General features: G+C 44.4%; 2 protein-coding genes across 2 annotated transcripts; one reads left to right on the top strand and one right to left on the bottom strand.

The window, feature by feature from the left end:
* The first annotated feature begins 10,074 nt into the window (after positions 1–10,074).
* Positions 10,075–12,720, top strand: Gjd4 (gap junction protein delta 4). The gene is made up of 2 exons (XM_041649528.1): positions 10,075–10,138; positions 11,699–12,720. Exons 1-2 carry the CDS (start codon positions 10,075–10,077, stop codon positions 12,718–12,720), a joined length of 1,086 nt encoding a protein of 361 aa, XP_041505462.1.
* Positions 12,721–26,844: 14,124 nt separating this feature from the next.
* On the bottom strand, positions 26,845–29,607 carry Fzd8 (frizzled class receptor 8). The gene has a single exon (XM_041650047.1). The coding sequence runs from the start codon at positions 29,605–29,607 to the stop codon at positions 27,550–27,552; it is 2,058 nt and encodes a 685-aa protein (XP_041505981.1). The 3' UTR covers positions 26,845–27,549.
* Between the last annotated feature and the right edge of the window lie 34,039 nt (positions 29,608–63,646).

The following is a 63,646-nucleotide window of genomic DNA, read 5'->3' as shown; positions in this document are numbered from 1 at the left end:
ATGAAGAGATCCCAGTCCCAGAAGAGATGGAGGAGCCCAAATTTTTGCTAGTTTCCCCTAAGGCTCCTTGACTTGTAGGTGGTTTTCTTCTGTCTGGGCCCACCCTGGATTTTCACTCTGTGTGTGTCCCCTGATGTGTGCATGCATCTGTGTGTGTGTATGTGTGTGTGCACATGTGTGCATATGTGTGTAGAGTTCACAGGTTAACATTAGGTGTCCTTAGTCATTCTCCATATTATTTTTTAAGGCAGTTATTACTCACCAAACCTGGAGCTTATCAATTCAGTTAGACCAACTGGTCAGCAGGCCCCAAGGATCATCCAGTCTCTGACTCTACTTCTCTCTGCTTTTTATATGGGTACTGAGGATCCAAATTCTGGTTCTCACATCTGCACAGTGAACATTCTATGGACTGAGACATCCCTCCCCTTTGAGCTCTTTTGTAATATGTTGTGCTTTGATTATAATCTACAAGGAAGGGAGGGGTATCCTTTGTGAAAGGATGTACAATATGTTCACATCCTTACAGAAGACTTACCCTCTGTGTGTAAGGACAGTGCACATTAGAGGAACCACAGAGTGTGTGAGAACTCTGAGGGGTGGGAGAAAAAATGAGCTATTGAGGTACCAAAATATCTTCTAGGCAGTAAAGCTTTCGACATGGGATTTTATCATTATAGATTGTTATTTATCAGAAATAGGAGATAATAAAATAAATAAATAAATAAAGCAGTATTTGTGCAAGATTAAAATAAATGGTTGTCTCCTTTCTGGGGTAGATGGAGGCTTTTTAGAAGCTATGCTTACCATTTAGTCTGTTATAATGATCTGTTTTAGAAGCAAGATTATCAGAAAGGGTAGCCCATGCTGGGCATATGTTCCTAAGAGAACAGGCCTTTCTGGGAGTGAGAGCCTGCTAGTACCCATTGATTTCCTCTTATCTGGCCAGTGTGGTTATCTCATAACCAGCTGCATGCTCTTTATTTCTTATTCCTAGTCTTGCTAGTTTCATCATTTTAACCCAACACCCCATTTTTTTAAAGAGAAAAAAAATGAGAATTACCTTTATCTTACGTGTCTAAGTGTTTTTGCTGGCATGTGTGTATGTTCACCATACATGTATCTGATGCTTGGGGAAACCAGAAGAGAGCACCAAGTGCCCTGGAACTAGAGTTACAGACAATTGTTAGCCTCCATTTGGATGCTGGGAATCAAACCCAGGTGTCCTCTGGAATCATAGCCAATCTTTGAACAACTGAGCCATCTCTCTAGCCCCCTTCTACCATCTCTTTTAAAGTTATTATTTATTTCATAGCAAACACCAAGATTTATGATGGGAATAGGCTTTTTGTCTGTCTCTTGTCTTCTACACCTACCCAGATCATTGTCTTACATGTGCTGTTCAGCTTTTTTGTTATTGTTGTTGGGTTTTTTGTTTGTTTTGCCATTTTAACACAAATTAGAGTCATCTGGAAAGAAAACTCAATTGAGAAAATGTTTCTTTAAGACTGCCTATAGGTGACTGGTTGATAGTGGTGTACACCTTTAGTCTTAGCACTTGTGGGGCAGACATAGGTGGATCTCAGAGTTTGAGGCCTGGTCTACAGAGTGAGTTCCAGAACAGCCAGGGCTACACTGAGACCCTATCTCAAACAAACGAGAGAGAGAGAGAGAGAGAGAGAGAGAGAGAGAGAGAGAGAGAAAGGCTTCACTATGGGCAGCTCCCTCATTCCTTGTCCCCCAGGCAGGAAGTCCTGGGTTGTATAGAGAAGCTAGCTGAGCAAGCCTTGGGAAGAAAGCCAGTATCATTCCTCCATGGTCTCTGCTTCAGTTCATGTCTCCAAGTTCCTGTTTGGTTTTTATCACAGCAATAGAAAGCTATCCAGGACACTTGTCAAAGTGTTAGGCACGGGGTGCTGCTCAGTGTAAGGAGCTTGCCTACTATGTTCAGCATCCTAGGTGTGAAGCCTAGCACCATGATGAAATACCAATGATGGTGTTATTAGTAACAAGCACCGCTTCAGAGATGGGAGAGGAGAAGTGCCCCCTAATCTGGCTCTTATCTGCCTACCATTTACTCATTCTTTTGTTTTCCTGGCTTTGGGGATGGAACCCAGGGCTTCCACATGCCTAACACATCACCACTAAGCTACGCAAGCTCACTCATTCTATTTTAAATGCTTGCCTATTTTTTTTTTCATACTTAACTTTTTGGCTTTGTCATCTGTCTGTTTGTATGAGGAAACAGAGCATGGTGGTCATACTGTGGGGTCTGTGGAAGCCCAGGCTAGACCAGCTGCCCTGGATAAACTCAGTGACTCTTCCTGCCTACCTTTTATTTCTACTGCTGAGGAGAAAAAATGTGAATTGACAAGACCTCCTGAGGAGGTTTCAAATTGCCACTATTCAGAGTGTTGTCTCCAGAATGAAGTCACCGTTGTTCTCAGCCTCCAGACACCACTGTGCTATGCTCTGAATAATTCAATGGTGGTGACACACAGGCTAACCACTTGTCCCAAGTCAAAGTGTCTATTAATATTTGGGGAGTTGTGTTTAACAGCTGTGAGTTTTAAAATAGATCCAATGCCATCCCTTACCTTCTAACCTTTCATGGAAGAGAACAGACGGAATTACACAGATGGGGACCGTGAAGTCCCTTGTATAAATTCACATGTAGCCTAGGTAAGTACAGACCACTGAACCATCGTCAACTTTTTTTTTTCAATACCAAGTCTCATTATGTTGCACAATCTGTTCTCAAACTTATGGCCTCAAGTGATCACCCTCTTTTACCTCCACCTAGCTGGGTTAACAGGCATGTTCCACCATCCTTGGTTTGGCTTTGCCTCTTAACAATAATTGAATAATATAATATAATAATAATGTGACACTGGAATCACTATAATCACATCCAACTATACCTGCCTGCTTTCTTTTGATTTTTTTCTCCGCTTCTTACCCGCCACGCACCGCACCCCCCTGTCTGCGCTCTGTGCGCTGGCACCCAGTTCACGAGCTTCGGGCAAGGGGGCTGGAGGTTAAAATACACAGACACACACAGGCAGAGAGACAGCGACACGGGTCATCCTTGAATTCCCCAAGAATGCCCCCTTTATTGTGTTCAGGGGCAGATTATATAGAGATAGCCATGCTCCAGCCAAACCCACCAGAAACCACTCTCCTGCCATCAGGAACTCCTGAAGGTCTCGTGCTCAGAGCAGCTGTAGGCACTCAGATCAGGGGATTACAAGAAATTCAGGATCTGGGGTCTCACTGCTCCCAACACTTACCCACTCAGTCTCTCTCTGTATGTGCCTCTCACTCTCCTTGTCTCCCTTCCTGTGACGACAAGAACCTACAATAGGTACAGTAAGTATGTATGTATATATAGTATGTATATATGTAAGTATAGTATTGTAAGTATGTATAGTAAGTATGTATGTATGTATGTATAGTATAGTAAGTATGTATGTATGTATAGTAAGTATGTATGTATAGCATAGTAAGTATGTATATATGTGTAGTAAGTATATATATATGTATGGTATAGTAAGTATGTATGTATAGTATAGTATGTATGTATGAATAATATAGTAAGTTTGTAAACATGAAGAATGACAGACTGAATCTTGCTCTTGGAGTTTGTTACAGGGCTATAGCTTACAGAACAGGAAGGTCTTATTCACTGTTGTTTTTGCTTTTCTGTTTATATTTGTTTTAAATAATATTTTGATTCTTTGAGAATTTCATACAACATACTTTGATCCTGTTCACTTCCACCCCCCCCCCCAACACCTTCTGGATCCACCCCCATCTCCCTATACACACCCAATTTTGTATCCTTTAAAAAAAAAAAAACAGGGCCTGGAGAGATGGTTCGGAGGTTAAAAGCACTGACTGTTCTTTCAGAGGTCCTGAGTTTGTTTTTCAGAACCCACATGGTGGCTCACAACCATCTGTAATGAGATCTGGTGCCCTCTTGTACATGCAGGCAGAACACTGTATATATAATAAATAAATAAACCTTTTTTAAAAAACCAAAACCAAAACTCTGCAGTCCAATTTGTGCTGCTCAAATACTCTTTAAAGGTGGGGCATATGCTGGAGCATCTGTCTACCAGAGGCCATAACCTTGGAAAGATCTAGTTCTCTATCTCCCAGCAATTGTTAGTTACCAATAGCTCCTCAGGTACGGGTGGGGCTTTGTGCCCTCCTCCCCACTCCATGTTGGGATTTTGTCATGGCTTGTGCATGGTTATCACAACCACTGTGAGTTCACATGTACAACTGCCCTGTTGTTCAGCAAACTGAATTGTTGTGGTCATTCACTGCCTCTGACCCTTACACACTTTCAGCCCATCTCTTCCATGATGACATCGAGCCTAGGAGACTTTGTAATATAGATGTTCCATTTAGAGCTGAGTATATGACAGTTTCTTATTCCTGGTGCATTGCCCAGTTGTGCCCAGTTCTATTGCAAAAAGAAGTGTCTCTACCTGGCATTGAGATGTGCCAATCTACAGGTGTAACAATAAGTAACAAGGATGCGATTTAACACTCTAATCACTTAGAGTAAATTATAACCACTTAGCCGAGTAAATAGTAGGCTCTCTTAGAGGCCCTATGACCTATCCAGCCTCTCAGTTCTTGGCCTCTATAACTGTCCCATGTTGGGGTTCCATTTTGAGAAATGTACCTTAAGCCCAGTTAGACAGTGGTTGACTCTTCCCACGGTATTTTTGCCACTATTACACCAGTGGCATTTCTGGCCAGGCCAATCCTTATTTCAGGGGGTTCACAAAGATGGATGATTACTTTTCTGCTCTAGTAGTGTGGGTAGCACCTGCCAATATTACAAAAGCTAACCATCAGGGAAGAGTCTAAATCAGCACTAGCTTGATCACTCCGTGATCTGTGACTCAGGAATGTGGTTTCTTCAGCAATAGAGCCCTAGTTTCAAGCTTTAGAGGGTAACCAAGAGCTATGGCAATAGCCTGCAAAGTTGAGAGATCTATGGGACTCTAAAGGCCAGCAACTCACCAAGAGGCAACCCTTTCCTTTGGGGGATTTTATTTGGTAACCAGTTATATATGTAGTGAGGATGCTGGTCCTCATTATTAGACATCTGAACTCTTTTTTTTTTTTTGTGTGTGTGTGTGTGTGTGTGTGTGTGTGTGTGTGTGTATTTGGAATACTTTTATGGTAGTCGGTTCACATGTAGCTTTTAAAGAGTCTTTTATGTTAGTTATTCGTCCATGTTCTTCCTCCACCACCCTGCCCTCCCATCCCCACCCCATTTAACATTTCCTCTTCCATTTACTTTTTCCTTTAGATCACTGCATTCTATTTTCCTCCCCCTTGAAATCTCCCAACCTCTGTCATGACCCCTTACTAGCTTCCTGACCTGAGTCTTCCAAATGAGACACGTACCTCTAAAGATTCAAAGCAGCATTCACTCAGGAGAGAAAGCGTGCAGGCTATGCTTTTCTGAGTCCAGCTTACCTCACTCAGCATGATTGTATCCAGTTTCAACCCTTTACCTGAAAATTTCATACTTTCATTTTTCTTAACAGCTCAATATTCTTTTGTGTAAATATACAGTGTTTTTTGTTATCAATTCCTCAGTTAATAAATAGCTAGGTTGTTTCAATTTCCTAGCTACATGAATGAAGCAACAATGAACACAGACAATCTCTGCAGTGGAATTTAAAGTCCCTTAGGTATATGCCCAAGGCTGGTACAACTGGATCTCTTGAGAGACCTATTTCTAGTTTGCTGAGGAACTCTCAGAATGATTTCCATAGTGCCTGCACCAGTTTTCACTCTGACCAGCAATAAATAAATATTACCACGTCTATGCCAGTATATTTTTTTATCTTAGTCTTCTGACTGGGGTAAGATGAAATCTCAAAGTAGTTTTGATTTGCATTTCCCTAATTCCTGAACATTTAGAAAATATTTACCATTTCTATTTGATCTTTTGAGAACTTCCTGTTTAGTTCTGTGCTGCATTTTTACATTGTTTATTTTTTTTCTGCCCTTGATATTTCTTTTTTCTCTTTTTAGTTCTTTGTGTATTCCAGATACTAGTCCTCTGTCACATGTATAGCTGATAAAGGTTTTTACCCATCCTGTAGAGTGTCTCTTCGCTCACATGATGGTGTTCTTTGCTGTACGGAAGCTTTGTATATTTCTGTGATCCCATCTGCCAGTTGTTATTGTGACTGCAGTGCCAGAGTCCTGTTCAGAAAGTCCTTTTCTGTGCCTATGCACTGAAACCTAGCCCCTCCTTTCTACTCTTAGAAAGATTCAGGCTATCAAGTGTTATGCTGAAGACGGCGAGCCAACTGATGTTGAGCTGTGCAGGTCTGAGACATAAGGATCTAATTTTATCCTTCTATATATAGCTGCATGGCCAGCACCATTTGTTAAAGATGCTGCTGTATTTTCTCCAGTGTGTACCTTTGGCCTCTTTGTCAAGACCAGTTGCCTGTAGGAGCATGTGCTTATATCTGGGTCCTCAATTAGATTCCATGGATCAAGTGCCTGCTTATATGGCGATATGCTGTTTTCATTGCTACAGCTCTGCAGTACAGCTTGAAATCAGGGCTAGTGATGCCTCCAGAAGTTCTTTCATTGTTCAGGATTGCTATGATGTGTGTGTGTGTGTGTGTGTGAACTCGTATGTGTGCACTTCCATATAAACTTTAATTTTTTTCAATTCTGTGAAGAGTTCCATTGGAATTTTGATGGAAACTGTGTTGAATATGTAGATTGATTTTGGTAGAATGGCAATTTTCACAGTATTACGCCTGCCAATCCATAAGCATGGGAGGTCTTTCCATCTTTGGATATCCTTTTCAAGTTCTCTCTTAGTGTCTTAAAGTTATTATACAGGTATTTGACTTCCTTAGTTAAATTTATTCCAAGATTTCTGTAACTATTGTAAATGAGATGGTTTCCCAGATTATTTTTTGATTTGGTGGTTGTTGGTAAATAATCTAGCCACTGATTTTTGTGTTAATTTTTTTACTGCTACTTTACATAATGTGTTTATTAGTTGTAGGAGTTTTTTTGGGGGGAACCTTTAAGGTATTTTATATATAGAATCATATCACCTTCTCCCTTTTCCTTTTGTAGCCCCTGTGTCTCCTTCATGTGTTTTACTGTTCTGGATAAGGTTTCTTGTACTTTACTGAGCAGGAATGGAGAGAGTTGGCATGCTATGTTTTTCTTCATATTAATGAAAAGTCTTCCAATTTTTCTCCATTTGATATGATGCTGGGTGTAGGCTTGTTATCTATCTATCTATCTATCTATCTATCTGCTTTATTGTGATGAATTTTATCTTCCATATCCCTAAAGTTTCCTGGAATTTTATTATAAAAGGATGCTGGATTTTGACAAAGGCTTTTTCTGCATCTACTAAGATGATCATCTGTGATTGAGTCTATTGATGTGGTAGATTATATTTATTGATCTACATAAGTTGTGTTGAACATGTCTGTATCTCTGGGATGAAACCAATTTGAACATGGTAAACAATCTTCTTGATGTGCTCTTGAATTCAGCTTACACATGTTTTATTGAGAGTTTCTGCATCTGTGTCCAGCAGAGAGTGGCATATAATATCATTTTATTGGGTCTTTATCTAGTTTCAGTATCAAGATAATACTGGTGCCACAGGAAGAATTTGGGAAGAGTTGCTTCCTTTTCTATCTTATGGAATAACTTGAGTAGTATTGCTATTACTTCTTAGAACATGTAATAGAATTCTACTCTACATCCATCTAACCCAGGGCTTTTTTTATTTGGGAGATTTTTTAATTACTGCTTGTTTTGGGAAATTTGTATATTGTGTGAAGATGTGTCATTGTGATTAGTTTAATAAAGAGCTGAATGGCCAATAGTTGGACAAGAGAGATAGGTGGGATTTCTGGAGAGAGAGGAAGAGGAGGAATCCAGGCATGTAGATTATGCCAGGAAGATGCCAGGAGACTCTGAAGAAGTTTGACATACAGAACAGAGCAGAGGTAACTGAGCCACATGGCAGAATTCAGATTAATAGAGGCTAGTTGATTTAAATTATACGAGCTAGTGGGACAAGCCTAAGCTAATAGTTAAACCATCAAGCATCACGAGGCCTTGACAGAGGCCTTCAGGCTACTTCTCAACCATGTTTCTCCTTCTGCATTGCCTTCTAAGGGCTAGCCTGCCTCTCATCCACCCTTGTCCCTTTTGTTTTTTTTTTTCTCTTCAAGTCCACTTCTGTCCTCATTGTCTTTTTTTTCTCTCCATAGCTAGAGTCATTTTTGCTTTCTGAGAAACTGGAACCTCAGTTCTGTCCCACAGAAAATCTCAATAATTAACTTTTTGGGTTTTTCTATTTTAAGAACACCATCAAGAGCAGCTTGTATGGACAAAAAGACATTCTCATTTACTTGATACTTGCACTGTGGGACTATATATATAAACTGAGTCTTCTCATTGCAGAGATGAGGCTGTGGGGAGAGATACAGTGACTTCACTGACAGGTAGGGGACTTTTGGGGTTTTGCCGATGAAGATGGCCCAAGTCATAGTCTAGACCTGACACTCACACTGAGGTGCGGATCTGTGCTTACCTCAGTGGTGCAGGAATTAGCAATAAGGCCAAGATCCTTGTAGGCTGTGGGGGTGGTGGTAGTGGTTATACTTCATGAAGTATCACATGCCCCTAGCAATGCTGAAACATGCATGGACAGCCCGTTTGTATTGGGTTTCATGGTCTGAGTTGATGAGGGTGAATGACCAGGTCTCTTCCTCAGGGAACAGGTTTCACCAACATAGGAACTTGGATCGCTGGATTCAGAGTCCAGAGTGTTAACCATTAGGAGCTGGTGCTGGTTATACTGTAGACAGGGCAAAATGAACATTTTAGGACTTCCTTCACAAGTGGCTGTGGACGTGTTTTGAATGAGGAAATGGTTTTGTGTGTTCATGTGTGCATAAATAGATGCCGTGTACATACAAATGCGTGCACATATGTGCATGCACATGGATGTCTGCCATTGTCTCTCCTATTGTCATGATGAAACACCACGACCAAAGAAACTTATAAAAGAAAGTATTTGACTGGGGGCTCACAGTTCCAGAGAACTAGAATCCATGACCATCGTGTCAAGAAGCAGGGCAGCAGGCAGGCAGGCATGTTGCTGGAACCGTAGCTGAGAGCTTACATTCTGATTCACAGGCAGAAAGCAGAGATGGAAAACTAATGGGAGATGGCAAAGGCTTTTGAAGCCCCAAAGCCCACCTGCAGTGAGACACCTGCTCCAACAAGACCACACCTCCTAATCCTTCCCAAACAGTTCCACCAACTAGGGACCAAATATGTGAATCACATGAACTTTTGGGGACTATTACCATACAAACTATCACAGACATCAACCTTGGATGTCAGCCTCAGGTGCTGCTCATCTTGATTTTTGAGACAGCATTTCTCATTAAGGCCTGGGGCTCACCAATTAAGTGAGTCTTGCCAGCCAGTGAGCTCTAGTAACTGCACGTGTCTGCCTCCTCAACACTTAAATTAAAAGCGTGCGCCATCATGCTTGGCATTTTATGTGGGTGCTGGGGTTCGAGCTCAGGTCCTCATACTTGTGCGGGAAACATTTTACCAACTGAGCCATTTTCCCAACTCCAGTGATAGAAAAAGCCAATAGTTCATTGGCTATTTAACAGAAGTTTTCTTCCTTGGGCTAAAAGTAGTAGCTTCTTATACCCTAAAGTGCCTGGCTTTTCTGATGGAGACGTCCAAGCACAGCTACAAGACTGGAATGTCCTGTGAGGGTAAGAATAGCCACACAGAGAGACGACTCCTGCTTCTGGGCCCCACAGTTGTCAGGAGTGCCTCATTGGCAAGCAGCTTCGGGCCAAGCATCTCAGTGTGGAGACAGGAGACCTGACCGCCCAGGCCTGGGAGCACATCTTTCTTTCCACAGCTTGGTGCTCAACTTAAAGTCTGATGTAGAAAAAAAGAACCATTGATTTTTCTTTAAACATTCTTGGAATACACAGGCCTCTTTCAGCAACCATGGAGAACTTGGACTTGTTGGGGTTCCTCATTATCACCTTAAACTGCAACATGACCATTGTGGGTGAGTCTTGGAGGGGAAAAATCCCCCAAATCTTGTTCTGGTTTTGTGTCTTAATCAAACTGACTCCCTTTTAAAAAGTTGATTTCAGTTTTCAGTTTGTCTGGCCCACTCCCAGGGAAGGTCAGCATATCACTGTTGGCGTAGGAACCCTGGCTAACTTCACAGGGTCATACCTTGCTCCCATCAACACTGGAGGAGGATGTGGGGCGGGGGTCATGATCAGTCTCAGGAAAGATCTGTTCTCTCAGCTTTTGAGTTCTGAATTTGAAGGCAGAATCAGGTATAATAAATGAGAAAGTAATGCTATGTTGTGCCTCCCCATCTACTTTTTTAGGTTTTATTTTGGAAATTATATTATAATATTGCTAATTTCTCTTAGCACTCTAACACATATCCCAAGTTTAATTTAGTTGTTTGTAGTCGCGGGATTAGAGCTCAGGGCCTCATCCATGAGGTGCTGATACACTAAGACAAGGTGCTCAAACACTGAGCTATGTCCCCCGCCCCTTGTGATATATTCATTCCCTCTTCCCAGTTTTCTTTATAGCTCAGGCTGGCCTTGAACTCCTGCCAGAGCTTTCCAAGTGCTGAGTTGCAGTCTTGCATAATAGCCCTAGCTATTCTTTTAACAAAAGAATAATAAAGATACCTGAGATTGATCTGAACAAGTCAGTTTCAGAGAGGCATGGGGTCTGAAAAAAAGAATGAAGAAAAGGTTAAGATTTGCCTGATGTGAAGTTCATAGTTTTTCTTTCACTCTTATTTTGTATAATTAGAATACATAATCCTGGTATTGAAAGGTTAAGCCCATAACTTCATCGCCTCATGATGCTTTTCTCTGGGCTTGACTGCCTTTATAAACGATAGTTATTTCTCTTTTCTTCTGTTTATTCACAGTTTTTGTTAGTATCATTAATAGTGACTGGATTAAGAGGAAAGGAATCTGGAAAGACTAGAAAAGGCAACATTCTTAAAGAAATTCAGTTTCGAGAACCCAAAGTCACAATAGCTACAGGCCCTATGATGATAGGGACCCTATAGGCTGATATCATAAATAAGGGAGTCACTAGAATTACCACCTTCTATTTACTCAGCACAATGGGGGAATATGCTGTCCTTTAAAACGATTAATCCCTGAGAAGGGTGAGATCGAACCACATAGATTTGCTCAGTCAAAATGCTCTCTGGATCTTTCAGCCCAGACCATGTTGCTGTTTCAGATCTGCTCACTGGAAACATCTTACAAATCAGGGCTGTTCCCAGCACAGCAAAGGTTTAGGAAGTAGTCACCCTCAAGGGGTGGTGGAGGGATTCAACGGCAGAGAACTTTCCTAGCATAGCAAGCGACAGGGTTCTGATTTTGATCCTTGCTACCACCAGTGTGTGTGCGGGCGTGCATGTGTGTAAATAGTTGTGTGTGCGGGCGTGCGCGCATGTGTAAATAGTTGACCCTATTGCTCTCTGTGTTACTGTCTTCCCAGGGTGGAGTAGTTAAGCTACTGTGTGGAGGCAGCCTTCTGTACCTTGGACACTGATCCTTGGACACTTTCTCTTGCCTAGGCATGCTCTGGCTGGTTGTGGCGGTCCTGCTGAGGATGCTGGTGGTGGTCTTGGCAGGGTCCCCGATCTACCAGGACGAACAGGAGAGGTTTGTTTGTAACACCCTGCAGCCAGGATGTGCCAACGTTTGCTACGACTTCTTCTCCCCAGTGTCGCCGCTGCGGTTCTGGTTAGTGCAGAGCCTGGCGCTGCTCCTGCCTTCGGCAGTTTTTGGCGCCTATGCCCTGCACCGCGGCGCGAAACTGATTGCGGAGGGAGCCTGCAAGCCCCGGGTGCCCAACCTGTCCACCGCCTACCTGGTGCATCTGCTGCTGCGCACGCTGCTGGAGGCGGGACTGGCTTCCCTGCACTACTTGCTCTTTGGCTTCTCTGTGCCCAACCGAATTTCTTGCTCGCGTGTGCCCTGCTCAGGGACTGTGGACTGCTACGTGTCGCGGCCCACGGAGAAGTCCCTCTTGATGCTGTTCGTGTGGGCCATGAGCGCGCTATCCTTCCTGCTCAGTCTGGCGGACCTGCTTTGCAGCTTGCGGAGGTCACGAGGGACCTCTCAAGGGGTGAAGGGCGAGGTCAGACCAGTCTGCGGAGTCCCCACACTCCCCCCTTGTCTCTTACAGGACCCTCAGGGTTGTCAAAGCAAGGGTCAGGTGAACCATGAAGGCGGCCAGGAGGAGCAGGGTGTGCCTGACTTCTTTAGCATGTGCACAGCAGGGCAGGCAGGCGACAGTCACGTTGGTCAGGTCATTGTGTCAGGACAGGTGGAGCATTCAGACCAAGACGATGGTGAGGCCACTTCCTCAGCTGGCGACAGGTTGGTGGTGGCTCACATAGAGCATGAGGTTAGATCCCACAGAGAGACTTCTTCGGACCTAGGGGGCAAAAACACCCGGTCAAGTGAGCTCCCCTTGGCCTCCCAGAGCCACCTGGTTCGGCACTGTTCAGCAAGCCAGCCTCTGGCTCCTGGTCGGCTGGCCACATCGGGCAGTGCCCCCCACCTGAGACCCAAAAAGTCTGAGTGGGTGTGAGGAAAGTCACACAGAACCTACAGACCTTTCCCCAGCACTGTGCTGCTTTTTGCATTATGACAGGGCAAGACGGTGCAGAAGTCCCTTCATCCATGTTCTTGCTGAGACCGTGTTAGGTTTAACTAGAAATGTGATCTCCTTGATGGAGAATCCTGTGGAAAACTGCCCAACACTATTCTAGGAACCTGAGGTCAAGACGCCCCAGCAAACACATCTTCAGTTAAACTGCCTGCGGGTGCAGGCCTCCCCTATCCACTTCACTTGGTTAAGCAACACCTCCCTCTGCGGTTGCAGAGCAAAATACCAAGATGTGATCTTTGCCTTTAAAAAACCTTTACTCTAAAAACTCATTACTACACTTAGGTCCGAAATACCTAAGTATATTCTCAGCCAGTTGTAATAAAGACTCTCAATTGGCTATAAATTGTGTCTGAGTGGTTTTCTCTGGTGCACCCCCCACCCCCCACAACAGGAGCAGGCTGTGTCTATGAAGCCAAAATCCTACAGTGAGAGATCAGAACCTGAGATTTGCTCCACAAAAGCAATACTCACTCCAGCCACGAGGCAGGTGCCACAAGAGATGGCGATATTCTAGGCAAGGGATCAAAGTTCTCACCTCACTGTCTCCCTTCACTGGTCTGGACTTCCGTTTTCTCTTTGGAGTGACGAGGGACCTAGACTAGAGTGTTCTTTGTTGCTCTTCAAACTGAAGACCCTGCCAAAATATGACCATCAGGCATGCTGACATACTAAGGGTGGAAAGCAGTCTGTCCATCTTGCTAACTGCCCAGCATAGGTTTTGGTAGGCTGAGCTATAATAACAAAAAAGTCTGTGTTACTATAAAAAAAAAAGAATAAATGAAATTTATGCCCTGGCAATGCTGAAGCACACATGGGCAACACATATATGGCGGTTCTGTTGAACTTGTCCTTATTGGGTTTTATGATCTAAATTGATGAGGACAAGTGACCAGGTCTCTTCCTCATTATAACAAAATACCAGAGACAAAATTATAAAGCAAAGATATGTAACTTTTATAGTCACAGAGATTGGGAATTCCAAGGTTAGACTAGAGAAGTCCTTTTAGCTGCTTCATAACACAACAGGGAATTCACAGAGAGGCAGATCAGTGCGCCAACTCGTGTCTCTCTTCTTTTAAAAGGGCTGTGGTGGGCACGCCTTTAATCCCAGAACTTGGGAGGCAGAGGCAGTGAGTTCGAGGCCAGCCTGGTCTATAAAGTGAGTTAGAGGACAACCAGAGCTGTTATACAGAGAAACTCTGTCTTGAAAACAAAAAGATTCTTATTTATTATTATGTACATGGTGTGTGTGTGTGTGTGAGAGAGAGAGAGAGAGAGAGAGAAGAGAAGAGAGAGAGGGAGAGAGGGGGGGGAAAGGGGGGGAGAGGGAGAGGGGGAGAGAGAGAGAGAGAGAGAGAGAGAGACAGAGAGACAGAGAGAGAGAGATCATGTGTTTGTGGAGGTTGGAGGATGGACTCTTTTTCTACTGTGTATTTCAGAGATTGAACTCAGATTGTCAGACTAGCACAGTATTTGTTATCTCTGGTATTTTATTATAGCAACAAGTAGTGCTGGATGCCTGTGGAGACAAAAGCAAAAGAGATCCTATAAGGATCAACAGGATTATCAAGCAGTCTGTGGGTAGCCAAGGAAGGTTGTACTTATGCACTTAGTAAGTAACCTGCTCTCAGATGCAGCAATCAACACTGGGAACTTCCCTCAAATTTCCTGGGTGTGGATTCAGTTCCAGGAAAGATGAGAAAAGTGGCACATTATGGCAAGGAAGGGAGGACTGCAGGACTCTGGTGCAAATCCCGGGGCTCTCACTCCATGCCCACTCCAGGACTGGCTTTGAAGGGCTCTGGTGACTCTTGCTGACTGTGTGGGGCATAAGTTTGTTTCTCTAGGAATGAAGTAGACGCCAGGCACCCTCCTCTTTGAATTTCAAGTGTGTGTGTGTGTACGTGTGTGAGAGTGTGTCTCTGTGTGTGCCTGTGTATGTGTGTATGTGTGTGTGTGTGTATTTGTAATTTTCTTGCTCCCAACATCCATACAACAATCCCTTTCTTGGAGAAGTTTAAACTTGATCTCCAGCTCTATTGTTAGTCCCAGAGAGAGATGAGATGCTAGGATTTCATAGCCTTATAAGTTGAACCTAGGTGAAAATCATTTTATAGAGAATTGAGAAAATTAAAGTCAAACGTCAATTGGGTACACCTCAGTGCCACTTGTCCGGTGTGCAGGAGGACATATCTTTGATCCAAACACTGAATAAAACCCGGATTTTAGTAGAAACGATCTCTTTCTTCCCCCAGAGGGGTCGGAATGTGCCCCGTCACATCTCTGGTTACCGTCTGCCTCTTCGGCTGAAAGGTCCTGGTGGGTCATCTGTGTGCCACTGGGCAGGTCTCAGGCAGAGCTACTTCTTAACACAGACACAGACACAGACAGACACACACACACACACACACGCACGCACGCACGCGCGCGCGCACACACACACACACACACACACACACTCCTCAGTAGGCTAGCAAACAAGTCTTTGAAATCTGTGAAGTCAAGTTAACAAAGCAGCATTTATGGGACATTGGCTCTGCACAGAAGTCTACTTCTGTTCCTTCCCGTGAAGCTAGCTCTCCATATGCCACGAGCAGTCAGGAAACTGAAGTGGGCTAAGTCCCAGGGCACATCTGTCCAGAGCCTCCCAAGTCCTCCAGCTCCAGCAAACTGCCCGCTATCTTCACAGGGCTCACAGACCAGGAGCAGGTGACATCTGCTTTACTGAGTGAATGTGGGAAGCCCACCTGATTACCCATAGAGCCTCGGGACAAGGACTCAGTCACGTGTTCCCAGGAGATGGCTCTAGAGCTGAGGTCACAGTGAGCGAGAAGTGAAATGACATTTGAAGGAGGAGGAAGGTGTTACCTGGAAAGGGTAAGGTTTGTTGGGTTTTGGTTGCTCTCAATCTCACCAGCAGGGGACGCTCTTGGACCATAGTTAAGATCCAATAGTTAAAGGCACTAAAACAACACGTGAACTTCTCTGCTGCCCTTTCATTTCTCTTTCATCTTTACCTTCTCTGCTCATAGAAATCAGGGTTTAAGAATTATCTATAGTCCATCTGGGAATTTTATTAGATTGATTTCAGTCAACAATACGATGGGGACTTGGAACTGAGAAATTAGGGGATAGTGGGAAACTGAACATTCTAGTTTCATAGGAAGAAGTTCATTGGACAAGACAAGAGATTGCCCTTGTGGGCATATGGGTGCATTCTGTAATTCTAGCATGTGGGAGGTAGAGGAAGAAAGATCCAAAGTTCAGAGTCATAAGGACTAGGTGTGACAGTATGAGCCTATAATTCTGACACCGTGAAGGTGACAGAAAGATTCCTGGGGCTTCGGAGGCAGCAAGTATAACCTATCTCAAACAAAAGAATGTGATTGAGCAAGGGTCCCACCGTTGACTTCTGGCCTCCACTTGCATACATGCACACATATACATAGACTCATGAACCATCATTTCCCCAAAATATTCAAGGTCATTGTTTACTTGGGAAACAGACAACCCTATGTCCAAAAAGCAAAGCAAGACAGAATAAACAAACAAACACAGACAGAGCATAATATCTGAGAGAAGATGCAGAAGGTAGAGGTCACACGAAGGAAGGGCACAGCAGGAGAGCAGGAGGGACACCAGGGTTATGCTTCATTCACTTCTCAAACTGGTTCTCACTCCAAGTGCAGTGGTCACCCCAACTGATGGTGGTGGGGGAGGCTGCAGTGAAAGTAGGCCCAGATGCATGTATGTGGTGAAACAGGCAAGGCAGAGGATGCAGCAACATTGTCCTGTAGTCTCTGGGAAAGCCTTGATCTTATGAGGGAAGTAGCCAACAATGCAGCTGGGATTTGAACCTTTGGTTGCTGCCTTGAGTCTTCTCACCAGAGCTAATGAGTGCTTTACGGTAGGGTTCTGATGAACTTCAGCTGCACCCTGACTTCATGAACTTGGAAACATCTGTGTAGGCCTGCACTACGGCTCTTCAGTCAACACGGGGAGCCGAAGGTCAATGCCCTGTAATCCCTTTTGAGATGGTGTCTTCAATAGTGTAGGGTTTTCCCATAAGGTCCCACCTCTTAAAAACTCACAATGCAGAATAAACACCCATTGATCTTAAGAGTATTTGAGTCATTTTTAAACCTGAAGTACTTCAACTAAGCCATTTCCTTCATATAAGATTCAATTTACCTGCATGAGGTTTGGAGAATTTTCTGGCATGGGGAGTATCAAGCCCAGGATATGGCTGCAGCATTTTGCTGTAACTCTCTGCGTTTTAAGAAAGCTTGCTTTATCTAAGTTTTTGTTCCTTCTTTTTTAGTGGTCTCGAGGGTTGTCCTGGGGCTTGGTGTGTAAGGGGCCAGTGGTTTCTAATCGACCAGGGTCCTCAGCGGCTCATTTTGTAAGAAGAAGTTGTTCATTGAGCCCATCCTCAAAAATGTGAATATCACAGAACTTATCTCTTAAAGGTAGCCCTGAGCAAGTGTGCTGGTGCACACCTGCCACTCCCTCACTGTGGTGAAGGGCAAGCCCACCAAAGCGCAAGGGTAGCCTGGGCTACGCAGGGAGCTCCTGCTTCACAAAAGAAGCAGGAATGTTAAGATGCAAAAATTTATCTTATACTTAAAAAATACAATAACAGTAAAGCAACCAGATGTGGTGGTTCACGTCTTTATCCCAGGCAGAGGCTGAAACGCCAGTTCCAGAACGCCTAGGGCTACATAGTAAGACTCTGTGGCAAAAAAGAAACAACAAACAAACAGGGTGGACGTATCTTTGCAGCAAGAGGGGTTTCTGTTAGTGTTTGTTTACATGTTTTGAGACGGTGTCTCCTGAAACCCAGACCAGCTTCACTATGGAACGCAGAATAGCTTTTAATTCTCCATCCTCCTCTTGCAACTGCCTATACTCTGGAATTACAGGGTGGCACCATCACTGTTCCTGCCTTGCCACCTCTGCCACCCCAGCTTAAGCAGAACTTAGTAATTACCCAGACTGGCCTTCAACCCTCAGTCCTTCTACTTCTACCTCCTGGGGCACTACCATTTTAGTTTAATTTTGTTGCTGTTTTTTTTTTGTGAGGGGGGGTGGGAGGTGGACACTGAACCCAAGGCCTTGAGCATGCTGGGAAGTGCTGGACTTGGCAATTTATCAGCAGGCAGAGAGTTCTTTAGGATGGCAATTAGGAGTTTCAAGAAGGCATTGTTCTTCAGGTTTCATTTGTCCTAGAATTCAGTTCCTGCAGCTGCCCTGCAAAGCAAGAACTACTTATCCTTCAGGGGGGAAATGGAGGAGACAGACTAGACAACAGACAGAGGGACCCAGAATCTACACACCAGCTCCCCCAATTCCCCAGCCTTTCTGCAGTTTACTGAAGATTATTAAAATCAATTCAGTGAAAATGATATTTGAGAAGAATTTTTCAGAAAGTTTGTTGAGTGACAGCCTTTTCCTGGAGAGAAGCAACATGTAGGATCTACTGACCCAGAAAAGGAACCCAGGGAAAACCAAGAACAGCTGTGCCAAAGTTTAGCTTGGGAAACCTTGAATTTTTATTGAGGTTATTAAAGGGAGCATGGGCTGTGATGTCCGTGGCCCATGGATGTCCAGGGTCTAGGCTGCCATGTTGGTGTCTGAGGGCTATGATGCCATTGGGGCGATGGTGTCATCTGGGCCAGGATTGCTGCCTATGGTCATGTTTGCATTCATGGCTCTACCACAGCCAAGGTCTGTGTTGATGATGTCCATGTCTCCTGATATCATTGAAGCAATGCTGATGCCAGGGGTCTGGGATGCCTCGTGTGGCCATATTGGTGTCCAAGGGCCTTGATGCCACGGAGCTGTGCCAATTCAGGTGGCCTGCACAGTCATACAGTGCCAGGCCTGGGCTGCTGCTGTAGGCCTTGTCTGGGTCCGTGGCTTTGGGCTGATGTCCATGGCTCATGTTACCACTGGGAGAGGGGAGCATCGTCATAGGAACCATGTGTGTTGAAATCCCAAGGCTGTGCTGAGCCAGCCCTGTTCCTCACTGGCACTAGGATAGCCGGCCCCGCCCCTTGCTGGACACTCCAGCAGAAGAGCTGGCAACACCCCGCACACACGGGAGAGCTGAGCCCAGAACTCTGGAGAGATGGCCTCACCCCTCACAGGCCCCAATGGCATCGGCCTAGGAGAGTTGACTCTGCCTCTCACCTGAGGGGGTGGTCCCAATGGCCCAGTCCGACCAGCTCAGCTACCATCAAGACTCATCTATGACCTGCTAAAGTGCTTGCAGGAACTGGTCCTGTGGAACAATAAGGGTAGGATCTCCATGACTCTGGGCAACAACGGGACATCTGAGAAGAGTTTCCACGAGGGCCCAGTGGTGGTGATGTGCCAGAAGCCAGAGGCCTTGAACAGGACCGGTGACTCAGTGCAATGAACATTTGTGGGTGGGGCTAATTGGACAAAAGGGTAGACTGTGAGACACTCAGCAGCTCCCGATACCACTGGGAAGAATGAAGAGGTGCTGGAAAGATGGAAGATCGAGGTAGGTCTTTTGCTCAGTTTATTTTGTCTTTAATTTGAGGGGAGCGCACTGCAGGGGTGAGGGACGGATATAAAGGCACTGGGAGAAAATTGGTTTAGGGTGCATGAGGTGAAAATTTCAAAGACTCAACAAAGGTTTTTTTTTTTTTTTTTTTTTGATGATGGCATCACAAAGACTCCACCGTGGGTTCTCCACACAGCTTGCAGGCTGTTCTCCAGCGGGTCAGCATCTCCTCCCCAAACAGTTGTTTACCCTTTTTTAATACTGCTGGGAATGAATCCCATTTGTTCCCTCAAATGTGTGAAAGTTTCCCTTCTCTCTGGAAGGAAAGTTTTTATTCAGAAGAAAGTGCTATTCAACAATTAGAATGTTGTTCCTTTTTGACAGCAACCACAACAACCAAGCAAAAGCCAGGCACTTCTAATCCTAGCACTAGGGAGGTGGAGGAAAGTGGGCACAGCTGCTCAGATTCCCTGGGCTTGCTGTACAGATTTACCTACGACAAGAATTTCAGGCTAGTGAGAGGCCCTGTTTCCAATAAAAAGAAAAAAGAAAAAAATTCCCTAAAGGACTGAGAGCCTCCAAGGCTGTCCTCCACTCTCTACACCCAAATGCACAGACAAAACAAATGGGTGCTTATTTTTATTAAAATATTCTTATTTGACACATAACCATAACATATTTATAGGGTATGGTGTGGCATACAATATGTATTGATCAGATTAGCTTTATTGCTGTACCTGTGACTGTCTAAGTCTAATTTACTATAATATGCACCCGATTCAAACAAGTATACAGAAAGAAAGGTTTGTTTGGCTCCCAGTTTGGAGATGTCAATCTGTCATCAAGCGTCCCTGTTGCACTGGGCCTGTGGTGGGGCAGTGGGTCATGGTAGAGACTTGTGACTGAGCAGAACCACTCATGTGTAGTGGGAAGGAAAAGAGAAGTACAAACCAGGTCCCATGGCCCCCAAACTGGGCACCCCAATGGCCTCAAGACCTTTTAGTAGTTTGCTACTTCCTAGCAGTGCTAAAGTGGAGACCAGGCCTCTAACACGTGGGCATTTGGGGACCATTTAAAGCCCAGACTATTAAAAAAAAATAAATAAAGTCCAGACTATTGTAATCGGATTAAACATGAAGAGTCTCTTGTTGGAGATTTCTAAGGTCCTCTCTTTAGGGACTTGAAATAGTTAATTGCTGTCACAGTAGCCTGCTGATGTAGGACATCAGCAGAGAGCAATGTCTCAAAAAATCCCGCACCCCCTGGTGTGTTTCTGTAGCCCGGCTTCCTTCCACAGAACTAGCAGGAAGCTTAGCAGTTGAGAAGTGAAAGCAGGCTTGCCATGCAGTTAGTAAAATGCTTGTAAAAGTAAGCCTCACTTTCTGGACCTTCAGTGAAGAGCTCTGTGATGACACCCCATGTTAGATGGGACAGGGAGGTGACGACCCCCCACTCACTGCTGGGCTTGTTCCTGGTCCTGGAGAGTCATGTCACTCCCGGGGCATGGCGCTGGTGGTCATGTCTAGAGGAACGGGCTTCAGTAACTACACATTTACTAAACAACATATTTTCTAGTTAACATATTAAAATTGTATGTTACTCAAAGACTCATAAGTTTAACAAAATTACAAATCGTGCGCTCTGTGTGTATAATTCCTTGTTTTATTTATTACAGGTGTGAAATGCTGTAATACATGCCTGCTCTGCATAGTGAACACTAACAGCAAGGCCTGAAATTCCGAAGTTCCGCCTTTGTACCAGGTGGGGGCACTCTTGTTTTCTCCCAAATTTACCTCTTAGGTGTAGGCGACAAAAAGGGGTAAGAAAGGTGTGTGCATAAGAAATACTTTAAAAATGTATTATTTACATGTATGGAAATATAACAATGAAACCAAATATTGTTAATACATGCTAATAGATGAAGAATTACTTCTCAGTGACAGGAAAATATTACTGTTCTAAGTACCATTAGTTTTCCTTTTCTTGTTTTGTTCTTGAGATTGGTTCTCACTGCATGACCTGGCCTGGAATTCACCAAGTAGACCAGGACAGCCTTGAACCCATGCAGATCCTTCTGTTTCTACTTCCTGGGTGCTAGGACTGAAGGCTTATACCACCACACCAGCTGATAATCTCTACTATGAATATTTTTTATTCAATCATATCTATTAATTTATTTTCATCAGAGTTGCCAGCAGAAGTTTAAAAAAATGTTTAATTCTCAGATGGAGTCCCTAGAATCAATCTCTAAATTTATTGGTCTAGGATACAGCTTGGACAGCAGTAAGCTATTTTTTTTTTTCTCTTTGTTTTGAGAAAGGATCCCTGACTTTCCCTCCTGAGTGCTGGGGTTATAGACACGTGTTGCCATCAAACCCAGACCTTTGTGAACGCTAGACACACAATCTACAAACTGAGTTCCTCAGCCGTATTTTTAGTCTTTTGAACATCCTAGGCTCTGATTCAGTTTCCTGACTGTGGAGACTATAGGCATGTGCCACCACCATGGGCTCTGGCTTCAGGAGTTTTTTTTTTTTTTTAAAAAAAAAACACTCCAAGGGCTTCTGACAAGTGAACAGAAATAGGAACTGCTGCTGGGGCATGGTGTAATTAGGAACAGGTTTTATGGGAGCCAAGCTGCAGATACAGGCTTTCTAACTTAGCATATAATTCTCTGGAGGATTAAATAAAGCAATACAAATAATGGTCGTCCCAGAGCTTGCAAAGTCAAGCACAGTAGCTCTTCAGTTCATGCTCATCCCAGCTGTCCTGGGCCTTGGCGCTTTATCTTTGCTCTCTTGCTCCCATCTTTCTCTGGTTAGTGTCCGTCCTTCCCAGGGACCACTATCCTCTCAACGCACTTCCACGGTGATAGCCTATGACCGCTGTGTGGTCGCCGGCTCCAGCTGTTGCCTGCATGTTGGCTCCCCCGCATTCCAGAGCCCTTCTGCCTCACCTCCTGACCCTCTATCACCAAGGAGAAGGGGCTGATCATCACTGCCTTCCTCCCCTGGCCCGCTGAGGCACTCTCTGCAAGGCCTCTGACTCTGCTGGCTAGGGCAGTCTTTTCTGTATCTGCCCTTTCTCCTCAGTGAGGTCTCTATTGGGAAGGACAGGATGGCTGTGAACAGGAGTTGTGAGGACTCAGAGAGTACCCTCTGTCAGTCAAAGACCCAAGGGTCAAGCCTTTCAGAGATCAGGTGGAAAGTGAGTGACTCTGAGATACGCTGGTACTGTGAGTCCTGACTCGTCAGTTATGGTTGCCCACAGGTGTGGACTTTCGATAGAAGAGTGGGGCAGTGGAAACAGGTACAGAAATGGGAGGGGCAAACAGTCTAGGCCCAGCTCTATTCTGGATAGAGTGATTTTTACAAGTGCAGCAATTACTTTTTGTTAACCTGTAGCAAGGACTATGTTGGACCGGTGGTAATTTGAACAAGAACAGCTCCCATATGTTTGAATGTTTGGTGCTTAAGTGGTGGAACTATTTGGGAAAGATTAGGAGGTGTAGCCCTGTTGGAAGAGTCATTGGGGGTGAGTTCTGAGGTTCCGAATGCCCACCCTGTTCTCTCTGTCTCTGTCTCTCTCTCTCTCTCTCTGTCTCTCTCTCTCTCTCTCTCTCTCTCTCTCTCTCTCTCTCTCTCTCTCTCGGCTGCAGATCAGATATGAACTCTCAGCCACTGCTCTACTGCCTTGCCTGCTGCCATCCTCCCTGCCATGATGGTCATGGATTCTAATCATCTGGAACCGTGAGTCACCAATCAAATGCTTTCTTTTATGAGTTGCCTTGCCCCTGATGTTTCTATCAGGGTAAGAGAAACATAACTGAGATCTCCCCAGGACTTTATATGCACCGACACATGTGTGAGTGGCTGCCTCCACTGCAGCTTCTGTGAAATCAGGCCTAGACACTGAGTTCTGGGGGTCACACAGGCCTGGTCACCCGTATGTCCTCCTTCCTGGACAGCCAGAGCAAACCAAAGCAGTTGCTCACCCCACCCCATGGCTAGCCTCCTTTTCCAGTGGCGTGTCCTCTCCTCGGTGTGTTCCCTAACACCTGGTGGATGACAACTGAGTGCATCCTTGTGTAACTCTGAAGGACATCCCATGGCCCAGCAGATCTGCCTCTCTCCAAGGAAATTGTAAAACAATACATCATGAAGCAAGAAAATTGTACCCTTTTGCTATGGAAGTGGGGCATTACATTGCCATTCCTTAAATGGCAATTTTTAGAGTTTAATACTTGGGATGTTAACACAGGAGGATTTAATTCAATTGTGGCTAATAAAATTGTGAGTGGCAGGGGTCTCTTGTGGCACCTTACCCTGACATAGGTCTGGGGTGTTTTTCTTAAGAAGATGGCTATAGAATTCAGAGTACAAATGCGTGCAGGTCCACCGAGAAATAGAACCAACACTATCAAGATTTTATTTTTTCAGAGTCTTTAGTCCAAGATTGGTTTAAAACTTTATTTGTAGCTGATGATGATTTTGAACTCCTGATGGGGTCACAGACATATGCCGCTGTATTTATCCTATGCAGTGCTGGGGATCGAACCCAGGGCTGTGTGCATGCTATCCAAGCCCTGGAACAGCTTAGCACTTTGCCCAGCTCCACCATGGCTTTTTCAATCAAGAAATCAAACTGCTCTCTCCTGCAGTTTCTGGAACCTTGTTGTACCACAAGATGGCAGTACAGCATCAACCTTTTAAATCAATGACAGGCTCCTGGCCCTTGTTTTGAGCCTCCCCAAAATGTTTGCAGGACTCTCACAAATAGATCCTGTTCTGCAATTGGCTCTGTGTGATTTCCTCTTAGTTAGACAACCTGATTTCCTCTCCTCAAACGTTGAGGTGTTGCAGGTGCCCACAGCTCAGTCAGTAAGGAGGGTGAGAAATGAGGCTGCACCGTCTGTTTTTCTATTAACTTTCCCACCTCTGTTTACAGCACTACCAGGTGGCCTTTACTACACAGCAAAACCAAAAAGTCCCGCAGCAAGTGACTTCAACAAGCTTTGGCTTCCTGGTGGCGTTAATCACATTAGATTTTATTTACTTTGATCTTCAGGGCACACAACAACCACATTGCCTACCCTCAGATAGTTGATAAGTCTTAACACTTTTTAAATGTTAAGGACAGGCCTATATAGCTTACAGTGGTATCTGGGCAATCACCCTGTCCTTTGTCTGATGCGCATGGGCCTAGAAGGGTCCTTTACTTTTCCTGCCCTCTCAATCAACTTTGGGTATCATTTGGGTGTTGACAACTTTTGTTTCATGTCTCGGCTTTCAAAGCCCAGGGGTTCAGTGCCAGCCCTGAATGCAGTCAGTCTGCTGATCACAGCAGCAGGCCTTTTCCACGGAACGTCCCCAGAGTGGAAGCAGTGCTTTTTCTTGATTCACAAGTTTGTTAAGTTGTGCACACTTAATGGCCATCTTGTAAAAGTTATCACTTATGGCATTTTATGATTATATATGGAAAATGAACGAGCTAAGAGCTTCAAAGTATGACAACTCCCCAAAGTCATAGTTGAAAATCATCACCAAGAACACCATTATGTCAGAAAAATCAGCAAGTTAACCGATAACGTTTAGCTCTTTTCCTTTCTACAGATGATAAAGCCCTGGCCCCAACTTTGACCTTATTACTGAATTTGCAGAGTTCATGGCCAGTTTACACACACACAGCCCCCAAGTCAATAAGTGAGATGGGAGTGCATTTAGGAACCTAGGCCACAAAACAGCAATTATTTAACAAATAAAACTGCTGGCAAGGTGCCCAATTTTTTAAAATAAGATGGGCATGGCAGCTGAAGCTTGTATTTACATTACATGTCTAATTTAAAAAATCCAGTTAACACAAATAGTGACTTTGGAAGGGAATAGAAAATTAAAAAATAAAACACCCATACTTCTTCAGTGAAGGTCGATAAAATAAGCAGTCTTCTTCTTATGCATTCAGAATTTAGTCACTAAAGGAAAACCAAACTGCTAAGAAGGGCACCCAGGGCCCCTCCCCATCCACAAGGCTGGACTCCAGTTATTAGCAGGGTAGCTGCCAGTTTATCTTGATTGACAGGTTAATAGGGGACCTGGGGCTGTCTTTTCAATATGAACATATAACCTTACCAATTACTTTTAAATTATTGCTAATCTTCCAGAAATTAAAAAAGCCTACAGAAGAAAATTATCTGAAAAATATCTGCTGAAGAAGCATTTCCTGCAAGGGGTTTGAAAGGTCCAGTTCAGAAAATTTACCAGCATTTAGTCAATAGAATTTACTGAGGATTTTTTTTTTAAAAAGAAAAACTTGTAGTTTATAATAGTTCATTGGTTCAATTAGGAGTGAAAAAGAAGGGAGTTTTGTAATGCAATTGTCCAGCAAAGGAAACCGCTTTAAATTGGGGGATTATGTGCACAGACCACCTGTGGGGTATTCAGAGCCTTTTCCACAATGCACAACCCAGGCCTAGCTGCCTGCGGGCTGGCTAACAAAGCCCTGGAAAGCTGCTGAAAAGGCTGCGCGCACTTGCGCCTCTGGTCTTCACTAACTGTTACAAGTCTTCGTCTCCTCTCTCCCTCTCCTTTTTAAAGTAAAAGTCCCACATCCCTTTAATGGAAAAGCGGTAAGGCTCTGCGGTGGCCAATTGGTCTGCACCAAGAGGAGCCAGGCAGCAGGGAAAGAAACTTCAGACTACACAGCACATTCGAGAGGAGAAAAGATCAAAGTTTTTCAAACTCAAAAGACCAAGTTCCCTACAGATTAACCCTATTCATTTAGCTCCTCTTAAAGGAATGATGTGCGGAGCCACTGGGCAGACAGGTAAAAAGTTCAACAATTGCCAGCACATTCTTCTGCTGATTCAACAGCCTTCTGTTCAAATAAATTAGCTTAGTCTTGACAGAGGAACAATAGCTTTTTTCTCCAGGAAAAGCAGCACACTTGGAACACACAAGCACGGAGCGCTATTAAGAAGTTAACCCATTCGTTTAATCTGTTAGCTGGCACCTGCCCTGCTACACCAGATTGTGAAGTGACTTACAGAGTAGAGGTGACCCGTGGCTTCAAATACTAACCTCCAAATTTTAGAGTGTGGCCAGGTCTGTAAAAGGTCAGGACTTTCAAAAATCACAGACTGGAGACATTTACATAGGGCTGCTGTTTCAAATTAAGCGACATTATACCAGCCAAATAAACAGGCTGGGTGGAATGGCAGCCTTTGCAAACTGTCCATCCACTCACACCACACATGCCAAGGTGAGCTGTCACTCACAGGTCAGCAAAGAGAGACCATGAAAAACACCATCTTTGGGGGAAGGTGCAAAAACGCGATTCTGATTTCAAATCAACAATGACATTTACTTTGCTAACAGTTGAAGAACTAGAGATTAACAGGTAATTGTGTCCATGCCTAAAGTCAGTGCACAGAAGGGCAAGCCAGAAAATGTCCATTTTCCCACATGTCCTCGGCAAGCATAAGGGGGACAGTTCAGAAGACTCGGGGGACAGGGTGGTATTTAAATCATTTATCAAAAGTCATTTTATTGACAAAATAGAATACTTATATTTGTTCTTACAGGGGAAGCCTCTAAACTTTTTACAGATAATGTACACGTTGTATATCTTTGGATATATACATATTTTACACTTTTTCTTTTCTTTTTTTTTACAATTTAACAAATAATTATATAAATACATCCTCTAATGTAAGAAACCCGTATTTACTTGGGGTGTATAATTAAGACATCTCTTGTTTATTTAAGGCATCTGCCTGGTCATTAAGAATACCCAAACCGTGCAATCCTACAAGGTAGCAGTCGTCCCTCCTCCAGGGTGTGAGGAGTGAATTTATGCAGGCGGGGTTGAGGGTGAAGCGGTCCCTCGGGTGAAGTCTGCAGCTTGACCTCAAGGCTCAGCCAGGGTACCCAGGAGGTTTCCAACTCTCCTAGCAGACTGAAACCATTGCCTGGGGGAGGCGCTCCGGAGCGTCGGAGGGGAGGGGCTGGGTCTGGGAGGCTTCAATGCCAGGTACTTTGTTCTAAGGGAGTCATTTAAGTCCCAGCGGCTAATGGATACCATTAAGAGTTCATTATCATGCTAATAGCAATCAACACGGTGAAGGGGTGGGAACCCCGGCCTGTCTGGGGTCCCTAAGCCGCCCTCGGGCTCCCCCATCCCCCACCCCTCTCCGCCCCTTCTGGGCGTCCGCTCAGGGTTCAGACCTGGGACAATGGCATCTGTTTAGGGTAAGACATGGAGCTGGCCGTGCCAGATCGCCACGTCAGGCCGGTGCTGACGTCGCTGTAGAGAGATCCCCCGCCTCCGCCGGGTCCCCCACCCCCGCCTGGCCCGGGGCCGCCGCCCCCCGGGCCGCTGCCTCCGGCCCCCGCGCCTACTGCTGCGCCTTTGCTAGCCCAGCAGCAGCGGGTGCACAGCGCGCGCCAGGACTCCAGAGTCTTGCCGGACCAGACCCATACGCCCGACGTGATGCCAACCACCAGACACATGAAGTACTTGAGCATGAAGACCGCGTAATCCGGCCTGCGCGCCTGGTCAGGCTGCAGGTCCCTAAGGCATGGGCAGTTGTGAGTGGCCTCCCAGCGAGGACGGTTGTGCTGCTCATAGAAAAGGCAGGCGACAACGACGGCGGCGGGCACCGTGTAGAGCACGGTGAAGAGGCCCAGGCGGATCATGAGCTTCTCTAGCTTGTGCGTCTTGGTTGGGCCTCCTTGCTGCTTGATGACCGAGCGGATTCGGAATAGGGACACGAAACCAGCCAACAGAAACATGGTGCCAATGAAGAGGTAGATGACCAGCGGCGCTAGCACGAAGCCGCGCAGGTTGTCGAGGCTCTGGTTTCCCACGTAGCAGATGCCCGCCACCGGGTCGCCGTCCACGGAGCTGAGCGCCAGCACCGCGATGGACTTGACGCTGGGCACTAGCCACGCGGCCAGGTGGAAGTACTGTGAGTAGCCCGCGATGGCCTCGTTGCCCCACTTCATGCCAGCCGCCAGGAACCACGTGAGCGACAGGATTACCCACCAGATGGAGCTGGCCATACCGAAGAAATAAACAAGGAGGAAGACCACGGTGCACAGCGCGGGGCCGGTGGTCTCATAGCGCACGTGCTGCTCCACGGCTCCCAGCTCCTCGTACTCGCCGCGCGCGCCCGGGCCGCTCGCCCCCGCTCCCGCCGCCCCCGCGCCAGCAGCAGCGGCGCCGCCAGCACCCCCAGCTCCTCCCGCACCCGGAGCGCCACCGCTGCAGGCCACTTTCTCGTGCCCTGCCACCAGGCGCACCAGGTAGCCGACCGATACGAAGAGGTAGCAGGCGGAGAGGAAGATGATGGGCCGTTCCGGGTACTTGAAGCGCTCCATATCGATGAGGAAGGTGGAGACTGTGGCGAAGGTGGAGACGAAGCAGAGCACCGACCACAGGCCGATCCAGAAGACGGTGAAGGCGCGCTCATCCTGACTGAAGAAGGGGTTGTGGCAGGGCAGAGCGCAGTTGGCGATCTGACCCGTCTTGACGCGGTTGTAGAGCGGGTGGCGTTCGTTCGACACGCTCACCATCGGCGCGCGGCACTGGCACCCAGGCTCGCAAGGAGCGGCGCCACCACTAGGGGGCCTCGCCTTCCCGCCGCGCGAGGGGGGCACAGCCGCCGTGTCCCCGCCGCCCCTGCCGCCGCCGCCGCCACGGTGTGGGGGCCTGGCCCCTGGCGGACGGCCGTGGCCGCTGCCTGAGGGCGGCTGCTCGCCGGGCGGCGGCGGCGGCAGGCGGCGCGGTGGGCTGGGCGCGGCCGTGGTGAGGTCGGTGCGGTTGTAGTCCATGCACAGAGTGTCGGGGTTGCCCTGCTCCGGCAGCCGATCGCAGCGCATGCGGTCAGGCCAAGCGAAGCCGTACTGGCGCATGAGCGGCGCGCAGCCGGCCTTGGCGCGTTCGCACACCGAGCGGCAAGGCGGCAGAGGCTTCTTGTAGTCTTCCAGGCAGATGGGCGTGTACATGCTGCACAGAAAGAACTTGAGGTCGGGGGAGCACTGGATCTCCACCAGGGGCCAGAACTGGTGCACTTCCAGGCCCGCCTCATCTTGTGTGTCGTGGTTGAACTGGTTGGGCATGTAGGTGTAGTTGTAGCCGATGCCCTTGCACAGCGGCACCGTGATCTCTTGGCATGTCAGCTCCTTGGCCGAAGCGGCGGCGGCGCCGCTCGAGCGCTGCAGCAGCGCCAAGGCGGCTAGCAGCGAGGTCACTTCCAACAGGTAACCCCACTCCATGCTGCGCGCCGCGGCCCCACGTCCTCTTCCTCTAGACGGCGCGCAGAAGGGCCCTAGGGGACCCAGAGAGGAATCGGAGGAAAGGGAAAGCAGGCGACCAGCGGGTCTTGTGCTGCTTCTCCCTGAGAAGCCGAGAATCTGCCAACAATCTAGCCCTTTCTGGGCAGCGTTTGTGGCAGCAGGGTCGCAAGCCTAGGCAGAAGTCTTCCGGCCCTCCCCCCGTGCCTCTCCTGGGGCAAGGGTGACCGCAGGCGCGCCACAGTTCCACAGGGTCTGTCCTACGCCCTCCGGGTCGCACTCAGCCCTCCCGGAGCAAAGTGGTGGCCCCTGGGTTCATCGTCCAGAGCTCACGCAGGTCCTCCTGCACGCCCAGCCACTTCGCGTGGCGCCCAGCAGCGAAGGCTCAGAGGGCGGCGCGCAGCAAGTTTCCTTTCGGGCCGCAGTCAAGATGGCTGTGCCTGGCCGCTCGCCTCTGGGGTCACACCTAGCGGCCCCTCTCCGGGCCCCGAGGGTTCATGTCCGTCCCAGGCCCCACCGCCACAGCCAGAGTTCCGGGCCCTCCGCTGATCAGGCCGCCGCCGCCTCCTCACTCCCGCGTCGATCCCAGTCGGTCCTCCTGCATCTGCCGCCAGAGAAAGTCCGTGTCGCGTTTTGGCCACAGTCGGATAGGGTGTGCAGGCTGTGCCTTCTTGCGAGACCAAAAAACAAATACAGAGCGAAAGGCGGAGGGGACACCTGAGGGCCGTGGTCCGCGCCAGCAGCCGCCTCCACCTCCGCAGGAGCTGCTCCCTTCGCCCAACTTCCCGGCTTCGGTCGGCTTGCGCCTCCAGGCCGGCTCATGAATATTTATACAGCCTGTACTTGATCTCCGCCCCCTTCTGGAATCACCAATCACTGGGCGATAGGGCGGAGTCTATGCGCTCTCAAGGTTCTGCCTTCCTTAAGGAAGTCCGTAGTTTGGCGACTGGTTTTCTGGCTTTGGGCGGGTGGAGAGTTTAGTCACCTTGGGACTGACCGCACCAATTGAGCTTTTACCACAGAGCTCTGTGCTTCAGAGATCTTGGTCGCATTTCTCCGAGTCTGTATCTGGGTACTGGGACAGTGTTTTGATAGTGAGTTGCACCTCCCGCGACTCTCCGAACCTGTTAAGATCCAGCTAGTCTCGGTCCATGGACAATACTCGCTGGTTCTGGAGGGCCTTGGAAGCTCAAGGAGGGCTCTAAGGCTGATCCAGACCCGGAGCTGGGGTATTTGGGGAGGGATGCCCTTTTGGAATTCTCATAACAAGGTCTTTTCAGACTTGGAGAATTGGGAATAGTGCGACTTCTGTTGCAGCTAGGTGATCAGGTTTGGTCAAGGGAGTGTTTAGGAGCCCTGCCTCCGTGCAAAGAACTTAAGTGTTCATTGCTGTGTGAGCTGGGGCATCTCAATTCCTTGCTTAGAAAGTGGGAGTGATCAAAACAGATGTCATTGGGGAGGTTGATCTTTGGTTGAGACAAAATATATAAATATATGAAGCACGTGGACTCAGTTCCTCCTTTCAAACACAAACTAATAAGACAGACACACTGACAACTACCACTGCATTCCCACGTCGCTTGCTTGCTACTTTTAAGACCATACGCCACCTATCTAAAAACTTAACTTGTGTTTGCAAGCGCCTCCTTTTCTGCTGTGAGAGGCGGGGCTGCGCCCTAGCGGGGACGCGGGGACCTTACGGCGCTCAACCCCCAGAATCTGAGGAGCTTTCAGCAGCCGCCAGCGCTTTCAGCGTCCACCTTAAGAAGGGAGGGGGGTGTGAGGGGCCAGGGCTTGGCAGGTTCATTTACGCTTGTTAGGACATCCCAGGGGGTTGTCTTTCTCCTAGAATGGAGTGTTTATTTTTTAATTGATGTGCTGTTTCATTTAGCGCTTGTATGGAACTCATGCTGCGGCTGTAATTACTGTAATCTCGGGAATAAGCATTTCAGATAGCCAGGAGGGTGGCGGTGACGGGTTCGCGGGCTCTTCTCTTTCTCTCTCTCTCTCTCTCTCTCTCTCTCTCTCTCTCTCTCCCTCTCTCTCTCTCTTCCACTCTCCTTCTTTCTCCTTCCCTTCCTTCTTCCCCGCCTCTTCCTCTCTTCCCTGTCTTTCTCTTCCCCTCTTCCCCCTTCCTCTTTTTCTTCCTTTCTTTTTTGTTTCAGGATTTTTGCTCTTTGTCCGATTTCATACCAGGAACAAGTGGAAATAGAGAACAAAAGTTTAGCAGGAGTAGAGACAGAGGCAGACTGCAGGTCCATTCGAGGCCATGCAGGTTCTTTGGGGGTGGACTTGTGGTGGTAGAGTGTGTGTGTGTGGGGGGGGGGGGATGGCAGTTATCTATATAAAAACAACCTTGTGGCAAAACAAACTTAGCGACCTTGGTGTATTGTAAGTTAAAGTACTCTGTCTTCCTCTTGTTCTCTGCGGCTCAGAGCAGCAGACTCTAGGAATAGCGCCTTCTGTAGGCTTGCAGAAACATGGCCTCTGCGGTTTCCAGCAGGATTTTGCCCTCAGCATGCAAGACTGCTCGGTTAATAGGTACATCCCACCATCTTTTTTATTTATCATTTTAAAGTTGAAATCTACTTAGCATCTTCACGTAGTGAAAGCACATTGCCTACTCTTGGAAACAAGAACTAAATTCTTCTAGAATCCAGAATTCAAAGTGTCTGCGAAGTTAGCTGATTCAGCAGAAAACGGGCCAGAAGAAAAAGCCAAGCCTTTACTTTGTTATTGTTTACTTTTCAGTAGATCCCTCCCTTCTTTGGAGTTCCAGTACCAGAGTGGAAAGCCACCTAGACCTGCAGTTTCAGGGTGCCCACAGGGTTGCCCCCCACCGTACTGGGCGCAGGCACTACAGGGATCTGGGACCCGGGCTCTGAGAAGGCAGCACCTCTAAAAGACTGCGCAGGCACAGGAAGCCAGGACACCCCCCCCCCCCCCCCCCGCGCAAAGACCGCAGGTGGGAGGAGCCAACTTTCCAAAAGCCACTGGCGACGTTTCTACTGTTTTTCTTCAGCAGAGAAATGTCAAATACTGAAGTTTAGAATTACAGTATATAAATTGAATAGAGTTAGGTAAAACAAACTGACATTTGAAAACCGAGGCTGAAAATCGTTGATTTTGGCTTTCGATTGGCATTTAAATTTTTTTTAGAGACAAAATGAAGCTTGAGGATGTGGAATGTGGAAAGTTTGGGTAAGAATATTAAGTTCACATGAAATAACAAGCAGATAAAAGTTCATACTTTCCAAAACCATGGGCTGATTTGAGACATCAAGCCACATGTAAAAAAAATGAATGGAAATTTACTTTTAATTGAGAAAATACAATAATAGCATTTAACAATATTATTAAAGGGCTACTTAGTATTTCAGAGTAAGAAGAGTAGTGTCTGGAGCCAGGTGAACATATAAGAAGGCAGGCACAATCAGAGAAACCAAAATCATTACACACACGTGTATAAGAAAACAATGATTTTTTAAAAAGTGCAACAGCTGTATTTTAGGGGTAAGGAATAGTTTTAGGAATGACAGAAAATAGAAAGTTTGTGTTCCGTATCCTCCAGCACAGTAACAAATACATTAGCTTTCCACCACCATTGCTGTAGCTGCAGTTTGGGGACAGGGTTTTTAAGTTCCTCAGGTCAATTTCCAGCACTTCAAAACAAAGCACAAAATGTTTCCATTTAATACATACCAGAGACAGGAGACAGCCCACTTACAGAAGAAAGGGTTCTCTTGTCCCATAGTTTTGCAGGTTTCTGTCCAGGGCTGACCCCAAGAATCTGGTGGCGAATCCACATAACACTGCAGGGAGAGTATGGCAGAACCCATCTCACAGTCGAAATACAAAAGACAGAGAAGAAGGGCCCTTAATAAATTCCCTTAAACACATGTTCACATTGAGCCGAGAATCTTTAAGGATGCCAGTTGGGGCATTTTGTATCCCATGATAGCAAAGTTAAAAGGCACACATCTACATCTGGAGAAGAAAGGCTTAGAAAACATGGACCACTCTGGAGACTTCCAAGAGTGTCCGACTGATGTCTAAGCATTTCTGGGGAAAGGATATAAGAATATTGCTCCATGCTGAAGCACTTGCCTAGCCCTCTCAGCATGCCTTGTTCAATCCCTAATGCCATAAAATGAGGGACTGGATGTATATAATTTACTTAGCATGCATGTTGCTCTAGACCCACCAGACCCATAATACTAGACACACTCATGCCTGTAGTCTCAGCGTGGGGGAGGGGAGTCAGAAGACAAGAAATTCAAAATCACTGTCGACTGTGTTACAAGTTGGAGCTCAGGTCTGGCTACAAACAAAACTAAAACAAAACATGAGAAAATCCTGATATAAGAGAGATCTTAAAATATATGAATAAAATGATATATTCCAAAGAGTATATGGAGAGTTATTTTATAGCTAACAAAATTTCTGAGGTTATACCTAACATCATTGTTTTTTTTAAAGCTTAGTTTCCTTCAGAAGAGTGATCAAGAATTATACTGCTAGAGAATATGAAGAGTGAGGTGCCTTGGTATGTTTAAATTCAGTCTTTCTAAGGACATAAGCAGAAGAAAAGTTGGAATGAACTGGTCTTACTTCCACATATGATTAAATGAACAGAGGTGCTGTTATTTGGTCTTCAGTGTGCCCAGACACCTGCACATTAAAGATTTGGACGCTACCATGATGTTACTGACAGGCAGTGGAAGCCTTAGGAGACCGGACCTGGTGAAAGGAGGTTAGGTCCCTGGGGGTGTGGTATTGAGAGGGATATTGAGACCCCAGTGTCGTCTTCTCCTCTCTTTTTGGTACCACTGTGAGGCATTCTGTTCCAGCACATACTCCATGCAGTTCTACGCAGTCTTGCCATATAGGTTCAACCAGTTATGAACTAGAATCTTTGACTCTTAAGTCAAAGTCCATGTGTTGGGGGAGGCCTCACATTCATTTTCTGGCCTCCCAGACCAAAAATAATCACACAGAAACTATATTATTTGCAATACTGTTTGGCCAATTGCTTAAGCGTATTTTCTGGCTGGCTCTTATATCTTAAATGAGCTCATTTCTGTTCATCTGTGTATCTCCACATGGCTGTGGCTTACTGGCATGATTCCGGTGTATCTGTCTCCAGTGGCACACTATATGGCTTCTCACTGACTCCACCTTCTCTCTCTCTCTCTCTTCTCCAGCCTGGCTATATTCTGTTATGCCATTGGCCAAAAGCAGCTTCTTTATTAGCCAACAAAAGCAACACTTACAGAAGGACTTCCGACACCATCCATGTTTCCTCTTTTTAAATTGTTGATCACAGATCCGTGTTAGTAAAACAAGAAGTGGAGCCCTATAAAAGGCGTTCTTTTTTTTTTTTATTGAGAAAAAAAAGTTTCCGCCTCGCGTTCTTATGTTTTAAACTTTTCTATTTTCATAAGTTCTACTAGGGACTCCTGTAAGAGGAAGGACTCTCACTGTCTCTGGTGTGACAAGGTCCATGTGAAGAGGGTGTCAATTTCTGGGTGGCACATACATCACTCCAGGTCTGGCACTCACTCAACATAGACCTGCTATGTTTGAAACGGAGATGGCACTGCCCCGAGCAACTTTACAATCACTCTAGGATGTGTCTTAAAAGACAATAAATGATTCTCAGTAGATTGTCCAGATGCATCTTATGAGATGCACCATGCATTAGTTTGGGAGATTTGAGGTATTGTAAAGACCTAAGAAAACTGGCTTTGGCCAAGAGGCAATTAAGATTTCAGTAAATCTCAGTATTGGCTCCTTAAGTCCTTCACAGATGTCAGGCCTGCCACCCAGCTTGTTGGCTTCCCACAGAGTTTATTGTCAAACTTCAGATAACATCAGCCAGAAAAGGAGTTGTAACAAGTACTTGCACTGGGAGCCCCTATCTCCTTAGAAAGAAAAGTCTGCTCTGAAACCAGAACTGCTTCTCCTTAGAGTACCCTACTCTGAGTGTGTCAACGCCAGTCTTAGCTGCAAGAGAGGGTTGAGGTGACATTAGGCTCTGGTGACAAAGAAGGAGAAAGGGGAACACTAATAGTGTTGGCTATACATTTGATGTATTAAAATATGAGATTTGAAAGCTGGGGAGATGGCTCAGTTGGTCCAGTACCTTCTACACAAACATTCAAATCTGAGTACTATTCCCAGGCACCCAGATAAAAGCTAGGCAGGGGCAGCAGAGAGCAGAGATGGGTGGATCTCTGAAGGCACTGGCCAACCAACTCAGCTAAACTGAGGAACTCCAGCTTTGGTGGGAGACATTGTCTCAAAATGTAAGGTGGAGAGACATTGAAGAGATACTCAATATTGAACTCCACACATAAATGCATGTATGAGAGCAAGTACACACTTGCAAACACACACACACACACACACAACACACACCCGAGCATGTATGCCCACTTTCTGCCTCTCCTCCAACACACAAAGAAATGAACTTCTAAGCATCATCACTGGCCAGTAGCCCTAGTTGTCCAGGATATCTTCCTTAGGGTCATGAATTAAGAATGGCATAAGTTTCTGGGTGCTGATGGCACTCAGTTTTAATCCCAGCACTCAGGAGGCAGAGGCAGGTGAATCTCTGAATTTGAGACCAGCCTGGTCTACAGAGGTGCACGCATGCACTCATAGTGGGTGTGACTGTGTGCACAAGAAACGCACAAGAGCAAGCCAGCCAAAATCCCACCACAGGTGGGAGATGTCTACATGAAATCTTCCCTACAGCTGAGGAGCTATGGGTTGGCTGTTAGGGAAGGGAGAGAGTCGTGACCTCTGACAGGCTGCTGTCTGTGTTCCTGTGGATGTCCTGCAGCCATGGATGTACTGACAGCACTGTTTCAAATGAGTGTGTGATGATGGTGGGAGATTCAGACAAGTTGGACAGGAGAGAATGGGAAGAGGATTTGGGCAAAACATACCAGATCCATATATGAAATTCTTGAACAACACATTTTGAAAGTTGAAAAATATAACAAGCTAAATTTTGTCCTTGGAAAAATTCCCTTATGTTGGATGTTGCCACGTGCCTTTAACCTCAGTGACTGGAAACAGGGACAGGCAGATCACAGGGGCTCATTGGGCAGCCAGTCTAGGCAAAATACTGAGATTCTGGTTTAGTGAAAAAGATCCTAGCTCATCGAATAAAAGGAAAAGAAAAAGGCATTCTGATATCAATCTCTGGCCTCCACCATGTGTGCAAACAAGGGCACACACCTGTACACATGTAGACACATTCACACACACACACATTGTGAAATTTAGTTTAAAATGTATTACATTTGTTTATGCTGTGGAATATGTGTTTAATGATACAAAGATGTGCTGCATTCTTTTATGGTGCATTTGTTTAACTCTGTAAAGCTGTGTTACTTTGCTTGCCTAAAACACTTGATTGGCCTTGAGCAAGGCCGGAGAAGGATAGGCAGGGCTTGCAGGCAGAGAGACGAAAGAGAAGGGGGACAAATTTAGGCTCCAGAGATGGGACAGAGAAAAGCGAGGAGCAAGAAAAAGAGGAGAGGGGTATGCAAGGAGCCAGTCACCCAGTCACACAACCTGCCACAGAGTAAGAAGGCAAGAAAGACATATAGAATAAAGAAAGAAGAAAAGACTAGAGGCAAAACATTGATGGAGGAAGGTCATTGGTTAAGTAATAAAGGAACTGCTTGGCCCCATAAGTTAAAACATAGGTGGGAGGAGTAAACAGAACAGAATGCTGGGAGGAAGAGGAAATGAGCTCAGAGATGCCATGCTTCCCTCTCCAGGGCAGACGCAATAGCTCTGCTCTCTGAGGCAGACACATGAAGCTCAGACCCAGGATGGACGTAGGTTAAGATCTTCCCTGGTAAGCCACCTCGTGGGCTACACAGATCATTAGAAATGAGCTAGTCCAGGTGCGAGAGTTAGCTGAGAAGAGGCTAGATATAATGGGCCAAGCAGTGTTTAAAAGAATACAGTTTGTGTGTTGTTATTTCTGGTGTAAAGCTAGCCGTACGGGAGCTGGGCGGGACGAAAAGCAGGCCCGCAGCTCCATTACAAAACATAGAAGAGGAAACAGGTAATTTATGTTTGAAAAGCTGGCTAGAAGCAAGCTAAGCTATGGCTGGGCATTCAGAAGTAAGAATAAAATCTCCACGTATTTATTTGGAAGCTGGGTGCTGGGCCCCCAAAGAATAAACACACACACACACGCGCACACACACATACACACACACACCAGAGGAAAAAATTACCTTGCTAACATCTAATGTGTGTTATTTTGTATATTTTTATTTTTCACATTGAGAGAAAGAAATTACCAAAGGGCAGATTATAGCTTAGCTACCTTCCCCTTCATGTGTTATCAGAGAGTACTCAGGTATTTTGGCTGCTCCACTTCCTGGTTTATGTCTTTCTCTTTGACTGGGATGACCAAACCCACGGCCCCACAGTGTCCTTCTGATTGAGTACCTGTGGTTTTTGTCAAAAAGAAGGGCTGGGAAAGGAGGATAAGGTCTTGCTTGCAGTTTGGAGGCCACAGAACTAATCTTAAAACTCTCAGTATCCTTGATGGAACAGTCTTTTGGTTTTTTTCTAAGCTGCCCATTCACTGCCTGTGACATTAGGTCACCCCTGATATTGCATGTCGACACAAAAGTATTAAACTCGTTACAAGCTAAGGAAAGGTGACTGAAGAAGACCATGTGTGATGTAGAGAAGACAATGTACAGGCCAGACAATCCCAGAAGAGGCTAGACATGTGGCCAAATCTATTTGCAATAATTATTTTTTCTGTTGCTGTGATAAAACACCATGACTAATGGCAGAAGCAAGGGTTTATTTGCCTTATGGTCCCGGAGGGGTAAGAGTCCCTCCTGGCAGGAAAGTAAGACTGCAAGCATCAGACATGGCAGCTGGAGGAGAAGCAGGAAACAATAAACCTAAGCATTCTCAAACAGTGCCTCCAACTCGGTATCAGGCTGGTGCTAAGTGTCACGTGGTTGTGACGTTTTCTTTTACATGGAACTCATGTGGGATGATTGTAGCTATTCAGCTGCAAAGCTGTTGGGTAGTCATTCACATAGGAAAGATGATAGGAGACAAGTAAATGTTCCTAGAGGTTGAACCAGGGTCAAATCAGGCCTGGCTGCTGCTCAGTCATCGAGGGAGAAGAGGCCCAGGTGTATGGGGGAGTAGCTGAAGATAAACTGGCTTTATCTAGGGTGCTCGTACGATAGCTGTGGTTTTTCCTGGACAGAAGCACTTGCTTGTGTTTGCACCTGGCTGAGTCTGTGCCCTTGGTTGAATTGCCTCAGTGAGGAGCTGCCTTGCACAGGAAGACTTGTCTCACCAATGTGTGTTTTAGAAGGATCTGTTGTTTTGAGGGCTAAAAAGAAAGAATTCAAAGTGTCACCTATTAGGGTCACCTTGTTGATTCTTAGTCATTCTGTTTCCCATTGGAATCCTTGTGATCTCTAGGCTCTTGTCATAAAGTATGCCTTTTCCATGACTGGGGAGACAGCTCAGTCTATAAAGTCAGGATCTTTATAGACTGAGTTCTATCCATCAACACACACACACACACACACACACACACACACACACACACACACACACGTTTTGACTTGGTGGTTTACATTTGTAATTCCAGAATTTGGGAGGTGGAGATACACAGATCCCTGGGCCTCGCTGGCCAGCCATCCTACACTAACTGGTGAGCTCCTGATCAGTGAGAGAACCTGCCTCAAAAAGCAAGGTGGCTGGCTCCTGTCTAAGGTGGTGTGGCCTCTACATGCATACATATACAGGGTGCTTACTCCCGCCAAAACGTGCTTCTTCTTATACTTACTGTGACACAATTGCCACTCTGACTACAATAGTCTCAAACCTAGCAACATTGTTTCAGATGGCATTTGCTGATAGGTGTGATGGCACTCACCGTGTAAACCATGGAGGCTGTGTATGGGCAACCAAGACTGCAGACCCCTCCTATAGATGTGTCATATGCCAGGGCTGCTGAAATAGCTCAGATTCATTATGTGTTGGATTTTGGATTAATTTTATGGTTGTGTAATCAGAAGCCTTAGAATGTTGTCAAATTTTGGCAACTCTGACATTCAGTGACCCCCTTTGATGAAAGCCACTGACACTTTGGGAAGCTAGCTTTAGACCACAGTGCTTGCACCCAGCAGGACATCATTTTTTAGTGAAACCCTGAAGGTCAAACAAACACATATACACAAAGCAACAAAGTTTAAGTTCAAATTAGGAGACAAATCTCAGAAACCACGGCGGAGCTATTCTGATGGCACAGACCTTTGAACACATCAGCCTGGATGGTATCCATGGCATCTGATATGCTTCTTGGGTCAGAAAGACTGTCTTTGCTCTGTATGCTTCCTCTTGGAGGTCTCAGAAAACACTCAGATATCCACAGGCATGGCATAGCTGTTTTATTTGGAAGAATCCCTGCAAATGCCGATCTCTCACCACAAGCCAATGCTGAGGGTTCTGGTTTAGCACAGGGTACATAATTTTGGAGTGTCTCCACCCATCTTCTAGAAGAAACATCTCCACTGGCATGAGCTCCTGGCAGCTCCCAGCTCTGCTGGTATGGTAGCCTGGGTAGGCTGTGGTTTAGGGAGGAGCCGTTGGCAATGCATTGGCCCACTCTGCTCTTCTTCTGGGAGTTCTGTTTGCTCAGAACCAGACACAGCACTGCCAGTAGCCAAGGATAGGCCTGCTCAGTTCTGCAGTCAGAATGAGGGGCTGCACAACCCGCAAATCAAAGCCACATTTTCTAATATTAGCTTCATTGGTTCAAAAAGTTTTTAGTTTTAACAAAAAGTCTATCAGATGCCTTGTATCTTGTTTTACAACCTGGGGTTTATAAAGTCCCTGTTTGTCCTTGCCCTACTCTGTCACAGATTCAAAAATACAAGATTAATGGCATCTAAAGCGGAATTATACCTGAGGTTTATCTTTGGTCACATACCTACTCACATAGTGCTCCTGTAAATACACACATATATAGGATGCAAAATACAACAACTGAAAAGTCACAAACACGTGGAAATTATAACAAATTATACAAGTCATATTTAAGCTGTAAATATTTTGACATAGTTGTTTCATATTTATCTTCCTTAACATAAAACTTCACAGGTATGACCAATATCCTGCAATCCTGCCCCTCACTCATTTCCAGACATACGTTCTATTTCAAATACCTTTGGACCTTTGGGTAATTTTGTATATTTATTTGTATATAAACGCTAACCTTGTTTGTCTTTTTTAAATGATGTAAAAAATTATGTGTGTGTATATATACAATACATATGTACAAGAGCTCAAAAGAGGTCATTGCATCCCCTGGATCTAAAGATACAAGCTGTTGTGAGTCACTTGTCCTGGGTGCTGGGGACCTTTTGGGTCCTCTGAAGAAAGCAGCAAGCTCTATTAACTGTGGAGCATCTCTCCAGCCTCCCTATTCTTGGTTCTTTTGTTGATTTGAGAATGGATCCCAGAGCTTCAGGTGTGCTAGGTGAGGCAAGTGTTCTATCTTTCTGCTCTAAGTGATATTGTTTGAAAAGATTTTGAAACATTTACAGGGGATCTCATACCTCTCATTTAATAGACAGCTTTATAAACTCAGTATTAATGTGGATAAAAGCTTACATTGTCATGGTACTCCACACCTAATCTCTGCTCCATGACTGAGGAGGAGTTTCTTCACCCACCCACGCAGACAGGGTGGCAGGGACTCTGTGAATAGACCACTATCCCGAGCTTCAGGAGTATCCCTAAGGAGATACCTAGAGAAAGAATGACTGCAGTATAGTGCGTATTCCCCCTGAAACTCACCAAGTGCTGCCTGGCTGCTTCAGGAGTATCCCTAAGGAGATACCTAGAGAAAGAATGACTGCAGTATAGTGCGTATTCCCCCTGAAACTCACCAAGTGCTGCCTGGCTGCTTCAGGAGTATCCCTAAGGAGATACCTAGAGAAAGAATGACTGCAGTACAGTCCGTATTCCCCCTGAAACTCACCAAGTGCTGCCTGGCGGCTCTTCACGGTGACTGAATCAAATCCCAAGGCTTCCTAAAGATGTCTCAGTGCCTAGGGGACTGTCAGTTCTGAAACCCAAGCTCACTATTGCCTCAGTGGTTGAAGTCCTCTGGGGTTGGGAACAGGGCCCACAGCCAGGCCAGGGACTAGTTGGAATGGTGTGGGCCTAGAAAAGGGTCATGAGGGCCAGAATTTAGGGGCAGGTATTTTACTACTCTTCCAAAGGACTTGGGTTCAATTCTGAGCACCCACATGGCAACTTACAACTGTCTGTAACTCCAGTTCCAGGGGACCCAACACCCTCATACAGACATACATGCAGGCAAAACATTAATGCTAATGCTCATAAAAAGAAAAGTAACGAAGACATTAAATTCTTACTGGATTTGAGGCCTGACCCACAGGAGAAAAACAATACCAGGTACTATAAACATCTTCAAAATCCACAGTCATAGGTCCTAGGTGGGCGGGAATGGAATAATATTGTTTAGCTAAATTGATAGCATCAAACTGTCTTCTAAATATCTTACTTATAGACAAATACTAGACTCATTTTTAGTATGAGAAGCCTCCCTTTCCTGAGACTAACAGTCAGTTCAGCGACTCATGGCTCTACAAGATGCTGAGAACACATGACACGTGATGCGTGAGTGCTCGGCCCTAAACAAGACATTTATGTCTTCCCCTCTAAGGCTCAGGAATGCTGCAGAAGAAGAGATGGAAAGAATGTTTACTGCACAAAAATAGACCTGTCAGCAGTACGGCTCGGGTGGAGAAGGGTTTCGGGAGGCCCTATCTCATGCTCTGAGCTATTTGCTACTGATATATTCAAGGGCAAAGGGAGTCACTGCCTTCAGTTTGGTCATACCAATGGCTCTGGTTAAATTAAATGGGTCACAGAACAAAAAGTCATGAATCTGGGAGGAGGGGAATTGACAGGGAGGGAAGGAGATGAGGGGGGATAATCAGAATAAATTTGTCAAAGAACAAAATTAATTAAAAATAAATCATTATCCATTCTCTCTGTTCAGACTAGCAGCACATTTAAAGATTTTATTTATTTTATTTTAACTTTATTTGAGGCAGGTGCAATGTGTCCCAAGCTGGTTTTGAACTCACTATGTATGGATGATTACTTAATAAGTAATTTCTGATTCTCTAACTCTGCCCCGTGAGTGCTGGAATTACAGCTGTGTGCTACTGTTATTCTTTTGTCTGCTGCTGGGGATGAACCAAGGTCTTTGTGCATGCTAGGTATCTCTACCAACAGAACTACATCTCCAGTCCCAGAGATTTTTTTTAAAATTAGTATTTTTAGTAGCACACAAAATGATGGAACTCATTGTGATATTTTGACACACATGTACACACACACGTACACACACACACGTACACACACGTACACACCCCCCCACACACCTTACTTATATTCTCGCAGCAAAGCCTTTGTCCTGTGTTTTACAATCTTTTTTGGCCCCCCTTTCTGCATTGATTTCTGAGCCTTAGGTGCAGTTGTCTTGTAGATGTATCAGCTGGGGATGGACACCACACAGCAGACACTTGTACACTGTATTTTGATCACTTGTGGTTTTCTTAAAGATATTTAAATATAGATTTTGCATATGAGAAAAAGTGGCTGATATTTGACTTTCAGAGTCTGGCCTGTTTTACTTAACACAATGTCCTCCAGTTGCATCTGATTTCCAATAAGGAGAGGGGTGTTTCTCATTTCTTGTTTACTTAGACAAAAAGACAAAAAAACAAAAAACAAAAAACAAAAAACAAACCTTTCCAGGGTCTTTCTCCCCACTGGCATGTAGAATAGGCCCACCATAACCTCCCTTCTGGTTTGCTTTTTTGGATTCCTGTTTCTCCTTGGCTGCTGGGTGCTGGGGATTTCTCTGTCTTCTGAGTTTAGGTTCACATTCCATTTCCGTCTTGCCCTTTGAGGTGTTGGATAGATTCTATGGATGCTTGGCATTGTCTTGTTCTGTCTCTCTGTGGACTCCCTGAGAATGCTGCGATTTTCTCTTCACAATATGTTTTATAAATATTTAAAGTAGTTGACTGAATTAATATTTTAGATAGAACTATATTAAAAAGTGAAATTCTACTGATTTGCTTTTCAACTTCTTTTTCCATGAAATCCTCGATACCTGTAAAATATAGTTGTCAATTCTATGTGCTAGTGTAGGCCTTGAAGTCCCTGCTAGTGACTGCTCTGGTCTGAGATCCCAGGCCTGCTATGAATAGCCAGACTGTAGTTAGAAGTTTCCTTTGGTCTCAGAAGTTGGTCTCCATTGCTTATGTCAAGTTCTCCTCCTAGGGTAGCTGTGGCCAAGACACTTGATAGGTGATGGTCTGTAGCTTGGGTGAGGGCAGGAAGAGAAAATGTCCTAAGAAGCAAGAAGAATTCTACAGTTTGCAGAAAACAGAACACTCTTGGGTCTGTCTGTTGTCTGGTTACATTTGTTTCCTTCGTGTGCAAGGGCGTCACCTGGGGATTTCTCCCTGACATGATGTTAAGGGTACTGACCCTCTCACAGCCTCTTTCTGTGATACTATGGGGTGAGTCCGGCTTGACTCTCTACTTGAGCTAAGACATTAATGTATATAATAGACAACTTCCAAACGTACCCATTTAAAAAACATAACAAAACATAAAACTTCCCATGTCTTACATTGTTAATAAGTGAGCTAAGCATTTCAGGCCAGCTCAGCTGAGGAGGTAGAGTGTATAATGGTAAAAATAAAACACTGCAGGTCCCTGAGTGGTGGCAGGGATAGCGAGCCACCAGGGGCAGTGGGTCCCAGGCAGAGAGCTGCATAGGGGTAAGGTACCTTGATGGGTCAGCTGGTCCCACGAGGAACTGTTGCAGGTGAGAGACAGAGATTGATAGATATGCCATGCTGAGTGATGTTGGATATTTATTTAGTAGGAATAAAGAGAAGGAAGAGAAGGGATGGGGAAAGAAGTATCATATACAAGGTTTATGTCTGTTTCTCTTAATTGTAGAAACTGCTATCATGTGTTGCTGAGGATCCGTAGAACTACAACAAAATACCTGTGTTCCTGAGCACATAAAGTAGAACAGGAGGGACTCCTGCATATGGTCCTACAAAGACTTCAAAAATATTTTTAATATGTTTGTGTGTGTGAGTATGTGTGTGTGTAGGTATGTGTGTACAAATGCCTACAGGTGTTGGAGTCCCCTGAAGCTGGAGCTGCAGATAGTTGTTAACTGCCTAACGTGGTGTTGGGACTTGAACTATGGTTCTCTGGGACAGTAGTATGTGCTCTCAGCTGTTGAGCAATCTCTCTAGTCTGACTTTATTCTTCAAGTGAAAAACAATTTAATTTGAAGTCAGCACATTCCATAGATCCCAAGACATATACAAAACTTGAACAACTCCAGGTTCCCGGGCACACAGTGTTTCACGCAAGGGCAAGGACCAGTGGTTGCATTATCAGCAGTTCCTTCTTAGAAGGTGCGGGATTAAGTTGGGTATGGGGACACGCACCTTTAATCCCAGAATTTGGGAAGCAGAGTCAGGTGGATCCGTGTAAATTTGAGACCAGCATGGTTTATACATGAGTACCAGGGCAGCCAAGGTTACATAGTAAGAGCCTTTCACAAAAACAAAACAAAACAAACAAAAAAGGAAAATTTTTGGGTTGAGTGACTGCTAAAACCTGTTTGGACTTTTTTGGTATATTTTTGCAAAAATAAATACAATACATATCATGTGTTTAAATGAAATTTGAACTCAAACTAAAGAAAAGGAAGAACTTGGTTCAATTCTCAGGCTCTGGTTTCAGCCTTTCCTTTAACTGGAGACTGCATTACACTTGAGCATGGAGATACATGCTTGCAGTTACATGCACATTGCATACAACACTTGAAAGAGTTTTTCAGACATCAGCAAAGTAGATCCCAGTAAGGGTAGGCTTCTAGGATTTACACTGGTAAAAACACAACATTTAGTCCAGCCACTGAAAGACCCAAAAGGCCAACCAGTAGAATTCAAATGTGTTCAGCATCAGCGTCCTGTCTGCTAACACCATGCCAAATAGTGTGGTACCTTTCCCCCCAAATAGTTTTAATACGGCTTGAGTTTGTCATCAACCTCCCTTTTTTTTTTTTGAAAAACCTAGATTCTCCTGGGCTGTAATTTTGAGGTTAACACAAATGCATATAAAATCATTGCTCCTGTTCATTCCAGTCTAAATCTTTCTTTATCTTTCAAAAATTTCAATATGGGAACTGACTGACAGTTTAATTATTATCTTTATGTTTGTACCAACATTTCGTGGTTCTGTGGGAAGGGGATAATGCCAGGCAAAATACCCAAGTTATCTCTTTGCTATGTCCATGTCATTTACAGAAGGCAAGAAGGGCTTCATTATTGAAGTGAAAATAGAAACAGGCATGGGCAGCAAAAACTTTAGCAGAACTGTGCACTTCAGAAAGTCCTAATGCTACTGACGACAACACAATGATCTTGTCTTTATGATACTGGATATCTGTGTCATGTTAATGTGCTTATATACAGTATATTACTATGTCGATATTTCAAAGGGAAAATCTGAAAGTACTGTGCCAAATTTAATGTAAAAGCTCTTGAAGTCCGAACTTTCATGCACAAGCTGCAGGTTTAAAGTCTTTGTGTTCTCCTTTCCTACTGTTTATATTTTTTTATTATTTGAGGTTTGTATACATGTCTGCAGTGATTTGGATGAATATGGCCCCCATAGGCTCACAGATCTGAATGCTTGGTCACTAGGGAGCAGCACTACTTGACAGGGATTAGGAGGCCTTGCTGGAGGAAGTGAGTCACTGGGTGTGGACTTTGGGGCTCAGTTTCTCACTCTTCCTGGGGCCTGCTGATCTGGGTATAGAACTCTCAGCTGTCTCTTCAGCGCCATGTCTGCCTACGTGTTTTTTTCAGTTTGATGGAATAACGATTTTGGAAGTATATAATTTTCATTTTCTGGATTTCACTGGTATCTGTTGTAATATTTTCTTTCCTGTCTCTAATTTTTTATTTTAATCTTCTCTTTCTTTTCACTAATTAGGCTAAGAATTTGACAATCTTGTTAATATTTACAAAGAATCAACTTTTTTGCTTCATTGTTTTCTTGTTTTTAATTTCTGTTTCACTATTTTGTGCTCTGATCATGATTACGTCTTTTGGGAGGGGGTTGTTAGAATAGCAACTTCTCTTTGTTTCCTGGCCCCTTGTCCTGGAATACCTTTGCTCATCTTTTCACCCTAAGGTCATTTCCATCTTTGGAGGTGAGGTATTTTTTTTGAGCCAATAAAGTGATGGATCTTGTTTTTTAAATTTATTTTGCTAGTTTGTACTTTTTGGCTGGTGAGTTAGACCATTGATGTTCAGTTATTACTGAAAGGCATGCACTGATACCTCATGTTTTGCTGGTTTTATGGTCTTTCTTGGTCTTCACTTGTTTAACCATGGTTCAGTCCTAACATAGTTATTTACTTTTCACTAATACATCTTGGAGATGCTTATTACTTTCTTCAGTCTGATATATTCCTTTCATGATCCTCTGTTGGCCTGGCTCAATGGTCATAAATCTCTTTAAATTTATCACGGAAAGTTTTTCTTTATCCTTCAATCGGGACTGATAGTTTTGTTGATTATAGTCATCTTGACTGGGGTCTGTAATCTTTCAGAATTCATAGACCGTCTATCAAAAACTTTCTTGCTTTCAAAGAATCCATTGAAAAAAATCAGCTGTTATTCTCACTGGCTTGATTTCATATGTGACTTACTCTTTCCTCTTGCTATTTTTGATATTCTTTTTTTGTTCTGAACAGTTAGTGTTTTGACTATTTCATGACATGGGGCAGTTCTTTTTCTCGTCCTGTTTATTTGGTGTTCTTTTATCCCTTGAAGGTATTTCTAATTTCTATTTTGAAATCATTGTCTTGTGTGCCATAGAAGTTTCTTCTCTCAAGGAACATGACTTTTCGGGGAAATGTATTATCTGAGTTGTTTGTGTATTTGCAAAAGTATTTAGGTGTTTGGATTTGGTCACTGGTAGTGTTTCTGGTATGGATACATGTCTCGTCTTTGTTGGGTGGGCATTTGGATCTGTGCTGTTGCTGCAATTTGTCAGGTCTTGGACCAACTGCCTAGTGCTTGGGGTTCAATCTTGGAGCCACTTAGTATTAACGTGTGCATAGGGTATCAGGAGTGGTCCCAGCTCAGCTAGGGTTAGTTGCAGTCTCTGAGCACAGGAACAAACCTTCTGTAGAGCTGGTTCCAACTGCAGATTATCAGAAATCTGTGGAAGGTCATAGGGTTCTATAAGTGGTTCCCAAGGGGGAGGGGGAGGGTTATGGGGGTGGGAAATAACTGTTTGCAGGAGATGCAAACTGAGGTATGAGCCTCATGTAGTAGCACTGTGGTGGTGGTAGCAACAGAAAACAAAGCATTTGTCCTGACAGACATTCTGTCTAAGTAAGATCAAGAAAGAATTTCTCAAACTACTTCACGTGTGTGTGTGTGTGTGTGTGTGTGTGTGTGTGTGTACAATACTTTCTTTATACTTTCTTGCCAGTAAGAAGCACTGGTTTTGAATTCTCTAAACTCCTTTCACCATCTTGAGTGCTGTATTGTTGACCCAGGTATTTTTGTGTGAGAGCTCTCAGTTCCTTCTAATCTCCTCACTTCCATTTACATCCTTCTGGGTTTGTTTAGCCGCAGCACACTGCTAATTAGCTCTGGGGGAAAGGGAGGGAGATTTCTATATGTCCTCTTAGTATTGGGCCAATAAAGAGAAATCCATATGTGGGGCTTTGTCTTTTATTTCCTTATATTTTTGGTTGTGATCCTAGCCTTTAATGGCCGAGCCATCCCTCCAGACTGTCTTTCATTTCCTGTAGCAAACAGTGTCCATCCTTTCAGGGAACCATGCCTATACTCACAGCTAGCGAGGAACCGACAGATTTGCAAGTTAGTTTTCCCCACTCCAAGGTAGTTCACAGAAGGCAATACCTATGTGCACATGATCTAACTGAATAACTTCTTTCCATGATGGAAAAGGGCCATTTTTTTCTGGTCTCTGGGGACTGAGTTCTATGGTCTATTAACACATGTTTCTGGGTCTGATGAATTGTTATATAGGAGCCTGCTACCAAGGTTGAGGGCCAGAGTTCAATCCCTGGAATTTCATGGTGGAAGGAGATACACACACACACACACACACACACACACACACACACACAAATACAAACAAAGCAAAACAAAAACCTGTATCTGAGATGTGCTTAGGTTACATTTAAATTCTTTGAAAGCAGGATCTATTGGTTTGTTTACTTTGGCAGTTTTCAACTGGTTATTGTAACAAGAAATACAGCAGGCACTAAAAGATCTTTTCATTATAGACATTTCAAGGAGGAGCTGCCACAGTTCTGTTAAGTCTTGATACTGACTAGTCAACTATCCACAGTTGTGCAAAGACATTCTTACCTTGATCTGTTCCCAGAAAAAGTCATGGTGACCTCTCTTGAAGCTGCTGTGTCTGCTGGAGCTCCCTAGGGAGGTCAACCGTTGTGTACCTGAGATTTGTCCAGGGTAGACATACTTACTTTTTCTCAGATTTACCCCCCACATACGACATCAATAAATATGGAAATGAAGGCTTCAAATTCCACTTCTGATGAAACAATATGCTGTCTAAATTCAGTTAATTGTAAGGTACTTGGTGTTAAAAGACAAAGATATGCTAATCTTATTAAAATATGCCTGGTTAAATTTAGCTGAAATTCTACTCACAGAGAGATTTCTGCTTCCTTCACTGTCATAGTCAAAATGTCTGGAGTGAAAACCACCTACTCTGCAGGGTACAGACTGAATAATTTGGAAAGGTGAAAAGTTTAATTATGAGTCTATCTTCTGGGGAAAAGTAAAACAAGGCTGAATTCTTAATTTTTTTTTGTTTGTTTAGATTAAACCCACCGACGGGCCTTTCCCACTGTTTACATTCGTGCTACTCTGGCGGGAGGAAAAGCTTTTAGCATGACTCTGTGTCACTTGGATTATACAAGCGAGGAAAGGAGCCCTGCCTGGAGTGCGGGTTCAGCACTGTTTACACAGACCAATCTCTAGTTTTCCAGACAAAGAAGATAGCTTTTATGATTTGTGGCCAAAAACTTCAGCCCTGGGCTTTCCCCTCATGTTTTTGTGCAGCTTTTTCTGTGTTCATGAGTGTGTCTGTCATGTATGTACTTTCTGTGTTCGCGAGTGTGTCCGTCATGTATGTACTTTCTGTGTTCACGAGTGTGTCTGTCATGTATGTACTTTCTGTGTTCACGAGTGTGTATGCCATGTATGTACTTTCTGTGTTCACGAGTGTGTCTGTCATGTATGTACTTTCTGTGTTCACGAGTGTGTCTGTCATGTATGTACTTTCTGTGTTCATGAGTGTGTCTGTCATGTATGTACTTTTTCTGTGTTCACGAGTGTGTCTGTCATGTATGTACTTTCATTACATAGAACCCAGAGCAGGACAATAATATAGTTCAAACAAAGCTTTTATTTCTATTCCTATCGAGAAAACAAAACTATTCTTTTTTCTAAAGATCTATTTTTAGTTGTGTGCTTGTGTGTGTTTTTGTGTGCATGTGTGTGCACACACACACGTGCAATGCTCACAAAATCAGAAAAGGGTGTTGGATCTGGAGTTAAAGTTGTTGTGTGCTGGGAGCAAAATTCAGATTCTTTGAAAGAGTGGTATGTGCTCTTAACCACTGAACCATCTTTTCAGGACCATCTTTTCCTCCCAACCACCCCATCACCAAATCTATTTTTATAGAACACTTGTATGCAGTCAAACATAACGTTCATAAAGTTTGGGTACATATAACTGTTTATGTATGTATGTATAAAGTATCATGCACAACCCATATACTCAGAGATGAACTGAGGCATTGTATCACGAGACTCCAGAAGGCACTTAACTATCCACAAGGCAGTTCATAGGAAACCAGCTATTCATTAGCAAAAATATGAGCTTCCACAATGCATGTTTTAATAATCATTGTTTATTCAATTACTATATGGTGACCGTCTTCTTGCTTTCTCATATATTCTCTCTGTAATGGCAATTAGTTTTGAAACACACTCAACTTATTGAAGCAGGACCATCACTGCTGAGTATTTATCTTCCTCTTTCTTTTTGTAGTTTGTTACATTCTCAAAATGATTGTGTTAATGTGTTTTAAAGGCATGTGCAAATCTCATCAGTGTGATGCTTATTATATGATAGTAAATATATTGGGAATAAAGCTATAGTTTTTGGCCATTTTGTTGTCTTAAAGCTGTATTATTGATCAGTTCAAAATACAATTATGTGGGCAGATGATTCAATGGGCAAAGCGTTTGTTGTGCAAGCATTAAGGACCCAAGTTGGGATCTTTAGCACCCTTGTAAAGTCAGATGTGTGAGCACACGATTGTAATCCCAGAGCTCCTTTGGCAAGACAGGAGGCAGGTACAGGAGACTCCCCAGAAGCCTGTGATTTATGGAGGGATGAACAACAAACAGATCCTGTCTCAAGCAAGGTGGAAGGCGAGAAATGGTATCTGAAATCGACCTTGTATGCATTCTGTGGAACACACCAATGCCACACTCTCGCATGAATGACTGTATATACATGTGTGCATGTGCACGCATGCATGCATGCGCATGCACACACACAGAGGCATATATTAAAATAATTTTAACTTTTAAATAGTTTAGAATATTAAAAAATGTAAGATAGTGTTTAGCTATGTACATAGATTGCTGAATAACCAGACCCTGATAATGGAGGATTAAGAGACAGAATACATTCCCAATCCCTTTCTGAAACAAACAAAACAGATACTTTGCCGTATGCTCATCCAAAGTCACTTCAAAGTCAACACGCAGGGAAAACACTAAGTTAATCATTATTCTGTGCCACTGGCAAGTGCTGAAATCTGGCATTTGGGCAGGCACAAATGGTCTCCTCTTGAAAGAATAAAAACTTACGTACCTAATGTACTCATGGGTTTATATGCTTTTCAATCCAACTTATTCACATATTTATGTCTATATCTCTTTATGAATGTGAGTGTGCAATGGGTATCTGCTGAATGTCAGTGGTGAAAACAGTATAACACATTTACTGCTTTGTATTTGCAGCCTTAAATATTTACACATTTATAGCATTCAGGGAATACCTGCAGTGTTAGAGTTAGGATAAACTGGTTAAACTGATTCCATAAGTGACCCCAGCATTACCTTTCCCTGTCTGCAAGCCCTTGGCACAGTGGCCTAGCAGCTACTCAAGCAAAAGATCTGCCCACAATCTCCCCACCTTCAAATCTGGTCTGGGTTTTTTACTTGCTCTGGCCAGCAGAGGTAGAGTTGACAGGAGCCACTCCTGGACTGGGGCAGGGGAGGCTGTTTTGGTCTTCCTGGGCTCCTACGGCCCTCAGCTAGGCTGTGGAGGAGGAGAACCTCCACCTGGCTAAGATCATCTCAGGTAACAAGGCACCAGCAGCCAGCATACCCAGAATGTCCCTGAGAGCAGGCCAGGCAGCAGAGTGTTTAAAGGAGAGGCAGGCTTGTGCCTAAAATGCAATGCCTCTTTTAGACACCTGTGTTTTGTGGTTGTATGGTTGTGGTCATGACTCTAACATTGAACTACACACCTGCCATAGCTGATCACTATGCAGTAGTGTAACTGAAGCACAGGTAAGGTGATGTCATACTTATGGATAAAGGAACAAAACACAGAAGTTGGAATGCAGTCCTACTAGTAGCCACAAGATCCCGATGCCCACAACGATAAAACTAAATAGTAGTCATGACAAGATTTCAGTGGATTCCAATTCTCACGGAGACGCTGAAACAGGTGATGGCTGACTAACAGGATAAAAAGAATCAGTAGAAACCAGTAAGAATAAAAATAGAAAAACGCGTCAATATTATAGTTATTTAAAGAGCAAAAATACAGAATTATTTTCTTTTTCCTTGGATTTTAGGATTGTCACACTTTTTAAGTTTTAGTTGTTTATTTATTTATTCATTTTCTCTCTCTCCCCCCTCTTCTCTCTCTCTCTCTCTCTCTCTCTCTCTCTCGTGTGTGTGTGTGTGTGTGTGTGTGTGTATACTCCTGTGTGACTTCATGTGCACTATGTGCCTGTAAAGGCCAGAAGAGGGTAGCAGATCTCTTGAAACTTTAGCTACAGGCAGTTGAGAGCCATTATGTGAGTGCTGAGAACTGAACTCAGGTCCTCTGCAGAGTAGTAGGCACATGTAACTACCGAGTTATCTCTACAACATCCACGGGCTCATCCTTTTAAAAGTGAGTTAGTTAATTATTTCATATGACTTACCAAATCAATGATACTCATTTCAATAGAAGCAGGAATTACTATGTTGTTCCCTTATGCATACTCTGTACCTTGATCATACATACCTCCAATTCCCTCCTCCTACTTCTTCTAGGTCTTCCCTAACATATCCCCATCCTCCTTTTATTTTGACTTATCCATTATTATACCAGAAGACATCTTGGTTATGCCAAGTGGGCAATTTATGAAAAAGAAATCCCTACAAATGTCTGAATCCTGGTTTTTGTATGAACTTCAGCTTCTGCTTCTCTTGGGTAAATGCTGAGGTGTGTGACTGGGTAGTTTTGTAGGACATTGCTGGGCTATATTCCAGAGGGCTATGTTATTTTGCACCTCCCCCAGCAGTGGTTGGGAGTTTACCTTGCTCTGCATCCACCCCGCACCAGCATCTGGTGCTGACTGAGGTACTCACTGTGTGAGTGAGCATGTCTCATCGCCGTTTGCTATTCCTGACAGGTGTGTGGCTGAACCTCCTCCTCTGTGCCTGGAGTGCACCTTTGTTGTGAGTAATCTGGTCATGCTTTTGTTTCCTTTTAATTTGGGCTATCCTTTTTCTCGTTGAGTTTCAAGAATTCTCTGCATATCTTGGATGAATGTCCTTTATCACACGTGCCTTTTACAAATATTTTCTCCCACGGTGTTGATTACCTCATTCTCTAGATGTTGCCTCTCGTGGAGGGAGTACATAGGGCAGCTTATCAAGTCTTTCTTTTACGGTTGTACCTTTAGTGATTGTGATGACTCATCTTGTCAGCTCGACAGGATTTCCAACCACCGAGGAGGCACACAGCTCTGCGTATTTCTGAGAGGGTGTTTCAGAAAGGTTTAAGTGAGGTGGGAAGACTCACCACAATGTGAGAGACACCTTCCCATGGGCTAGAAGTTCTGAACAAAATGTAAATGAGAACTTGAGCTGAGTAGCATTATCCTTTCGGTTATTATTATTATTATTTGGCTTTTTGAGACAGGGTTTCCGTGTGTAACAGTCCTAACTGTCCTGGAACTCACTGTGTAGACCATGTTGGCCTTGAACTCACAGAGTTCCACCTGTCTCTGCCTCCCAAGTGCTAGGATTAAAGATTTGTGCCACTACCACCTGGCTTCATTTTGTTTCCTGACTGCTGGTGTACTGTGGTTAACTGCCTCAAAGCGTACTACCACTGTGGACTGTATGCTCAAACTGTGAGTAAAAGGAAACACCTCCACAAGTTGCTTGACTTCCTCCAGAAATTCCACTATAGTAAGAGAAGCTAACTGATACAATATTGCTTCTTAAATCTTCTCCATAATTAATGTTTCTAAGGTTGATGCCTATCTTCTTTTTGTGTCTGGTAACAGACTTCTGTAACTGTTTACAATGAAGCAGGATGGAGTGAATTGGCAAGAGATGTGCAATTAGGTAATTGAAACCTGGAGAGTTTGGTTGCTGACTAGCCTATGACTGGCAGCTGTGATGTGGTTTGGTATGCTGATCTGGAGGGAATGTGCTATATGTTCCCTAGAAGGAGAACTGCTGATCTTACTGGGAAGGAACTTCAAGGAGCTTAAAGTGTTTAATCTTTACAGCCCCCACCCCATTTCACAAATAACATAAGCACAGGAATGTATAGCAGAGGAATTAGTAGGTTCTGATAGGTTCTTGGAGCCTTGTTTCCATCCCTTCAGGACACCTTGTTGTTCCTTTGCAGAACTACAGCTCCCAGCATTCTCCTGGACTATGGACATATTCCCAGAAGCCTTTGCATTCCCCGTTAAAAAGCGAGGGCCGCCACGAGCTCTCTCTCTTTTCTCTTCTTCCCCGCCTCCCCTGTCGTGTTCACACACCCTTTACCTGCCTGTTACCCCTCCCCCATTAAAAGTGCACCCACGTGGGACCGCTGCGTGTCTGTGTCTTCTTCCTCGCGTAATGTCTTTACCCTCTAACCCGCAGACAAGAAAGCCAGCCAGAAATTAAGAACAACACACCTACTTCTGGCTATGCGTGTTCCTCCAGACTTGGGACATTCTCTGCCAGTCACCCTGAACTTATTATTGATGTGTACTAATGCATCAAAAATATTCTAGACCAGCTTTTCTTCTGGTGATAAACTGTATGCTTTGAGTTAGTGTGTACAGGTAACAAGCTCTGGAAAACAGGGTTTCTACTATTCCATTGTTTCTTTTACTGACTAACCACAATGTATTTTGTCACTTGCTTATTGATGGATGTATGTGTGGTATATGGCTTTTGACTTCCAGAAACAATGGTAGAAAGAATATCTGTGTACACTCAGAGCGTTGTTTCCTCAGGGAAAAAACTCTCTAAGTGGAACTGCTGGCTTAAACATTCTGTGCATTTTCAGAATTATTGGAACTTACAAAGTTACAAATTACCCTCTACCATAGTGATTTTTAACCTGGGGGTTGTGACCCCTTTGGGGGTGGTCAAATGACTCCCTTTCACAGGAGTGGCCTTTGACTGTAGGAAAACACAGATATTTACATTATTATCCACAATAGTAGCAAAATTTCAACTATGAGGTAGCAATGGTTGAGGGTCACCACAACATGAGGAACTGTATTATAAGATTGCAGCATTAGGAAGGTTGTGAACCATTGCTCTAAAGGCTTACACCAGTCCCATGTACCTGCTTGTTGGTCAACTTGGCTATTATCTGTCTGCTTAAATCAACATGATATAAAATAAACTTACTTTTAAGCTTTATTTGTGTCCTAGCACTATATTATAGAAATTTAAAATAATAATAACACAGTGGAGGATTTCTGGTATTCTTGTTTTAATAAAAATATTGGGATTTGTCATTAGGTATTTTCCTCCCCAGTTCTTCACAAGTGTTGTGATATTTGTCTCTTTTTCTTCTTTAATAAAGCTTTAAAAAGTAAAGTTGGTTGATGTTTTGTGTGCACGTGCTAGAATTTGTGTATGTGGGAGGCAGTGGCCAGAGGCAATTCTCAGTGTCATTCCCCCAGAGCTGTCCTCTTTGGTCTTTTGAGAGAGGGTCTCTCACTGCCCTGAGCCTTGCCGATCCAGCTAGGCTGAGTAGCGTGTGAACTTTAAGGGATTCGCCTGGCCCTGTTTCACCTAGCTGGGATTTCAAGCACATGCCCCCTAACTTGACAATTTATGTGAATTCTGAAGACCTAACATAGGTCTTTGCACTTCCAGGGCAAGGGCTCCATTGACTGAGCCATCTCCATAGCCCTCAATTGACTTTTTAAAGTTCTCAGATGAGTGTTCCGGTTAGGCTGTCACCTCTCTGTGAGTGCCTGCTGCTAATGAGTCTCCTTGAAAGTGACACTTAGCAGAGCTTAACCCGCTGATGATGTAGGTGACATTCCTGTGGTTATAAAACTGAAGATTCTGATGGTGCTGACAAGATGCTGAATATCTGGATGAAGACTGAAGATTCATGGTAACAATCTATACACCACCTGAAAGCATCCCTTTTCCAAAACTTCCCTTTCTTCTTTTGGTATCGCTGGTCTCTTACTGCTGCACTTTTCTATGTGCTTGGCAGGAAAGAATATATATGATTTAGGTTTTGCTGAAATGTCTTTAGATTGCAAGCTCCCACTTTACTCAGGAGATCTTGTCATTTTCTAATTCCCATGTAGATTATATCTATGTAAGTTTCTCTTAGTGTCTGCATTGTTGTCTAAATTCTCTGTGATTGCGGTTTGTAGGCTGGCTTTCTTTGCTTTATGTTTAAAAACCACCTATGAGTGAGTACATGTGATAATTGTCTTTCTGTGTCTGGGTTACCTCACTCAAAATAATGTTTTCTAGCTCCATCCATTTTCCTGCAAAATTCAAGCTTGTCGTTATTTTTTTCTGCTGTTTTTCTTATCCATTCTTCGATTGAGGGGCATTTAGATTGTTTCCAGGTTCTGGCTGTGACAAACAAAGCTGCTATGAACATAGTTGAGCCCATGTCCTTGTGGCACGATTGAGCATCTTTTAAATGCCTTCAATCACCTTGGAGTACTCATGATACCCAATACCACATAAATATTATATCAGTAGTTGTTGCACTGTTTGGGGGATGTGGATTATTGTTGTTTTTTATTTGTTTTTGAGGCACGGTCTCGTGTAGACTAGGCTGGCCTTAAAGTTGTCCTGTAGTAGAGAAGGGTAAGGTTGACCTTGAACTTCTCCTCCTCTAGTCTTTACTCTTTACCAAGAGCTGGGATTGCAGTGTATGCTACTTCCAGCAAAATTCATCAGGCTGAGTTTGACTCACGTGCTGTCAAGCCCTGCATTTGTTTGAGAGAAGGTTTTGCTAATTATCTTGTACTGGCCTTGAATTTAAGATTATCTTGCTTCTGGCTTCTAAGCCAAGACACCTGGTGTTGTGAAGAGGTCTCTTGTTGGTTCCCAGCTGCCTGGCTAGCTTAGACCATTCCCCTACTCCTGGCCCAGGATGTTGCATCTCTTCCCTGCGACTCAGCAGGCCAGATCCTTCCTTACCTATGTTTTCATCCCCTTTTCCCTTAACTCACTTGTTTGTGCCTTCTTTTATCCCTAAGATCTTTATTAAGCTCCCACAAGGCACATAAGACCACAACCAAGTGCCCTGCAGGTAGAGGGCTTTAGAGAGAAGGGATAAAATCATCTCATCTTTCCTCAAGGAATTTTTCGTCTAGACTGAAACCCAGGAACCTATTCACAGAAAAGCCCTTGCAGTGGCTGATCAGGTGACGGGTGTTTTGGTACGAGTTGGTACAAGCAACATGTGCCTTCAGCATTAGAGGAAAGAAAAATTCCCTTTGGTGAGAGGAAGGGTCTGGCAGGTTTGGGAAAGAGCCAGACTTGAGGCATGGGGTCAAGTTGACAGCAGGGGAAAGGAAAAGAATCCCTAAGGGAGGAAGGCGATAGAGTTGGTGGTCAGCCTGTAGGGACAGAATGACAGGTAGAGTCTTGGAGCTGAGGCAGAGCAGAGTGTGTTTAGAGGTGCCTGGCCATGGCTCAGTGGAGTCCCCATTTATCTTCTATGGAAAGATGGTTTAATATTTAATATTATAGTATTATATTATGTTGCTTTATTTTATTTTGTTTTCAATACTTGGGATGTACTTGCAACCAGCCCCTACACATACCAAAGAAGTGCTCAGCCACACCTCTGTGGGGACAGCAACTTCCTCTCTTGCCTTCTGGTAAATAAGAGGAAATACAACACATGTATATACAATTACATTTTCCTAAGACTCGGAGGAGTTCTTCCAAGTTAACAAATCTGGTGAAAAATTTTAGAAGAATTGCAAATTAAAGTACGCTGGAGAACTGGGCACAATAATACATGCCTGTAATCCCTGGGAGACTAAGGCAGAAGGATCCCAAGTTGAAAGCTAGCCTGGGCTACATAATGAGTTCTAGGCTAAGCTTACTACAAAGTAAAATTTGATCTTCACACACACACACACACACACACACACACACACGTGTGTGTGTGTGTGTATGCTCAATAATTGTCCTAGAGTTTTTGCCACACTCAAACCTTTAGAAGAAAATATTTTTTTCAATTCTAAAAAGGCTGGTGCAGGGAAACATTCCACCTTTTGCCTTGGTGCCTATGCAAAGAACAACACCCTTTTGGCCATTTGCAATTCTACAAATGTGACAAATTCTGACAAACGTGGCTTTGGTTCTGATGTGCATCAGTCTCCATAGTGAAGAGACATCTGTATTATCTGGGATTTGACTGCAGCTGGACAAACCCATTTCCAGGTGATGACCAGAAAGAAACCTGCTTCTGGGTGGTTCCCCCTTGGAAAGAGGCAGCTGGTTATTGGCTTCCTGTGGTGGGTGCAGCAGTGGGGTTGTGTTCATTCTGCTTCCAGAGTCCCCAGTCCATCTGCAGAATACTTCCCCTGCATCCTTTCCTGTTTCTGGGTGAAGACTGAGTTCACGAGTTCTCGAACAGTCCATTCTTCTTCTTCTGTTACCTTTACCTCCGTGGGCCTAATTATAAACCAGCTTCATACAAATACAAAAAAAGATTAAACATAAACCGTTCTGCTTCCTGTGAATGGCTGGCTTTTCTTTTCTCCTCAAAAGTTCTAATTCATTTGGAGTGCTAGCAGTTGGCTGGGTCTGAGGTTTCTGGGAGCTGTAATTGTGTCTCATTAATTCTTACAGTACTGTAGGGTAACTATAAGGAACATGCAATTAGTGGTTTGGTCAATGAACAGAGCAGTTAATCAGCAGACAAAGGCCAAGGCTCGGGACCCATTAGGCTGAAGGGAAGTGTTAGGGCCTTCTCAGCCTTCAGGAATGTGCTTGGATGTGCCTGCCTGTTGGATCTGCTCAGTAGACTAAGTTTGTCTTTTTGCTAAACAGCTCTTTTTACCCTCCTCCTCCTTTTCCCTCTCCTCCTCCCATTCTTCCTCCTCCTCTTCTTTTTAAATTGGAGTGCTATGTGTTTATTCAAACACTCAAGAGATTCCTGAAGGACCTGCAATAGTACACCACACATTTCTTGCACACTAGCTGGCCAAGGTCTTTACCCCACTGTGCAAATAAAGCCCAATACACACAGGACAAGAAAGCAGGAACAAGCCAAAAACCAACCCCCCCTCAACAATAAAAGGAAGAAAAGCACAGCACTGATTTACTGAGGCGAATTCTAGATAAAGGTCCTTAGCTGACCCTTCTGTCACCAGAGACTGTGGAGACCAATAACATTTAAATAAGCCTTTGTGCTGCCCCACACTCCAAATTCATCTCCACTGAGTGGACCTTTCTACTTCTGAATGGAGGTGCTTTAAGCACATGCAAATGTATGCAGATAAGCATACGAATTTTAAAATGTTGCAAGCCTTAAAGCTACAAGTAACCTCAATTGTGCCATTGCTGTGAGAAAGTCCAGTCCCATTACCTTGGAGCTGGAAATGCCAAAGTGGGCCCAGAAAAACAAGCTTGCTTTCTCTGGGCAAGGCAGACTGGAGCACCCTTGCCTAGGAGACTGGGCGAAGGTTTTAGGTCTTATGGATGCAAACATGGAGCAGTGATTATAAAAGAAAATGGATTTATCAATAATACATTGCCCTGGGGTAATTCTGAGCTTAAGCAAACAGTTCTTCAAATGGAATGACATCTTCACTCCTCGGTAAAGCACATATTTGGCATAAAGAAGGAATGATTACATTGGCTTTTAAAAAATGAAACAGGTTTAATAATTAACTTATTTCCCGAGTCAAGTGTAGGCCTGAAAATAAACTTGGGCATTTTTCTTTCTTCTTCTAAACCTGCCTGCTGTCTTATCCTTTTGGGATTCACATTGGAAACAAAGAAATAGCCAGGAAAGGAATTCTCTTAGGTATTATAGTTAAGATTCAGCTGTATTTGAATAATTAGCCTCATTTGTTAAATATTTGAAACAGTTTCTACTCTGAGGCAAAGTATAGCAGGGTGAAGAATGAGAGCCAAAAGTATTGTGTATCTTTTAGAAGACTTCCTATCAATTAGTAAGAACCAGTTAGTTTGTTCCATTTCCTTTCTGACTTGTTTACACTTTTTCCTCTAAAGAATAATAACAAAAAGTATCCCCAAATTTCTCATTTCCTTGAGTGACATGCTATCCACTCTTTCAGAAACATGAAGCCTGGTTCTGTAGCAGGCAGGGAAAAGTGTGTTGTTTACCGATCTCGATGCAGCGTGGACAAGACTATGTAGCATGGACTAGACTAGTTAGGCTTAGCCTAGGGAGCTAACTGAACTTGGGCCTTAGTTTCCCCTTCTATGACGGGAGGATCTTTAATGTAGGTTCTTTTCTAACTTTCCTTTGAGCTGCCCTATGGAATGGTCTTTTGGACCTGTAGTGAAATTATTTCAGGTGTTAGTTAAATGTGGTGTTTATGGTATCATAGTCAACATTGATTTGTGGCAGTCTGTGGTTGTTTCTGAGTCTGCACACTTGTTCTTTGTGTGTAGATGTGTATGAGTCTGCACACTTGGTCTTTGTATGTAGATGTGTATGAGTCTGCACACTTGGTCTTTGTGTGTAGATGTGTATGACTCTGCACACTTGGTCTTTGTGTGTAGATGTGTATGACTCTGCACACTTGGTCTTTGTGTGTAGATGTGTATGAGTCTGCACACTTGGTCTTTGTGTGTAGATGTGTATGAGTCTGCACACTTGGTCTTTGTATGTAGATGTGTATGAGTCTGCACACTTGGTCTTTGTGTGTAGATGTGTATGACTCTGCACACTTGGTCTTTGTGTGTAGATGTGTATGAGTCTGCACACTTGGTCTTTGTGTGTAGATGTGTATGTGTCTGCACACTTGGTCTTTGTGTGTAGATGTGTATGAGTCTGCACACTTGGTCTTTGTGTGTAGATGTGTATGAGTCTGCACACTTGTTGGTCTTTGTGTGTAAATGTACATGTGTCTGCACACTTGTTGGTCTTTGTGTGTAAATGTACATGTGTCTGTACACTTGTTGGTCTTTGTGTGTAAATGTACATGTGTCTGCACACTTGTTGGTCTTTGTGCATGTGTGGGGGAGGGTCTGTACGCTTTACTTATGTGTGAAGGCCAGAGGTTGACACTCGGTGTCTTTCTGAGTTGCTCTCTACCTTGTTGCTTGAAACATTCTCTCACTGAATCTGGAGCTCATTCCACAGGCTATAAAGACTTTTCTAGTGAGCTCTGGGATCTGTATATTTCTGCCTGCGGTGCTGGGATAACAGACATATGATGTGAGTGTTAGGGATATGAATTCAAGTCACCATACTTGCAAGGCAAGTCCTTTACCCCTGAAGCATTTTCTTAGCCTCTTAATCTTTGCAATGGTGAGGTATTTGCCTAAGTGTGTTCCTGGGGGGGGGGGTGTCTTTGGTAGTCTATCTTGCTATGTGCTTCTATTGATGACATTGTAAGTGTCCTCCAAATGTGTTCAAGGCTGGTTACTTAGCTCATAGGAAGAGATAAATATGATAAAATAACAGATAAATCATAACTGTGTGTTGAAATAAAATTATCCCCACTATTCTTATAGCACAGGACCATTATTAAATAACTTGTCATTTGAATAAAAGCCTACAATGTCCAGTCACTGACATGGCTGAGCCCCTACTGGACAGGTAATACATACATTGTGGACACTCTGGACAAATAGGTGATTCATATCCAGGTGGGATGGAGCAGACAGTCTGAGGTGTCATCAGAATACTTGTGAAAGGTATGCAATTAAAAACTTAACTCATTTCTGGAAGTTTTTATTTATTTATTTAAGATTTCTGTCTCTTCCCCGCCACCACCTCCCATTTCCCTCCCCCTCCCCCAATTAAGTCCCCCCCCCCTCAGCCCGAAAAGCAATCAGGGTTCCCTGTCCTGTGGGAAGTCCAAGGAACCCCCACCTCCATCCAGGTCTAGTAAGTTGAGCATCCAAACTGCCTAGGCTCCCACAAAGCCAGTGCGTGCAGTAGGATCAGAAACCCAATTTTTATTTGTTTCTGTGGTTGATCATAGGCAACTGGAACCACAGAAACAAAAGCCCTGGATAAGATGGCTATTGACAAAAAAAAGACCATGAGGAAGGAAGTGGGCACTGTTGTATCTGCAAGGAGTGACGGACAAGTGAAGGTCATTGGAGGACACATGTCATGGTTTGGATCTGGGGAATCTGTAGCTATGGCTGCGCTGGGAGGGAGGGGTAGAACTTCAGTGGTAACTCAGCTCCAGAGAAATAGGTTTTTGAGAACTCAGCATCACAAGTGACACACAGTGCCAGGGCAGAGTAGGATCAGCCTGCCTCTGGCTCTGCCTCTTGTCTGCTTCCAATGGCACGTCAGGACTTTAGACTGGAATGTTCTGGGGTGTCATTGATGTAGAGGGACACATTTGCATCCTGAGGGTAGCTCCACCACAGAGTATCTCTATGTTTGGTGTTGGGGGATGGGCAGGGATGGCCTTCCTCCTCTGCTGTCCTCCAAAGTGGCTTGTGACCTGTCCCTTCTGCTGGACCACTGGCATTTTTCCATCCTGAGTTTATGAGCTCAGGTCTTGCACTAGGGGCTGCGATTTGTACCAAAGACTCCTTATATTTTCCCTTTTGGTTCCTTGGACAAGGAGATGTGAAGAGAGATGTCCAGTTTTTAAAATACACAGGTCAGGTTTCTTACTTCTTTAACTCTGTGGAGGTGAGTGGAAAGACACGCACAGTCTGATGACCCAAGGACAGTGAGAATGTCACTTAGTGGCACCTGGATTGATTAGACCAGAGACTGATAAAATGCCAGGTGTTTTTTCCCCTCTATAATCCTCACCCTGGCCTGTGATAGACTCATATTTAAATGTCATGTAGAAAGCAAAGCATATTAGTGAGTTTTCTATTGCTGTGATAAAACACTGAGACCAAAGCATAGAAGGAAGGGTTCATTTTGATTTATGGTTCCAGAGGGAGAAGCGTCCATCCTGGCAAAGAAGCCACCATTGTGGTGCCTGAGGTGGCAAGCTGAGAGTTCATATCTAGAATGATAAGCAGGAAGCAGAAAGAGTGAGCTGAAAATGGTGCAAGTCTCTAAACTC

The sequence above is a fragment of the Microtus oregoni genome, unplaced genomic scaffold, assembly GCF_018167655.1.
Source record: "Microtus oregoni isolate MIOR12 unplaced genomic scaffold, Mior012 000004F_ref0000308, whole genome shotgun sequence".
NCBI classification, from domain to species: Eukaryota; Metazoa; Chordata; class Mammalia; order Rodentia; family Cricetidae; genus Microtus; species Microtus oregoni.
The sequence above is the reverse complement of the archived record's forward strand: the minus strand, read 5'-3'. Positions and strand labels throughout refer to the sequence as shown.

Bases quoted from the DNA above. Each gene is read 5' to 3' on its own strand.
- Gjd4 (XM_041649528.1), top strand. From the start codon at position 10,075: ATGGAGAACTTGGACTTGTTGGGGTTCCTCATTATCACCTTAAACTGC. The intron at 10,139-11,698 runs GTGAGTCTTGGA...TCTCTTGCCTAG, and splicing joins CTGCAACATGACCATTGTGG to GCATGCTCTGGCTGGTTGTG.
- Fzd8 (XM_041650047.1), bottom strand. From the start codon at position 29,607: ATGGAGTGGGGTTACCTGTTGGAAGTGACCTCGCTGCTAGCCGCCTTG.